Below are 60,948 nucleotides of genomic sequence, written 5' to 3' on the forward strand. Positions count from 1 at the left end.
CTTTTTCTGAACCCTCTCCAGCTTAATAATATCCTTCCTATAATGGGATGACCAGAGCTGGAAACAGTACACAGTACTCCAGAAGAGGCCTCACAAATATCTTGGACAACCTCAGCGTGACATCCCAATTCCTATACTCAAAGATCTGAGTAATGTAGGCAAGTGTGCCAAATGCCTTCTTAACTATCCTGTCTAACTTTGACACAAATTGAAAATGGTTATGTACCTGTTACCCTCGGTTCTACAATTCTACCCAGGGCCCTACCATTAATTTCTAAGTCCTGTCCTTGTTTGTATGACCAAAATGTAATACCTTGCATTTATCAAATTAAACTCCATCTGTCACTCCTCAATCCATTGACCTAATTGATTATTTGCATCCTATACAGATGCATGAGACGCATCTGTATAGGATTTGTGTGTCTGCATTTGTGTGTCTGCATGCAAAGTGATTTGGCAGAAGCTTGCAAGTTACAAATGTCATTGAGCTCCACCGTCACGACCTGAAGGGTTGAAGTGATGTGAGAGCTGGACTGACAACAGTCCTCATGATGTGGCAAGGATGGTGGTTTGCTAATGCTGATTTGCATGGACAGAATATCAAGAAGGATGGTGGAGCATGCAGTAATGAGGATGTTCCGCAACCAACCTCTCACTTTCCTTCGATGATGAATGTGGTAGAGAGTACAATCTCTCTACCACATGAGGCAGAAAAGATGTACAGTATATAACAAATGCCAGATTGATAATGTAAATGGGAACCTGACTAAACATAGAGTGTTCAGATGTGAAGTGAAAAAATTAATAACTTAGACAAAAAGAAAGTATGAGAAAATACCGGTAGCTAATGTAAAAGGGAATCCAAAGTCTTCTACAGGGTCATAAGTAATAAAAAGGTAGTCATAAGATGCTGTTATTGATTATAGAACAAAAAGGGGATACATGCATGAAGGCAGAGGGCATAACCGAGGGACTAAATGAATATATTAATTTATTTTTACCAAGCAAGAACATGCTATCAAAATCATAGTGAAAGAATAAGTACTTGAGGTACTGCTTACCCATCCTGAGGATATTGCTGGAAGCAAGATTGGTACTGGCCATAATCATCTAGCCACTTTAGGGTAAGCAGCATTACCAGAGAACTAAGGAATTGCATTTATTATACTCTTATTCAAAAAGACTCCAAGAATAAGCCCAGCCACTTCGGCCATTCAGTTAAAATTTTGGTGGTAGACAATCTTTTAGAAACAATATTATGGGACAAAGTTTACCATCACTTGGAAAACTGTGGGTTAATTAAAGAAAACAAGCAGAAATGTTTTAAATCACGTTTGGCTCACTTCGTTGAGCATGTTTGGTAAGGTAACCATGAGACTGGCGAATGTAATAAAGTTGATGTGATGCAAATGGATTTACAAAACACAATTGACAAAGTGTCATACATTAGGCTTGCCAGTAAAGTTGAAGCCCACTGAATAAAGGCACAGTGTCAGCATAGGTATTAAGTTGTCTGAGTAATAAGAAACTGACAACAGTGACGAATGGTTGATTTTCAGTCTAGAGAAAGATGTGCAATGTTTTCTGTATTCATTCACTGGATGTTGGTGTTCCTGGCTAAGACAGCATCTATTGCCCAATGCTAGTTGCCCAGAGGGCACCTAAAAGTGAACTGTGTACATCTGGAGTCATATATAGGTCAGACCAGGTAATGTTAGCAGATTTCCTTTCCAAAAGAACAATAGTGAACCAGATGAAGATTTTGATCAATTGATATGTAGTTAGCGTTAGCCTTGCTTTGTATTTTTAAGGAGTTTTATCAAATTCACCACTCAGCCTGTCCCATGGCGGAATATGAGCCCACATAACCAAAATGTCATCCAGGGTCTCTGGGTTACGAGTGCAGTGACATTGCAATGACACCACTTCCACACTGAAACTGATGCTTTCCAGGTGCCACTGCTTTACCTGATATTTCCCAATGACCTAGACTTGGGCACAAGGCGCAATATCAAAAGTAGCAAATTACATAAATCTTGGACCTATTGTGAACTGCGAGGATTGTGATAAATATTTGAACGTGAACAGGATGATGGAATTGGTGGATGTTTGGCAGATGAAACGTAATGGAAGTAATTATGAGTGATATAACTTCATAAGAAGAAAGAGGGGAGGTAACATAAAATCACGGTTCAGTTCTGAAGAGGTATAGAAACAAAAAGACAAATTCTTGAAGGTAGCATGGCAGATGGAGAAAGCAATGAAAGTGGCATGAACATAGTAAAATGCTGATATCTATCTGTGCATATTTGGTCACAGTTTCAAAAACACAATGAACAGTCAACAAAGATTTTGGCCTTACTCATGTGACTGGACTTGGTATAACCTTCCTGAAAACCCCTCCAAAGTCCATGCATGTTATGAACCAGGCCAGACCCCTCAAAACATTTTAAGAAGGTAGCCCAGACCCTAACCTTTCTAGTTGTTTCAGGGAGATATAAGGTGGATATTCCAGGAGGGATACTGCTGGTCAAATCACTTGGCTTCCTGTAAAACAAAATTTATTTCACACTACCGAAGGACCCACAAACACAAGAAAACAGAATTTAGAATAACAATGATTTGAAAACCCGACCAACACAATATCCCCAGCAACTTAACAAAGAGCTGTTCGATTTCCTGCAACATCCCATAAATACACCCCTTTGGAAAAAGGTAAATTCAAACACAGGTTCTTACAGGAGAGATGTCACAGAGGATCAGCCAGGGATGATTTGCTCAGGCATGCAACCTCTTTCTCAGCAGCTTTCTTTGACCAGCAGCTTCTCTGGGTCCCCAGCTACAAACTAAACCAAACTAGAAAAATCCCTGAACTGGGAGAAATGGACACTCCCCTTCCATTGCACAAGTGTTTTTAAAAAAAACTAAAAGCCATTTTCTCTGATTGTTGGCTTCGGCAGTATCTATTAGCTCTAATCAAAGTAACCTACCCAGACAAATCGGAACCTTTGTCTTTTACAACCCCTTTTTAAAAAATCTAAGGGCAACATAACCTTGTTAGAAGGGCAGCATCGTCACATGAGTACACCAGATAATCAACTCTCAGGTACCTCCTAATGTATGCTCACTGTTATAATCTGCTGCAGAATTGATCGATTTCAAGAGAAACCCTTTCATAATAGAATTACAACTTATACCTATTTTACAAGGTGTGCTAATGGCTTTCCACTTAAAGCCAAAATGAACCACAAACAACAGGTTATCTGCAATGCAATTCATTGCCTCGAGAGTGTAACTTCTTCTCCCCTCCAGCCAAATTACAACTAACGTTTCCAGTCTAAGGTCCATGAGTAGCAGTGGCTGGAGAAAGTGGACGTGAATGTGGCTGCATGGTGTTGGCACATTGATTGGCATGCATAGACTCTTGAAATGTAATGGAAACATTGCCCCTACTACTAGGAGGCTTTATCGCATGACTCTCTCAGAATTTAATGCAGCTGTCTTTATAAACACAGGGTTTTGAAGCAGCAGACATTAAGGAACCAGCATTACTCTCGACAACATCTACTGAATATCAACATGCCTAACTCCAGGCTACAAATGAAAAAAAAACTCTGGCCTGTGAAAAGCAGCCAACAGCATGTACTTGTGCTCTGTAAGTAAAACTTTGTTTCATCAAAGCAGCGAACTAAATGTTACAGTTTGGCAAAAGTTCCTCAGAAGACTTTTGAAAAGATCTTTTAAAGAGAAGAAACTGACTACAAATCACCAACTGATGGCCAACTAATAAATCAACCTGCAAAGGAATTTCGAACTGTTAAGGCCAAGGATGGACTTCTGGACTCATCTTTAAAACACAAGGTCATTGCTAAACTGGTATAATTTGCTTGTTTTCTTTTATACTTAATTGTTGCTATTTGAAAAATCTCTCACTTTTCTGATCCTATCTTGTTGTGTATGCTTGTATGCGTGGCCACATTGTGGACTGTCCACCCCCCCCCCCCCCCCCAATAACCTTCATATATCTAAGAATGTGTAAAATAACACACTACTTCCGTTCCTCTTTAACTTTACCTCAATCTTGTTGTGGCTCTTGCAAAGCCAGAGACAGGTAAATACGCCACTCACTGTTTAAGTCAAAACAGACAGATGGTGAGAATGGATAGTGATTTGTTGTACAGCTCACAAACCCTGTGCATGATAAAAGGCATATGGATCTTGAGTCTTAAAATTAGACACATAAAGTACAGAAGCAAAGAAACTCTGATGAACCTTTATAAAAAAGATTGTTTTGTTCTCAATTGGAGTACTGTGTCCTATAGTTCACCTTTAGGGAGGGTGTAAGAAAGATTAACCAGAAAGGTTCCTGGAGTGAGGAATTTCACTTGCATATTGAAAGATATTGATAGAGGTGTCCAAATCCATGAGGTCTGGATAGAATAGATAGAGAGAAACTGTTCCCATTGTGGAAAGGTCAAGAATCAATCAACACTGACTTGAGATGAATGGTAAGTAAACCAGAAGTACTGGGAGAAAAACATTTTTACACAGCAAGTGGATAGGACCTGTATGAGACTGCCTGAGAGTGCAGTGCATTGTGGGTTTCAAAAGAGAATTAAATAATCACCTGAAGAGAAAATATTTGTAGAATTACGTGAGTGGCTTTTGCAGAAAGCTTGCCCATATGTGATAGGTTGAATGGCCTCTTTCCATGCTGTAAATGTTTTATAGGATGGTCCTAGCTTTTGCCTCAGTTAAAAGGCTTTGGTTTCAGGCGCCGTTCTGTGACTTGTAGATGGCAATTGAAGGACTATTGAAGGCATGGGCTATCAGATTATTCATCAACTGCATTTTCTTCCAGAACTCCCCACTCTTCTCTAAAGGGAGAAATGTATGAAAAGCATAAAACTATTATGATTCTAAATGCAGATGAGAATCCGACAATACACGTACTCCTGATTGTGTGTATGCCCTGGATGCCGAGGGGAGAGTCCAATCCCGTGTGGCAATCTTCCAGTGCAGAAATGTCCATATTGCTACATAAATTGCCTGATAATCTGGCTCTAAAATGGGCACAGTGCTAATGAATTTCTAAGACACTGTTTCTAAATCTTTCCCGTGGGAGCAGCTATAGATCTGCCTGGTTATATATACAGTTTACTCAATGATAAAATCTATTAAGACTTGTCTTTATTCTTAGAGCTAAAGATACAGTGCCCCGAAAGGTTTACATTCAATTGTGCTGCAGAACTGGATTTAACTTGAGTGTCTTAAAACATATGAATGACGATAATATAGTTGTGATCTCATGTCTTTCGTAGACAAGTGTCTGATAGACAAGTGCTGCAGACAGAGTATTCTATCTCGCTGTGTTAATCGCTCTGTTATATTTGCATTCCTGTCTTTGCTGGTCAGGAGAGTGCATGTGTCTGGGAGCTGGTAGCAGAATTCACTCTATGGTAAGTTTGATTAAGCTATTGCATTTTCACACATGGATTAGTTTAGACATTTTGAAAAGGAATAATGAACAGACTGTAAACGCAACAATGCAATTCCTCGTTTATCGTTAACATTGGAAGTGAACTTAAAATTGTCGATAGTCACTCCCAATGTCATGGCATTGCTCGAACTATTTCAGGCAATTCTAATTTCTTCTGACATTACATGTTACCCTTTGATGAAATAATCCGGCCCATTATTATGTTATTCTTAAACTATGCAACCAACATATCTGCCAAAAATGGTAGAGGAAATGTTTCTGGTTTGATGCAGGGGGAGGGTGGGGAAGGGTGTGGAGAATGGAAGGGCAGGGGAAAAAAACATAACATGGGTTGCAGCTATCGGCAGTAATACAAACGGTCAGTCTGACAATACGTGTATGACGATCCGCTTCTGTCTTCAGGAGTTCTCTACCTTGGTGCGGTGAAGGTAGCGGGTAGATTTAGGAATGTTTAAAGAAGCATTAGAAATGACCTTCACTCTGAAGCCAAACACAATCTCGTGAAATGATCTTCTGAGAGCTGGGCTCGACTGCATTTGTACCCAACTGTTAAGGAGCGGCACGAAGGTGGTGGTAAGTGATTTTAAGAGGTCTAGTCAATAAAACAAAGTATTTGGTTGCAATATAAAATTTTGAAAGAATGTTGCAATTTTAATCGCTGGAGCAAGCTGTAAACTAAAACGAGTCAGGCTGTGACTTCTCAGCAATCGAACAGGCGACAGCTGGACCGATGTTTTCTTATTCTCCAGATAATTTCAGCGTTTATTTCTGACAGACCTTGAAGCAATTGTCAGCACATGTAACAAGCTGGCCCGCTCCATTTCTGGTGAGTTTAAATGTTTATCTGCAAATAGACCCTGCCCTGGGCGAACACAGCCAAAGAAGTTGTCCAGAGCTTTTAGTAAAGAACAGTTTAGACTTTGAACCCTGCCAAGTCACTGGACAAGAACATGTACACTGGTCATAAGCAGAAATTCAAACATTATTTCCAATATGAAGGCTTGACGGTTTGGAAAGCATATACATTGGACGTGCACGGAAATGCGAGCCAGAGCTGGTGAGGTGCACCAAAACCTCAAAACTCCGAAAAGAATAGATAAAAGTATCAGTTTTGTCATTGCAACATGAGCCAGTGTTTATCCAGTATTTACATGTTGCACTGAACAACGTGTTTGGAGCAGTAGGGACACAAGCAGCCGCTGCAAAGTACATCATCTGATAACTGGTCTTTCTGTTAACCCTTTTTAGCAAAAACAATTCACACACCAAATTTCGACCACAAAAGGTCTTCATGAATTAGTCTTAATAGCTGATATCGATGGAAGAAGCGGATGATAAAATGGGGGTTTGCTGCTTTCTTTCTGATTCAAATGAATTGGAATGAGCTGTCTGTTCAGACTTTTTAAGATATTACTCCAATGTAATATTTTGTAATATCCTCCTAGACTTTGGGGCTCACGCTATGTACAAAGATTTTGGACGAGATCTTTTTGCCTTTTTTTTATTTTAATAAGGACAGCGAGGAATAATTTAGTAAAATCGATATGAAAACAAATAAATGTACAAGCAGCCGTTGTTAGTTCAGGGACAGCGCTCGGTGCAGCACATTAAAGGGCTGCAGCACTCTGAGCGGCGGCAAATTGTGGCTCCTCCTTTTCCCCAGAGCTCACACAGACAGCGGTGTGACAGTGTGAGCCGTGTGAGACGCTTCAAAGATGCCCCAGGCTCGGAATATGGGACGCGGCGATCGCCTCGTACGAGGGACACCCAGAGCTTCCATTTCTGCCGCCATCCGTGCCCCAGTCCCAGCCCAGCATCCTCTAATCCCCTGGGTCTTCAGCTGTGAATCAGACAGCACCTTAAACTGAGATGAGTCTGATAGCGCTGATGCTCAGACAAGACATCTTCTGATTCCTGTGCTTTTTGGACCCTCGAAGTCCCTCATAGGCCTAACACATTAAGTAAGTTTAGGTAACATAGGGGTCATTAGGCTGGATTTTAACTAAGAGCCTCTAGAAGAGAGGGGCCAAAGAAGCTGGAATTGAGTCTTCCCTATCCCCAGCTCGCACGCACACACACATACACCTCACTCCCAGTAAACTGGCATTGACCGAAACCCCATCCATAGGCTGATTAACAAGTTCAATGGAGGACATAACAAATCCTGCTCTCAGATGGTGGAAGGAGTGAGGTTGGGGCAGTGGATGTGGGGTGGAACAACTTGTAATGAGGAGGGATCTGGTTTGTCTTGTGTTGGGTGGTGAAGGCTCTTGGGAGGCTTGTGGAAAGGGAAGGAACTGGCGAGTCCTAACGGAGATGAGTAGTGATCCAGGGAAACCCCCAGAGAGAAAGAAGGGATGGGGGTGGGTGGTCCTGAGGAGGGGATGTATCACTAGAAATTATGGTTATTAGTCATGGCGGTGGTGAGGTCAGGATTGGGGGCTTCAGAGATTTAGGAGTGGATAATTGGAGGTCTGTGAGGACAGCTGGGGTGTGACAGAAGTTGGCTGTAGTGAAGGTGTTGAATTGGCCCAGTAAGGTGAGGGCTGAGTGGGAGCCTAGTTAAGGAGGGAGTGGTGATCTGTGGGCTGGCTTGTTGGACAATTTGAGATTGGGGTCTGAGTCACGGTGGCTGGTCAGGGCTGCCAGGAAACCTGGCGTCTTTAGGTGGCTTCAGGAATGGTCAGAAACTATAACGGGGTAGGTTAGGAGGAACTTTGGAAAGTCAGGAGTGGGAGTGGTGTGTAATCATTGGGGGGTTACCCAGGAGGATATCTGGATCTAGTAGGTCAGTGACAGGGCTGCCACCGTCTGACATTAACCCCTGAGGCTTCCCACACAAGAGACCTGTCTGACTGCTGTTCCCTTTAACTTGTTTAGTAACAATGCACGTTATAACCTTCGAGCAGGTTAATTTCCCCCTGCACACGTCCTAACTCCCCCACCTTCTGTTGTTGGTATAACTGGAACTGCAGGTTGGTTTGGGTCAGGATACAATTTTTCAATACTTTGACCTCCCAAATGACTCAAGCTGACTGATGTTTTGAGGTTAAAATTGCTCTCAATAACTACGCTGGTTTGGATTCAACAATCTCTCCGGATTAGTGTTCTCTACTGTGATATAAATTCCATTACTCCTTTGCAAAATAAGATCCCGTGGTGAATAATTATAGTTTGGAATATTGTTGATTGTATTGTGATTAGTTATAGCTTGAGCTACAGAAATTTAGTTTCTGAAAATGTCCTGTTATTTTCTTCTTTTAGCAAGAGACTGCTTTTATAAAATGATTTTTTTTTAACACATGCCAAGCCTATCTTCATTTGCACGAACTGACAGGCTGATCTGTCTAACACAATGTAAAGGATCATTTTAAAGATCTCAGGTCAGGAATGAGAAAACTCTGAGCAATTTCCCTCCCCTCGCAACCACAATCCTTCTGAAGTAAAGGCTTAACCAAATCAAGGCTTTTGGAAATCTAGCCAGACCAGAGTCGAATTAATCTGCCTCAGGCACTTGTTCTGGTTTTATATTAGGAGTGAGGACATTCTGCAGAAACTTATGGGCCGTAATATTCTTTTGCAACACCAGCATCTATTTAGAACATAGAACATAGAACATAGAAGAATACAGCGCAGTACAGGCCCTTTGGCCCTCGATTTTGTGCCGATCCAAGACCACCTAACCTACACTAGCCCACTATCCTCCATATGCCTATCCAATGCCCATTTAAATGCCCATAAACAGGGAGAGTCCACCACTGCTACTGGCAGGGCATTCCATGAACTCACGACTCGCTGAGTAAAGAATCTACCCCTAACATCTGTCCTGTACCTATCACCCCTTAATTTAAAGCAATGACCCCTCGTAATAGCTGACTCCATACGTTGAAAAAGGTTCTCATGGTCAACCCTATCTAAACCCCTAATCATCTTGTACACCTCTATCAAGTCACCCCTAAACCTTCTTTTCTCCAATGAAAACAGCCCCAAGTGCCTCAGCCTTTCCTTATACGATCTTCCTACCATACCAGGCAACATCCTGGTAAACCTCCTCTTCACCCGTTCCAGTGCCTCCACATCCTTCCTATAGTATGGCGACCAAAACTGCACACAATACTCCAGATGCGGCCGCACCAGAGTCTTATACAACTGCAACATGACCTCAGGACTCCGGAACTCAATTCCTCTACCAATAAAAGCCAGTACGCCATATGCCTTCTTCACCGCACTATTTACCTGAGTGGCAACTTTCAGAGATCTATGTACATGGACACCAAGATCCCTCTGCTCATCCACACTACCAAGTATCCGACCATTAGCCCAGTACCCCATCTTCTTGTTACTCTTACCAAAGTGAATCACCTCACACTTACCTACATTGAACTCTATTTGCCACCTTTCTGCCCAGCTCTGCAGCTTATCTATATCCCACTGTAACCTGACACATCCTTCCTCACTGTCAACAACTCCACCGACTTTCATATCATCCGCAACTTGCTCACCCAACCTTCTAGCCCCTCCTCCATTAGTTAAACCTTCCACATCTTCAATGTGTAACACAGAGTGTGGATGATCCTGGTCAGGCCAGCATTTGCTTCCCATCCTTAACAGTCCCTGAGGAGGAAAAGGTAAGGGCTCTTCTTCAACTGCCACAGGTCATGTATCCCACAGAGAGATGAAGAATGGGAATATATTTCCGAGTCAGAATGACGTGTGGCTTGGATGGAAAACTATAGTGGTATTCCAAGGCATCTCCTGCCTTCATCCATCTCTGTGTGTTTGGAAGGTGATATCCAAAGGTCCTTGGTGAATTTCTGTAGTACAGATTATAATTGGTATATACTGCTACTACTGAGCATCAGTGGTGGAGGGAGTGAATGTTTTTGGATTTGGTGCCAATCAAGCAGGTTGCTTTACCCTGGTTGTGTTAAGTTTCTTGAACCTTATGGAGTACATTCATATGGCAAATGGAGAATATTCTATTTTACTCCCAATGTGCCATGTAGACTGTAGACAGGTTCTAGGAACTTAGGAGGTGAGCTACTCAACACAGAATTCACAGCTTCTAATTTGCTCTTGTATTTATTATTTATTTTGCTGGTCCAGTTCAGTTTCTTGTCAATTGTATTCCTCAGGATGTTGATAGTGGGGTTTCACTGCTGACAATGCATTTAATGTCAAGAGAAGGTGGCGATACGGGGTGGCATGGTGGCTCAGCAGTTAGCACTGCTTCCTCACAGTGCCAGGGACCTGGGTTCGATTCCAGCCTCAGGCAACTGTCTGTGGGGAGTTTGCATGTTCTCCCTATGTATGCACAGGTATCCTATGGGTGCTCTGGTTTCTTCCCACAGTCCAAAGATGTGCAGATTAGGTGAATTGGCCAAGCTAAAAATTTGGACAATGAATCTACTGGACCAGAGATCTGGGACTTCAGGTATGATATAATTGAGTTATTTATTGGTCTGAGGAGGGTCTGTGTGTGTGTGTTTGGGGGGTGGGAGGAAGTGGAGAGTGGTGGGGCTGAGGTGGAGACCTTTGAACTGGGCCTCTCCCTCACCAGCTTGGACTTCCTGTCAGTACCTACCTCTCTAACTGGAATAAATAAGATTAAATGAGGGGGAAGGCTCTCCCTATTCAGTTTCCTTTTAGAAGATCAGTAATTACTGAATTTGGCTGTCTCAGGCTGGTATAATCTGGCAGGAAAACCTGAAACGGTTTCATCGTATTGTGATTTTCATTTCCTTGTCAAGCTAGAGTTGCACCTGGTGTTGTTACTCATGATTATTCCTGATTCATCCAGCCATGTAGAGGTTTCTTCAACATACCAATGGGAATAAATGCAAATTCCTCATTATGATAAAGTCATGCAGATGTACCACAGCACCATTAATCTGGATAACCAATCAGAATGTACTCCTTAATGTTTCAGATAGTGGAGGTATTCCATACCAAAGACAAGTTGTAACAGTCTTGAAACATTAACTCTGTTTCTCTCTCCACGGAGGCTGCCAGACTAGTTGATTATCTCCAGCACTTTCTGTATTTGTTTAAGTGGATATATTACTTAGATGAAATGTGTGGTGCCTGAAAAGCACAGCAGGAACGGCAACATCCAAGGAGCATCTGACCTGCTGTGCTTTTCCAGCACCACACTGTTTGACTCTAATCTCCAGCATCTGCAGTCCTCACTTGTTCCTGGATATATTACTTAGGCATTCCAACTGTTTAGTGTGCCTACGTTCCTGACAGGAATGATGAGGCTATACCCTTTGCTGATCAGTCACCAGCCTGCGAGCTGACAGTCTGGCTGCAATAGAGCAGCAGGGAGGATTGCCATTTTTCGTTTTATTAATTTATAGGATCTGAGGTAAGGTCAGCATTTATTGCCCATCCCTAATTACCACTGAGACAGTTATGGTCTGGAACTGCTGTAATTCATCTGATTTAAGTGCATCAACAGTGCTGTTAGGGAAGGTGTTCTGGGATTTTATCCAATGACAGCAAAGAAACAGATATAAAAGCAGTAAATGATGAAGATACTCAGCAATTCTGGAGGTATCTGTGGGAAGAGAAATAGTGATGTTTCAAGTCTATTATAACTTCTTCAGACTTGAAACATTAACTCTCATATCTTTCTCCTCAGATCCTGTCAGAACTGTTGAGTTTCTTTATCACTATCTGTTTTAATTTAGTTCCCCAGCATCCCCAGTATTCTGTCTTTACTTAAGTTCAAAATCATTTTTTCTTTGTGCGATTGATCGAATATTTGAGGTAATGTTCCCGTTCACCTGCTTCCCTTGTTTTTCTAGCTGGTAGAGGTGATAGGTTTGAATGGTGCTGTTGAAGCACTCTTGTCAAATTGGTGCAGTGCAAGTTACACATGATACACACTGCTATCACCGCACTGATGGTTGACAGGATGCCGATCAAGAGATTTGATTTTCCCTAAGTGCTCAGTCAGATAAATGGAAAGCATTCCATTTCACTCCTGACCTGCAGACCATGGATAGGCTTTGAGGAGTCAGGCAGTGACTACTTGTCATAGAATTGCCAATCTTTGGTCTGCTCTGTAGCATTTACATGGCAGGCCCAGTTAAGTTTCTGATCACTGATAGCACGCAACATGCTAATAGTAGGTGTTTCAGTGATAATAATGTCATTCAACGTCAACGAGGGATAGTAAAATTCTCTTTTGTGGAGATAGATGTTGAAATCTTTTCTTTCAATTCCACTTAGTATGTATCAGGTCATGCATGAATATCACCTTGGTCTTTTTGCATGGATTGCTTTCATTAAAAGGGGATTTATAAATGGGACTGAACACTGTGCAGTCACCAGTGAATATCCTTACTTCTTACCTTGTGATGGAGGAAAGGTCATTGTTAAAGCAGCTGAAGTTAGTGGAGATCAGGACAATATCTTGATGAGCCCCTCCAGTTATGCCCTGGGACTGAGATGATTGTGCCCCAGCAACTGTAATATGATTGTGCCAGTTATGCTTCTAGCAGGGGAAAGTTTTCCTCTATGATTCCTAATGACTCCAGTTTTGCTAGTGTTCCTTAATGCCCACTTGGTGAAATGTTGAGTTACATATCTCATTCCTGAAATTCAGGGTTTTGGTCCCTGTTTTAAATTAAGTTGTGGTTAAGTAGCTTTGTTTGAACAAAACCTGAGCCTCAATTAGGAGATCATTTATGAACAAGTGTGACTTGATGGCATTTTCCTTGATATATTACATAGCCTTGGTGGTGAGTCAGAGGTGGGGAGGCTACAGAAGGATTTGGACAGATGGAGTACAGTGTGGGAAAGTGTGAGGTCATGCATTTTGGTAGAAAGAATAGAGGCATGGACTATTTTCTAAATGGAGAGAAACTTTAGAAGTCTAAAGTGCAAAAAAACTTGGGAGTTCTAGTCCAGGATTCTATCAAGGTAAACTTATAGGTTGAGTCAGTAGTTAAGTAGGGAAATACATTTATTTTGAGAGGACTTGAATATAAAAGCAGGGATATAAAAGCTCTATAAGGCTCTGGTCAGACCACATTTGGAGGATTGTGCCCACTATCTCGGGAAAGAGGCACTAGCCTTGCAGCGGGTTCAGAGGAGGTTCACGAGAATGATCCCAGGAATGAAAAGCTTAACATATGAGGAACAGTGGAGGACTCTGGGTTTATACATGGTGGAATTTAGAAGGATGAGGGGAAGGTTCTAATTGAAACATTCAGAATGTTGAATGGCCTGGACAGAGTAGATGTTGGGAGGATGTTTCCATTGGTAGGACAGACTTGGACCAGAGGCCTTAGAGTAAAGGAAAGACCTTTTAGAATGGAGGTAAGGAGACGTTTCTTCAGCCAGAGAGTGTGAATCTATGGAATTCAATGCCTCAGAAGGCTGTGGAGGCCAGGTCATTGAGTATATTTAAGACTGAGACAGATGGTTTCTTAGGTATCATGGAGATCAAGGGTTATGTGGAGAAAGTGGGAGAATGGGGTTGAGAAAAATATAAGCCATGATTGAATGGCAAAGGCAGACTCGACGGGCTGAATGGCCTAATTTATACTCATGTGTCTTCTGGACTTATGGTCTCATGATTTGCGTTTCCAAAATGTGGCATCTCACATTTATCTAAATTAAACTCCATCTACCACTCCTCAGCCCATTAGCTCATCTGATCAAGATCCCAGTGCATTCTGAGCTAACTTTCTTTGCTGTCCAGGGCTGTACTTAGGGGGATATTCCTGGGAATACATCCAGGGAAGTTATTCAGGTGGAACTGAGAAATAAAAAAGGGATGATCACCTTATTGGAATTGTACTATAGACCCTGGAATAGTCAGCAAGAAATTGAGAAACAAATTTGTAAGGAGATCTCAGTTATTTGTAAGAATAATAGGGTAGTTATGCTAGGAGATTATAACTTTCCAGACATAAACTGGATCTGCCATAGTGTTAAGGGTTTGGATAGAGAAGAATTTATTAAGTGTGTACAAGAACATTTTCTGATTCAGCATGTGAATGTACCTATTAGAGAAAATGCAAAACTTGACCTACTCTTGGGAAATAAGGCAGTGAAGGTCACTGAGGTGTCAGTGGGGGAGCACTTTGGGGCCAGCGACCATAATTCTAGTAGTTTGACTGGTGGAAAAGAAATATCCAGAATACCAAATTCCAGCCAGTTATAGGTGTGTTACCGTCAGTAGAAACAAATATAATATTGTCAGACTATCAATCGTAGATGTCAGCAACAACAGCAGAATCCAGTTCTTTCAGAGGATATGGAAGTTGTTGGCTGGACCATCATTAGTTACGCTGAACAAGACGACGGTGAGTTTCTGACCTGAACCCCTGCAGCATACAGCTTATTGAGGTTCACTAGGACCGAGTGCTTCCCCTCCCACACACAGAACAAGTGAATGGTTTCTCCCCCGAGTGATTCCATGCGTGTGCAATGAGTGTGGATGTCTGCCAGAAACCTTTCCCACAGGGAGTGCAGCTGGATGGCTTCGCTCTGGTGTGAAATTGCCGGTGTCTCAGCAAATTGGATGACTGAGTGGACTCCTGCCCACACACACAGCAGGTGAATGGCGTTTCCCCAAAGTGAACTCAATGGTGTTCAATAAGGGCAGATGAATGCCTGAACTTCTTTCCACAGGAGGTGCAGCTGAATGGTTTCTGCACAGTGTGAATTTACTGGCATGATCAAAAGCCAGTTGAATGAGTGAATCTCTTCCCACAGACAAAACAGTTGAATGACTTCTCCCCAATGTGAAGTCACTATGTATATTCAGATCAGATAAAGACATGAACCTCTTTGCACAGTGAGTGCAGCTGAAGGGCCTGTCCTCAGTGTGAATCCACTGGTGTAATATGAGGCAGAATACCTGTGTAAATCCCTTCCTACACTCTGAACAGGTGAATGGTCTCTTCTCAGTGTGAATTCACTCATGTGACACAAGTTTGGTTGTCTCAGTGAATCCCTTCCCACACACGTAAAACATAAATGGCTTATCCCCATTTATGAAATGACTTCGTCGATGCATTTCCAGCTGGGATGGGTAATTGAATCCTTATTGTAAACAACAGGGGTCTCAGCATTGATCCCTGTGGAACAACACTGAGCACAGATCTTCAGTCTGTAAAACACCCTTCCACCATTATGTCTTCTATGACCAAACCAGTTCTGTCTTCACCTTAGCATCTCACTGCAAATCCCATGTGACTTCACCTTTTGTATCAGTCTGCCATGAGGGACCTTGTCAAAGACCTTGCTAAAGACAATATCTACTGCCCTGTCCTCATCAACCATCTTTATCACTTATTCAAAAAAACTCAAATCAAGTTTAGGAGACCTGACCTTCCCCACATAGTCATCCTGACTATTGCTAATGCATCCATATTTTTTCCATGTGTGAGTATGTCCAAACCTTAAGAATCTTTTCCAATAATTTCCTACCACTGACATAAGGCTCAACAGCCTGTAGTTTCCTGGATAATCTCTGATGCCTTCCTTAAATGAAGGAACAACATTGACCTGTCACCTGGGACCACTCCTGTGACTAAAACGGGGCCACAGCAATTTCTTCCTTCAGTATTCAGTTCTACGACTGACTGTTACTGAGGCCCATAGGCATTAATATATTCAGTGAGACACTTAGTTTTCTCTTGTTATCTCATGGAGTCGATCAGGTTTGCTAATGAAACCCCATCTGTTTATTGAATTCCTACAGTGTGGAAGCAGGCCATTCGACCCATCAAGTCCACACCAACCCTCTGACAGAACATCCCACCCACACCCTACCTTATCCCTGCAACCCTGCATTTCCCATAGCTAACCCATCTAGCCTACACATCCTTGGATACAATGGACAACTTAGCATGGCCAGTCCTCCTAACCTGCATAACTTTGGGCTGCAGGAGGAAACCAGAGTACTCAGAGGAAACCCATGTGGACACGGAGAGAATGTACAAACTCCACACAGGAATCAAACCTGTGTCCCTGGCATTGTGAGGCTACAGTGCTAACCACTGATCCACCATGTCACCCCTTTTTTTGCCAACAACCTCCATCCTAATACAAGATTCAGGGAGCTTATTTGCATTTAAGCAGCATGAGGGTGATGTGATCTGTTGTGATTCTTTAAGAAGAGCCTAGATCAATCATCCATTCAGTACTTCTGTCTGAGAATGGTTGGAAATACTTCAAACTTTTCATTTTGTCATGCTGAACTTTGCCATCATTGACGATGTTCATGGATGTTTGCACACCCCCTCATTAGTTAATTTTGCACCAACATGAATGATTGGATGTGACAGGGCTGCAGAGGTTTGATTTGTTACACTCATTTGTGGAGTTGATTAGCACTGTCTATTGCATGCTGACAAGTATGCTTGTAGTTTGTCCTGTGGCTCCACAAGTTTGGCATCTCTTTACTAGGTACACCTAATGCTGCTCTTTGTATCTCCCCAAATCATTGGTCCAGGCTTGTTCATTGAGTTGATAGCAGAATCAAATTCTTCAGTCATGTATTCAGTGGTGAAGCAATATCACCTGATGCATGAGTTGTTGAAGCCATTGCAAATGCTGCAGATCCTACAAATAGAATTTACTCGGACTCCTTGCATAATGTAAGTACTTTATTCCTGACATTTCTACACTATCTATGGCCACCATGTGATCTGAAAAAAGGAGACTGCAAAATGAAAGTAAAATGTATAACATGAACAGGTTGTTCAGCAGATTAGAGAATGGTTGTTAGTTGTGCAAATGCCTGATTAGATCCTGAGAAACCACCCAATGAATTTTAAATGCAAATTTGGATGGCTTAGGTAATGTTCTCATGCAAAAAAAAGTTGATCACTAATACCCATAGAGCAAGATTACTCACAAATAGCGCAAAGTGATTTCAATCACATCACAAACTTCAGGGCCAGGGAGAGTAATCTCAGAGATTCTCCTGTTTCTAGGTCCTGTATTTTCCCTTCCCTCTACTCATTAACAGCTTCCTTTGACCGCCTTTTTAATGTGCTTTGGGTCCTATGGTGCTGAACAGAAGGAAGCCATTCAGCTTGTTGAGTCTATACCATTTCTTTTGAATAAACATGAACTCAGTCTTACCACCATACCTGCCCAATTACCCAGCGTATTTTCCTTCATTTTTTGTTCTCTAAGCATTTCTCTAATTTCCTTTTGAACACTAGTTTAAGTCGGTTTACCTCACAATATCCAAATCGTACTCTTTGACTAAAGATTTATGTTCATGTTGCTTTGGCTCCTTTGCTAAGTAACCCAGATGGAGTTAAATCTGGGCTGTCCAGTTGTCAATCTTTCAGCTATTGGAAGTAGTTTCTATCTAACCCTTCACAATTTTGTAGACCTGCATCAAATCCCTTCATGGCACTAAGGAGAAGAGCCCCAGTTACTCTCTAATCCCCAACCCTGGAACTGTTCTAGTAAATCTGTACAAAGCCTTCACATTCTTTTAGTACCCAGAAATTGAAACCATAGCCATGGTAAAGTCGATCTATTGTAAAACTTCACTTTCATACTACATGCTTCTATTTATAAAGATCATTGAAACTTTAGGTTTCTGTTTAGCGCACTTTACAATCATGGCTTTGACAGACAGTAACACACAATTCAGTTGTTAATATTCTGCAATCTGCTTCTTGTCTTTGAACCTAAACCTGTGCCATGGTCAAGATAATTTTCTTTTGAGGTCCGTTATGGTCAGTGATAAGTGACATAAGGACCAGTCACAGAAATGGCATTGTATTGCCTTCTTTTCAAATACAGAGTGACTGCTCACTTGACTACTGGAAAGCCTCCAGCTGCACTCAGATTTGCACATCCTATGCATACACATCTTACTGAGATTCCTTTCAGAGCTACTGGCCAACTGTACATGAACTGAAGGATCAAAAACAAATACATAATGAAACATGCATTTTAGCACAACACCTTAAAACCAGAAGGTAAAGCACTTGTGAGATGTGATGATAATGTTGGAAACCAAACAATCTCCTATGACCTAAAAAGATCAATTATCATGGCCAAGCACGATACTTTATAAATACTTACTTCAGGGTATGTAGGTGTCACTGGTTGGGCTGAGCATTGACTGCCATCCCAATTTGACCTTGAGACGTTGGTAGTGAGCTGCCTTCTTGAACCAGTGCAGTCCTTGGCAAGTAGGTCCACAAAATCATCACACAAAGTGGCATTTCTCAAAGCAATGAAAACTCTACTCATAAGCATTGAATTCAGTTCTGACAGCAACATCCCAGATGAAGAGCAGGTCAAGTGAGATCACACCTGACAACATCCAAAACTCATGGGAGAAACTTTCCGCTGTACTTGTGAACTTAGCTCACTAAGTGACTATTTTTCTTTGATGGGAATGTGGGCATCAGTTAGTCGGCCAGCATTTGTTGTCCATTCCCACTTGCCTTTGGTGATTTTTATCTTATTCAATATAACAGACCGCATTGTTAAATTATACAAAAGATAAAATGCTCAATGTTCAGGTAATGATTTAGTTTATTGTTGCCACTTTGGACATAAATCATTGAAACATGTTGTCAGTCATTTGCGAAGAAGAGGTGGTGTAAAGTGTGCCAATGTTTTGAAAAGTACTTAATACATTGAATTATTTCATATATATTGTTCAAATAGAACAGTACTGTCCAAATTGTTCATATTGAATCATACTAGCAGACTAGCATATTGAGTCTACAGGCAGAAGCAGAATTTGAAGAAGCTGCTTTTCCTGTTTGATACCACATCTTAACGCATGCACCTACTCTAATTTGATCTTTGATTCTCCCTCCAAGGCCCTGTAGCTTACAATTCATAGCTCAACAATATTTCTCCCCATTTTCCCTCAGCCAAGCCTCATCCACCCCTAAATCTCCTATCCTCCCTCATGCAAAGTTGTACTAGTATTGGTAAAGGGAGCTGAAAATGTGTTGCTGGAAAAGCGCAGCAGGTCAGGCAGCATCCAAGGAACAGGAGAATCGACGTTTCGGGCATAAGTCCTTCTTCAGGAATTCCTGAAGAAGGGCTTATGCCCGAAACGTCGATTCTCCTGTTCCTTGGATACTGCCTGACCTGCTGCGCTTTTCCAGCAACACATTTTCAGCTCTGATCTCCAGCATCTGCAGCCCTCACTTTCTCTCTATTGGTAAAGGGAGGCAATTTCAAGTTGCTGGATATTAGAATGGCACAGTGGTTAGTACTGCTGCCTCACAGCACCAGGAACCCACGTTCAATTCCACCCTTAGGTGACTGTCTGTGTAGAGTTTGCACATTCTCACTGTGTCTGCTTGGGAATTAGCTATGAGATATGTGGGGCTACAAGGATGGGATGGGGGTCTAGGTGGTATGTTTTTTTTTGGAGGATCAGTGTGGACTTGATGGATCAAATGGCCTGCTTCCATTCTGTAGGGATTCTATATTGGCAGCAATTTCAGTGGTGAAGAGTTCACTTAATAAAAAATTGTGGCAATGAAAGCAAGAGAAATAGTCTGTGGAATGTAATCTCTCCTTTTTTAATGCTTATTTTATTTTAAGCATTTTAATTAAGTTAGTGATTTTTGAGAAGATTTGTAACTCAGGTTGATGATAAGTCTGTAAGTTAGCTCACTGAGCTGGAAGGTTTGTTTTAATGAAGTCCATTGAAGAGAAACAGATTTACTTGTGTGGGTTGATAAGTAATTTTTATTTAAACTCTTCTGAACCTACATGAGTTGCACAATAATTCAGTTTGTAGAATATATTTTGACAGATATTGTCGATAACCATCAAGTTAGTTTTAAGGATGGAATCTAGATTAAGAGCTCTTTCAGAAGGAAAAGCAGAATCCGAGTATTAAAATGTTATTTATTATCTCTGGGGGAAGTTGTTTCTGTGTTACTGCCTGCCTATCTGTCGCTGTTCATAGATCATATTAAACTTCAATTCTAGTCTATAAATTCCACAGATCTGGAAACAAGATGTCTGAAAATTCTTGATGCTCATTGCAGGAGAAAAATATTGCCTTGCCAAGTTAGTTGGTGCCAAAAGGAAACAATCTAAATTATTGTTCATGACACTTAAGTTACAAAAGCAGCATCTAATCCATTTTTAAAAGTGAAGAGAATAAAAATATGACTACTGTTAATACTTACAGTAAAATGATATGTTTTGTGGACTGAAATATTTAATAGACATGTAAACACTTTCTTAGCTACTTTGTCATTTAGCAAAGATATTGCCATCGCTGAAAGGTTAGCTGATATTCTATTAGATATGCATGGCTGAATATATCATTTAGGAGTGGACAGTTTTGCCAAAAATATCTCATGATAATATTTTGATCCAATCCAATGTTAGTTACTTTGGTTAACCAATTAAATTCCAAACCAGGAGGGACTGAGCCCTTGATTTTTATGAATCAGTAGTAGAGTTTGAAACTTCAGGAAAAAAAAGGAACAAAGAAGTCTCTAAAGTGAGAGGTGGAGTTCTATAAAGAAAGTCTATAAGCACAAAGAAATGCTTTCAGATGAGGAAAGCATATCCCTGGAGCCTGACAATGTAGACCAAATTCAGATGTAATTGTTAGACTTCTAGCTAAAGGCAAAGGTAAACATGAAATGTCCATTGTCCTATTGAACCATAGGGCTGCTCTCTTATTGGAGAGAAAGAGACTGCTGTTGGCTTAACCTAAAGATCAACACACCTCAGGTGAGAGGAGAGGTTGAGAAGGAGAGTCCTTCATGGTAACTTCAGCTAGTGCAGGAATTGAATACACACTGTTGGGATCACTCTGCATTGCAAACTATATCAGCCAAGAACTTATATCTCAGAACTTCAGGATATTCTAAAGCACTCCATCAATGAAATGCTTTTGAATTGTAGTCACAATTCTATAGGGATACTTTCATTGAGTTAAATCTGACACATAACCAGCAGTGGAGAAGGGGCTCTAAAATTGTCTGTGAAGGGCAAGCAGGCAGATTTTCCTGGAATTTACAGAGACATAAAACCAGGAAAACAAACATCATACACAAGAAAATTTTATGCTGATCCTTTTTTGACCTCCAAATAGAATTGTACTTGAACTTTTTCTACAGTTCATTATATCTCAGGGGGGCAGTGAACTGGAAATTGAGCCCCACTAGTCCCATGGTTGTCATAAAAGTTAAAGATTTGTGAAGTATACAAAGTTTTCTAATTTACCTGACTTGATACTCTGATTGATAAAAGCATGGATCAGGTGTCTGGACTGAACAAGAATTAATATTTATTATAAGTACTTCGATTCTAGCTATAGTTAAATAGTTACAAATTGTCAGCATTTAACACTACTAATTAAAGCTCTAATCAGCTTATAAACTCCCTGTTTACACACTCAGACAGACAAACAGACCAGATAAAATAGGCAATGAGCAGACAAGCAAACTGGAAAGACAGTTCAATTATAGAGTCATAGAGTCATAGAGATGTACAGCATGGAAACAGACCCTTCGGTCCAACCCGTCCATGCCAACCAGATATCCCAACCCAATCTAGTCCCACCTGCCAGCACTCGGCGCATATCCCTCCAAACCCTTCCTATTCATATACCCATCCAAATGCCTCTTAAATGTTGCAATTGTACCAGCCTCCACCACATCCTCTGGCAGCTCATTCCATACACGTACCACCCTCTGCGTGAAAAAGCTGCCCCTTAGGTCTCTTTTATATCTTTTCCCTCTCACCCTAAACCTATGACGTCTAGTTCTGGACTCCCCAACCCCAGGGAAAAGATTTTGTTTATTTATCCTATCCATGCCCTTCATAATTTTGTAAACCTCTATAAGGTCTCCCCTCAGCCTCCGACGCTCCAGGGAAAACAGCCCCAGCCTGTTCAGCCTCTCCCTGTATCTCAGATCCTTTCAGCTTCTGTTACTGAGATGATCCTTTTGATTCTTCTACTGGCCAGCACAGTCCTTCAGTCATCTTTTTCCAGATTCTATCACTGGTTGGTAAGAGACACAATGTGGTTGATTTACTCATAAAACAGCTTTGACTGATCTGTTAAAAGTCAGTTCATAACAACTGTTGTGGAAAAGATAAACTGGTTTCCTTCAAGTTTATAGTGAGTTTTACTGCAGAGAATAGAGAGACTGCTCTTGAGCTGGGGTTGAACTGAGTATTCTTCTCTATGTAATTTGTTCGGAGCACTAAGCTAATCAATTATCTGAGAACCAATCACACAGGCAAAAAGACACCAAAAACTATTCACTAGTCCGTAGACCACACAAGCTGAATCTGTACACCCTCTCCATTCCAAATCATCTGCAATTTTCTTCAATCTTTACTTTTCCAACAGCATTTATGATACCTGCCCTGCTATTAGGTCACTTGCTTTCAAAACTGCAGTCACCCTTTCAAATATTGTTTTGTTTAAGACATAGAACATAGAACATAGAAGAATACAGTGCAGTACAGGCCCTTTGGCCCTCGATGTTGCGCCGATCCAAGCCCACCTAACCTATACTAACCCACTATCCTCCATATACCTATCCAATGCCCGCTTAAATGCCCATAAAGAGGGAGAGTCCACCACTGCTACTGGCAGGGCATTCCATGAACTTACGACTCGCTGAGTGAAGAACCTACCCCTAACTTCAGTCCTATATCTACCCCCCCCTTAATTTAAAGCTATGCCCCCTTGTAATACCCGACTCCATACGCGGGAAAAGGTTCACACTGTCAACCCTATCTAACCCCCTAATCATCTTGTACACCTCAATCAAGTCACCCCTAAACCTTCTTTTCTCTAATGAAAACAGCCCCAAGTGTCTCAGTCTTTCCTCATACGATCTTCCTTCCATACCAGGCAACATCCTGGTAAACCTCCTCTGCACCCGTTCCAGTGCCTCCACATCCTTCCTATAGTATGGCGACCAAAACTGCACACAATATTCCAGATGTGGCCGCACCAGAGTCTTATACAACTGCATCATGACCTCAGGACTCCGGAACTCAATTCCTCTACCAATAAAAGCCAGTACGCCATATGCCTTCCTCACCGCACTATTTACCTGGGTGGCAACTTTCAGAGATCTGTGTACATGGACACCAAGATCCCTCTGCTCATCCACACTACCAAGTATCCGACCATTAGCCCAGTACCCCATCTTTTTGTTATTCTTCCCAAAGTGAATCACCTCATACGTAGCTACATTGAATTCCATTTGCCACCTTTCTGCCCAGCTCTGCAGCTTCTCTATATCCTGCTGTAACCTGCCACATCCTTCCTGACTGTCAACAACTCCTCCGACTTTCGTATCATCCGCAAACTTGCTCACCCAACCTTCTAACCCCTCTTCCAGGTCATTTATAAAAATGACAAACTGCAATGGTCCCAAAGCAGATCCTTGCGGAACACCGCTAGTGACGGCACTCCATGAAGAAACTTTGCCATCAACTACTACCCTCTGTCTTCTTCCATCCAGCCAATTCCTAATCCAAACCTCCAACTCACCCTCAATGCCATATCTCTGTATTTTCTGCAGTAGCCTACCATGGGGAACCTTATCAAACGCCTTACTAAAATCCATATATACCACATCTACCACTTTCCCCTCATCAACCTCCTTCGTCACCTTTTCAAAGAATTCAATAAGGTTTGTGAGGCACGACCTGCCCTTCACAAAACCATGCTGACTATCCTTGATCACATTATTCCTATCCAGATGTGCATAAATCCTATCCCTTACAATTCTCTCTAAGACTTTGCCCACAACAGAAGTGAGACTCACGGGCCTATAGTTACTAGGGTTATCCCTACTCCCCTTTTTGAACAAGGGAACCACATTTGCTATCCTCCAGTCTTCTGGCACTACTCCTGTAGACAAAGAGGACATAAAAATCAAGGCCAATGGCTCTGCAATCTTCTCCCTTGCTTCCCAGAGAATCCTAGGATAAATGCCATCAGGCCCAGGGGACTTATCTATTTTCACCTTTTCCAGGATTTCCAACATCTCTTCTCTACATACCTCAAAGCCATCCATTCTACTTATTTGTGACTCAGTATTCACATCGACGACAATGCCCTGTTCCTGAGTAAATACTGAAGAAAAGTATTCATTCAGTGTCTCCCCAATCTCTTCCGCCTCCACACGCAACTTCCCACTACTATCCTTGACTGGACCTATTCCTACCCTAGTCATTCTTTTATTCCTAACATACCTATAGAAAGCCTTAGGGTTTTCCCTTATCCTACCGACTAAGGACCTTTCATGTCCCCTCCTTGCTGCTCTTAGCTCTCTCTTCAGGTCCTTCCTGGCTACCCTATAACTCTCAATCGCCCCAATTGAACCTTCACGTCTCATCTTGAGATAGGCCGCCCTCTTCCATTTAACAAGGGATTCCAATTCCTTATTAAACCACGGCTCCCTCGCACGACCCTTTCCTCCCTGCCTGACAGGTACATAATTATCAGGACACTCAATAGTTGCTCCTTGAACAAGCTCCACATATCATTTACACTCTTGCCTTGGAGTCTACTTTTCCAAGCCACACATCCTAAGTCATGCCTCACCGCATCATAATTTCCCTGACCCCAGCTATAACTCTTGCCCTGTAGTACACACTTATCCCTCTCCATCACGAGAGTAAAAATCACCGAATTATGGTCACTATCCCCAAAGTGCTCACCTACCTCTAATTCTAACACCTGGCCTGGTTCGTTACCCAGAACCAAATCCAGTATGGCCTCACCTCTTGTTGGCCTGTCTACATATTGTGTCAGGAAACTCTCCTGCACACATTGAACAAACACTGACCCATCTAACGAACTTGAGCTATAGCTTTCCCAATCAATATCAGGAAAGTTAAAGTCCCCCATAACAACCACCCTATTACTGTCACTCATCTCCTGAATCACCTTCCCTATCCTTTCTTCAATGATTCTAGGACTATTAGGAGGCCTGTAAAAGACTCCTAACAGGGTGACCTCACCTTTCCTATTCCTAACCTCAGCCCAAACTACCTCAGATGGCAAGTCCTCATCCATCGTCCTTTCCACCACTGTAATACTATCTTTGACAAGCAATGCCACACCTCCCCCTCTTTTACCCCCACCTCTGACCCTACTAAAACATTTAAATCCTGGAACCTGCAACAGCCAATCCTGTCCCTGTTCTAGCCATGTCTCCGTAATAGCCACAACATCGAAGTCCCAGGTACCAACCCACGCTGCAAGTTCACCTACCTTATTTTGTATACTTCTTGCATTGAAGTATACACACTTCAAGCCACTTTCCTGTTTACAGGCACCCTCCTTTGAAATTGATGCCATGTTCCTAACCTCCCTACAATCCAGGCCCTGCACCCTGAAGCTACAATCTGGGTTCCCATGCCCCTGCAGAGTTAGTTTAAACCCCCCCCAAGAGCACTAGCAAACCTCCCCCCAAGGATACCGGTGCCCCTCAGGTTCAGGTGTAGACCATCCTGTTTATAGAGGTCCCACCGTCCCCAGAAAGAACCCCAGTTATCCAAAAACCGGAATCCCTCCCTCCTGCACCATCCCTGTAGCCACGCATTTAAGTGTTCTCTTTCCCTATTCCTCGAATCTCTATCATGTGGCACGGGTAACAAACCAGAGACAACAACTCTGTTCGTTCTAACTCTGAGCTTCCAACCTAGCTCCCTGAAAGCCTGTCTAACATCCTCGGCACTCCTCCTACCTATGTCGTTGGTGCCAATATGGACCACGACTTCGGGCTGCTCCCCCTCCCCCTCCAGGACCCGGAAAACACGATCAGAGACATCACGTACCCTTGCACCTGGGAGGCAACATACCAAACGTGAGTCTCTCTCGTTCCCACAAAACCGCCTATCTGTGCCCCGAACTATCGAGTCCCCAATTACTACTGCTCTGCTCTTCTTCACCCTTCCCTTCTGAGTAACGGGGACAGGCTCCGTGCCAGAGACCTGAGCCCCGTTACTTACCCCTGGTAAGTCATCCCCCCCACAAGTATCCAATACGGTATACTTGTTCTTGAGGGGAACGGCCGCAGGGGGTCCCTGCACTGGCTGCTTCCTCCCAGTCCCCCTCACTGTCACCCATCTATCTGCCATCTTTGGAGTTACTACTTCCCTATAACTCTGATCTATGACCCCCTCTGCCTCCCGAATGATCCGAAGTTCATCCAACTCCAGCTCCAGTTCTCTAACACGGTCTTGGAGGAGCTGGAGATGGGTGCACTTCCTGCAAGTGTAATCGGCAGGGACGTCGATGGCATCCCTCACCTCATACATGTTGCAGGAGCTTCAGGGTGCAGGGCCTGGAGTGTAGGGAGGTTAGGAACATGGCATCAATTTCAAAGGAGGGTGCCTGTAAACAGGAAAGTGGCTTGAAGTGTGTATACTTCAATGCAAGAAGACAGCTCCCTCTCATTTCAATCCAGTTATTTTTTGTTTTAAATGGCAAAGTAAAAAGACACAGTCCTTACAAGTTTTAAAGATAAATGTATATGACCGCTGCTGAAGACAGAACAATACTGTAAATTAGGTGAAAATAAATGTCAGCTATCTTTGCATTTAAAATTCCTTTGACAGTTCATGACAGGTCATGAACAGAGTGTGTCACAAAAATTGTATGTTATACATTCCGCAGGTGCTATTCAGCCTCAAAGGGGGTGATTTTTTGAGATAATTTAGGTGCTAAACAGCCTCTGAAGTGGCCAAGGCAGAGCCATGAGCTTCAGCATTGAGCTACACGTCATTCTGGTAAGGGAGTGGAAGCACAAACCAAGAACAGCTGCTCAGAGGATTATTAAGGATCTAACTGTGAATGTGTAAACTCAGTCACCCATACTGAAAGACCCACACTGTAACAGCAGTGAAAGGTAGGGGAGGTAGTGGTGTAATAGTAGCACGATAGGACTAATAGACCACAAACCCAGGGTAATACCATTGGACATGGCAGATGATGAAATTTGAATTCAATAAAATTCTGAAATTTAAGTCTCGCCGAATGAAGACCAGATAACTATGGTTGATTGTCTTAAAAACTCACTAGGTTTATTTGTTAATGCCTTTTTAGGGAAGGAAACTTGACAACTTTATCTGCTTTGGCCTGTGAGTGGTTTCCTTGAAATGGTCCCAGCAAGCCACTTGAATCAATTAGGAATGGGCCCAGGCAATGACACTCATGGTCCTATATAAAAAAAAATTGGCTACATGTACTGCTCCATGAAAGTTACTTAAAACTAGCATTCGATTGCCAAACCAATAGAAGACTGTTTTACCACCTTTAGGCAAATTCACATTAGACTATGGGAATCATAAAACCATAGAATCCCTATAATGTGGAAGCAGGCCATTTGGCCCATCGAGTTTACACTGACCCTCCAAAGAGCATCCTGGCCAGTCTTGCCCTCTTACCCTATCCCTGTGACCCTGCATTTCCCATAGCTAATGCCCCTAACCTGCACATCCCTGGACCCCATGGCCAATCCGTCTAAACTGCACATCTTTGGACATCGACTAGGCCTGAAATTATAAGCTAAAACCACACTTTTAAACAGGCATACCTTATGTTATGGTCCAGCTGATGTTATTACTAAGGAGGTAAAAACAATGACTGCAGATGCTGGAAACCAGATTCTGGATCAGTGGTGCTGGAAGAGCACAGCAATTCAGGCAGCATCCGAGGAGCTTCGAAATCAAGCTCCTCGGATGCTGCCTGAATTGCTGTGCTCTTCCAGCACCACTGATCCAGAATGATGTTATTACTAGGCAAGTCAGATCCTAGACTGAAATCAGGCTTGGTAAATCATATTTGTCTTTTTTTTGGTTTAATGAGGTGGTGTCAGGATATCAATGGAACATAAGCCTTCAATGTTGCAGAGGTTGTTTTAATATTAAAACGAAAGGTTATTATGCAACAGAAATGATAATAAAATAGAATAAACTCTTTACAGTCGGCGTACATTTAAATGTTTCAAAACACAGGGTAAAAATGTAATCCCATTAATCCTGTTTGTGGCAATCCAGACACTCCAGATCACCTTTGGTGACTTCATCAACCAAAATGGCTTCCACTTCACTAATGTTCAGCTCATCTACAACTACACAAGGTTCAACATCATTATCTCTGCAAGATTCCCGGGGAGATCCCACATTGATTCTATTCTGTGTGGGGCAAACCTCCCTGTGATATTCACACCCCAGAATTAGCAAATAATTTCTTGTAGACGAGGGCTACACTCTGAAACATGACTGATGGCACTAGTAAGGAGCTGATACAGTGATGCCAAGAAAAGACTGCTGATCATCAGAACTATAATAGAGCAAGGAAACATTGTTCCAAAGATGCACTTAGGAGCTGACACTGATCTGGGGAGCTACACTTTAGTTTATATCAGTCAGGGGGTTCAGGGTGAAAGTGGTCTCATGCGTCATATGCGATATTGAGCTACAAAAAGGGTTGTAACTCCAAGAGGAAGAAGGTGCTGAATGCTTTGTAGGAGGAAGCTGAGAAGGAGCAACAATTAGAGGAGCGAGAAGGGGAGGACTGTGATGTGGTTCGGGTACCAGCATTTACACAAAGTAGTTAATGTATAAACCAGATATTCCCAATCGAGAATGTGTGGCAGTACAACCAGGTGTCACACATATTCTTAGCCCACTTGGCAAGCCCCCAAACCTCAACACAAAGCAGTCTCAAAATCAACAGTTCATCTCTTTCCCAGTTGCACATTCTCCTCTTTAACCCTGACGTTGTGGCTTTTCACAAGGGTATAAGGCCATTGTAAGGCAGCAATGATAAATAGGAATTACAGGAAAATAGAACTATTAGATAACCTTCGTGGTACAAAATATCTTACCAGAAACATAACACGGTGATACTTTGTTAAAGACTTATGTGCAAACCCTTATGTAATCATAAAATTCCACTCCTGTCCTTTTTCAACCACCACATGGTGCTATCCTTTGGCTTCACCAGAATCAGCCTGCTCACATTTGCATGGGACTGCTCAGATGCACTTGGTTGATGAGGTTTTGGAGCCCATGAGGATCCTGCCAATGATTGGTCCACTTGCACCTGTAGAGTGGGTATCAGGACAGGAGGCAACATGTGGTGTACTGAGGGATGGATCAGAAGTGAAAGTGCTTCAAGCAGAGTCTCTACTTCCATGACATCTTTCTCCATCTGATAGCCCACTCATTGTGCCCTGCCAGCCAAATGCTACAGCACTTTGCTGCGTTGAGTGAGGCACCGAATCGTCAGTTTGACTTCATCCTGTTTAAAGTGTAGACTTAAGGTCTAGTCTTTATGGCCTAGGCAAGTTTGCACTTGCTTGATTGGTCATTTGATGCTCAGTGTAGGTGACCACTCTTTCCATGGATTTGAACGTTATCACAAAGATCGAAACTTCACAGCACATTGCTGGAGACAGATGGCTGAAATCACTCTTCAAGTGTGCACAGAGCCTCTGGAAAGGTTGTAATAACCCTGAGACACTTTCAACTACTGCTTCAGAATAGTTCTCATTATTGATAACCACTGAGATTCAGCTCTTATGTCCAGCTGAGCAGAGCTTGCAGTATCCTACACTCTCTGATAAAGATTTTCCTCAGCTGTACCTGTCTCCAGCTTCTTAGCTTGTCCACTTGTGATATAAACTTCATCATGTGACCACTAGGCTGTCTACTGTGGTAGCAAGAGCCTTAGCAAAATGGAAGTCAATGGAAATATCCAGCTGGTGGACCTTAAAGCTGAATTAATAAATTTGGAATTAGAAGCTAGTCTCAGTCATGGTAACCATGGTAACATATTATTAATTGTCATAATAACCCATCTGTCCCATCCCAGGTGACTCCCAACCCACAGCTTTGTTGTTGACTTTTGACTGCCCTCTGGTACCAAGCCACTCAACCAATTAAAGATGGGGAACAAACGGTGGCCTTGCCAGTGATGTTTCACATTCCATGAAAGAATAAAGAAGAAAGAAAAGACGCATCTAGAGTATCGACTCTTACCTAACTTAAGGAGCAACAGGCAGATGTAGATTCACTGAAACAAACAATGCTGGAGAAACTCTGCAGGTCTGGCAGCATCCGTGAAGGGAGAAACAATTAATCAGAGTCGAAACATTGGCTCTGCTTTCTCTCTCTTCAGATGCTGCTGAACCTGCTCAGTTTCTCCACCATTCTCTGTGCTTGTTTCAGATTTCCAGCAAACATAGTAGTTTGCATTTCTTGTAGATTCACTATGTCAGCTTTTTCCAGAATCATAGCACAGCAGAAAAACCGACCCAATAGATTTGTGCTGATGTTTTCCTCCACAAAAACCACCAAGCCAAATTCCATTGATCACAACCATAATGTTTATCCTCATCCTTCCTCATTTAATCATAAGTATGTCTCTTGTGAGTAATTCTCCCATGAACCTCACAATTGTCCACTTCTAAAATGTCTTTTCATTTACTTGTATGTTTTTCTCAATTATCTCGCACACACTGTCTTAATTTTTCTAAACTTTATTTTGGTGGAACTATATATTTGGGATTAATATTTGTTCTGAAAAATACCTTTTACTTGGGCCTACAAATATTAAATGTGTGTTTATTGTTTCAAATTTGACCTATTTCTTCTGTTTATCCATGGATCCACAGCAAAGGAAAGGAATCAAAATATACTCTTCAAGTATTTTCTGCTGCTAATTACAGCTCTATTTCTTGATATTTCTTTCCATTTGATCCAGGCAACTTTCCTTTTCATTGTGCAATGATTTTTTGACTATTCCTATCAAGTACCTTTGCACTTAATATCTTTTTTGTTCAGTTTCCAACCCAGTGCTGAACCTAATTATATCCTGCATGGCTTCTTATTTATAGATTTCCTGTATAAATTGCCCATTTTCCAGAATAAAATCAATTCTTTTTTTGATTTGGAGACACCAGTGTTGGACTGGGGTGTACTAAGTTAAAAATTACACACCAGGTTTTGGTGAAACAGGTTTATTTGGAAGCACTAGCTTTCGGAGAGCTGCTCCTTTGCCAGGTAGTTGTGGACTATAAGATTGTAAGACACAGAATATATAGCAAAAGCTTACAGTGTGATGTAACTGAAATTATATATTGAAAAAGACCTGAATTGTTTGTTAAGTCTGTCATCTTTTAGAATGAGCATGTTGGTTTCAGTTGTTTCATATGTAAATCTCAGAACATTTAAAACTTACATTCTCAAGTGAACTTTAACATTTGGTGCCATTTCGGCCCAGATACTGCATTTAAGATGTGAGCCGCCCTGTGTAGACTATATGTGCCACAATGGTCAGACTGATTCTAATCTAAAAAATTGACTTACAGAATCTTACATGGATTCATGCAGTTTTTGAGCAAAATAAAATGTAATTCTGCAAGTACAAATTCACCCCACAAACTTATATGTGTTTGTGTGCTTGTGGGTGTGTATGTGTGTGTGTGGGCGGGGAGGTGTGCGGGTATTATAAGTGTTGGTGAGAGAGTGTGTGAGTGTAAAGGGGTGTACGTCTGTGAGAGGGTGCATGTGGGAGTGAATGTGTGAGCATATGAGAGAGGGTCTGCGTGAGTGTATGGGCCTGCAGAAGAGTGTGTGTGTCTGTAGGAATGTGTGTGTGTCTGTAGGAGTGTCTGTGTATCTGTATTTGTGTGTGTGTGTGTGCGCATCTGTGTATGTGTGTTTGTGTGTGTATATAGTGCAATGGGGTCACCTGTAATGTGACATGAACCCAAGGTCCCGGTTGAGGCCATCACCATGGGTACCGAACTTGGCTATCAGCCTCTGCTCGGCCACTTTTTGTTGTTGCCTGTCCCAAAGTCCGTCTTGGAGGATGGTCACCTGAAGGTCCGAGGTCAAATGTCCTGGACCGCAGAAGTGTTCTCTGACTGGGAGGGAATACTCCTGTCTGTTGATTTTTGTGCAGTGTCCATTCATCAGTTGCCATAGCCTCTACTCAGTCTCGCCAATTACAAACACGCACTCCTACACACACACACACACTCTCCTACACACACACATACACACAGAGATACACAGAACTCCTATACACATACACACTCTCCTACAGACCCATACACTCACGCAGACCCTTTCTCATACACTCTCACATACAGTCCTACACTCACTCATGCACCCTCTCACAGACTTACACCCCCTTACAGTCACATTCACACACATTCACACACTCTCTAACAGACACTCATAAAGCGCTCGCCCCCCCACCCCCCCCCCCCCCATACACACACTCAATGCACACATACAAATGTAAGTTTGTGAGGTGAATTTGTACTTGCAGAATTACATTTTACTTTGCTCAAGAACTGCATGAATCCATGAAGGATTCTGTAAATCTGTTTTTTTAGATTAGAATCAGTCTGACCATTGTGGCACAGACAGTCTCACACAGGATAGCTCACATTTTAAGTGCATTATCTGGGCCAACATGATATCAATTATTAAAGTTCACTTGAGAATGTAACTTTTAAATGTTCTGAGATTTACATATGAAAGAACTGAAACCAGCAAGTTCATTTGAAAAGATGACAGACTGAACAAACAATCCAGGTCTTTTTCAATATATAATTTCAGTTACATCACACTGTAAACCTTTGCTATAAATTCTGTGTCTTACGATCTTATACTCCACAACCACCTGATGAAGGAGCAGCACTTCAAAAGCTAGTGCTTCCACATAAACCTGTTGGACTATAACTTGGTGTTGTGTGATTTTTATTTATTTTTAAAATTTGAGTGATAGCGCATTGACTTAGTAAATAGTCCAGAACAGACTGAACATATTGCTTTTCTCCAATATTTTTCACATGGCTAAAAATTTCAGCAATTATAATTGCATGGTTAATATGTGTCTTTAACTTGTTTTCACAGTACATCATCCATTTCCTTTCTACTGTTCGTTAACGTATGACAGTTAAATATTTAACCTCATAATGTCAGCAGAAAGTGTCTTGAATTACTGAAGTGTGCCAAATGTTAAACTGGGCAGGATTGATGGTCAGGAAATCAATCCCCATTAGCTCCAGAATAATCACTTTGTACTTCAGTAGGCGATAGTGCCTCATGGCAGTACAAAGTTGAAATACTTGCAGGGATTTGACCAATCTCAATTTTCAATTAATTCTGAGGGGCCTCTGAACCAATTCTCTATTTGAATCCTTTTGATGAGATTGCGTATTTCCTTCTGTATTAAGAGGAATACAATGCTGCTGGAATTAATGACGTCTGTGTTGATACTGTGACCAGTTTGATCCCAGTTATTGCAAAGTGCCATTGACAAAGAACAGCATGTGGATACAGTATTCTCCAATTGATAAATTATAAATGGTTGAGGGTGGGGAGGAATTTCTAAGTTTGCAAAGTATTAAAACTAAAATATTTAAGTTTATGATGTGTCAGAATACCCACATCTTCCTCTTCCCCCCATCCTTACATTCTACCCCAGGGCATTTTCCAAACCCAATTTGCACAGAGTTTTATTTCATAGTTTGCCAAGACCAAGCCACGTGATATAGTTGTTGTTAAAAAGATTTCAAAACAATTTGATGAAATATCCTCCATCTTAAAAAATTTCAATCGTCAGGTTGTTTAGAGGACCTAACCCCACGATGTGCCCTTCCCTCTCAGAGAATCGTGGAATATGGAAGTAGAACGCCCAATGGGAGGGGCCAACAGGATTGGCCAGTCCTCCAGCTACTAAACTCAGTGTAGAGGTGGTCACTCCTGAGGCAGATGGAGGCATTGTTGAGGCTGGTAAAGAAGGAAGGCACATGTGATATTTCCCAAATGACCTCTGCTGCAACCTCCTGGTTTTTGCTTCCTCTACCAGTCTGTGGTAGTGGGAAAGGGCAGTTTGAGATATTTTGCTGCCAATCCTCATTTGGCTTTGCTTTGTCATAGTTAGATCTAGTGATTGATGGATGCATTGCTGTAAATTATCTACAGAAGATGTACTCCCCTTAGTTAGGAAGTTTTATTGCATGCTAACAACCACATTTAGCTGAGCTTCACTACGAGGACTTGTGGGGTCTAAACAATCATTTAATCTCTTCAAAAACTGACAGTAAGACTCCTGACCTCCACCATGCACTGTGTGACATTACTAAAATGGATAATGTTAATGTATTATGAGTATTAACTACTTCAGAGCCATGAGCTTACACACCAGCCCAGAGTTGTCGTAGGTATCAGTAAATTCCTTTGCAAGTTTTCCTCAGAGCGCAGCTGTGCTGATTTCAGCTGTGGGGCTCCATGATAGCAGCAAGGCCAGCAGCCTCTGCACTCCTTCTGACCTTCTGTCTTGGGATTTCACCATGGTATTGTTGAATTTCTATTGGAGAGTGGGGTCAACGCATTTCCTATAAGATTGCTGTGTGCAATTACATTCTAATTGTCCATTTTATATAACCTGATCAAATGCCTATCACAAATGAGAACAGGGAGTCTGCTTCTGGGAAAATCTGGAAGTGAGAGTGGAATTGACGTGCCTTGGACAAAGTTTCCAAAATTGCCTCAACAGGGCAGGGAAGATTCTGCTAAATCTTGTTTCATAATTAGACCTGAATTCAAGGTCATAGTTCGATAGAAAGGGTTCAAATCAATGAACATATCCTGGTAGACCAGGGAATGGCAGATGTGGTAGATTAATTCTTCATGTCAATCTCCTTTTATAAAATCTGTAAGTAATTACAGGCCACATTTGACCACATCTGGAATCAATCAGAAGTTCAGAGGTTGGTTAATCACATGCTAATTAGAACATTATGTACAAAATATGAGCACAAGGAGAAGATATAACACATAAAGATAACAGTCCAAAATATTGACTCTTTGCTGACCAATGTATTAACACAACCAGTTTTCTTCTGAAATGCTGTCTGTGGTACATGTGCACACCTCTGATATAAGGTGGGACATAACACCAGCGCTTCACCAGAGACTCTCACTGATGATGTTGCCTAGTATGGTGACGAAACGTGTGAAAACAAACCTTCGAGCTCAGCGAGCTAACATACATACTTAGGATCTCAAAGTATCCATCAGCAATGGTATCAGCAGTCCTCGCACTGCACCCATAAAAATGCGATCCCTTAGTTCCAATTCCTCCACCATTGCCGTATCTGCTCCCAGGATGAACAATTTCAATCCAGGACATCCCAGATATCCTCCTACTTCAAGGACTATAATTTGCCCTCTCCCGTGATCACAATGCCCTCAAATACATCTCCTCCCATTTCCCACACGTCTGCCCTCAAACCACCTTCCCCCAACCCCAACAAGGAGAGAATCCCCTGGTCCTCAAAATCCAGCAGATCATCCTCTGCCATTTTCACCTTCTACAGTCAGAACCCACTACCAAAAATATTTTTCCCTCTCCACCGCTATCTGCATTCCGTAGGGACCATTCCCTCTGTGACTCCCTTGTTAGGTCCACACTCCCCACCTACCCCCATCCACACCCGGCACCTTCCCCTGCCACTGTAAGAGGCACAAAACCTGGGCCCACAGTTGCCCCTCACCTCCGTCCAAGGCCCCAAAGGATCATTCCAAATCCGGCAGAGATTTACTTGCAAATCCTTGAACCGCATTTACTGCATCCGTTGTTCTCGATGTGGTCTCCTCTACATCAGACAGACCAAGCAATAACTTGCAAACCGGTTCAGAGAACATCTCTGGCCCATACACACCAACTAACCCCACCTTCCTGTGGCCATCCGTTTCAACTCCCCCTCCAACTCCCCCTATGACATGTCCATTCTGAGCCTCCTCCCCCGCCTACACAAGGCCACCTGCAAACTGGAGCCTACAACCTCAGGGCCTCAACATTGAATTCACCAGTTTCCAAATCTCCCCTCCCCTCACTTCATCCCAGATCCAACCCTCCGATTTGGCACTGCCCTGTTGACGTGACCTACCTGTCCATCTTCCTTCCATCTATCTGCTCCACACTTCCCACTGATCTATCGCAAACACCACCTACCTGCACCCACCTATCGCCATCCCACCTACGTTACCCTCAGCCTCAATCCCCCTCCCTCTATTTATTTCTCAGCCTTTTCCCTGTCCCCAGTCCTAATGAAAGACTAATGCTCGAAACTTCGACTCTCCTGCTCCTTGGATGCTGCCTGATCTGCTGTGCTTTTCCAGCGCCACACTTTATTGAAGCAGAATGAGCAGCCAATGACATTGAAGTATTCTCGCAGGAACCAAACTAAGTAGTTAAAAATATTGATTATCGTTTTTATTTAAATTTTCAGACAGTGAAGCAAATAATTATGATAGAATTAAGAAAACGGTTAAAATTAAAGTGTGCAAACTGCAACAGGAAGTTATTTAATTGTTGATACTTATTGTTATTTATCAGCAATGAAAAAATTGGCATAAACGTAAAGACAAACATAAAATAAACTTTTCAAGATCAAGGTTGAGATTATTCAAGGTATCTTTGAAACTGGTAAATTTGAAGTTAAAGACTTGTCATTCAACAAGCTAATTCTCAAGGGTTTTTTTGTAACACAACTAACAGCATAAAAGTGGAACGTTTTAAAAGTTCATTGTTTGCTTAGATATTCCAGTCCCCAGGAACGTCAGCAACACAACTTCTGGAGAAATTACTGAAAACATCTCCTAGATTTCCAATAGACTATATGCTGTACACGTACAGACTTCTGAAGTAGCTGTCAGTTCAATACAATGACAACAGCAAATACTGATAGTTTCCGATCACTCCCACTTCAAGCCATGGGGCTAACATGAAAGGTCAAACACTTGTGAATTTCATCATTGTTTGGTAAGATTTTATGATCAGAAATTTGGAGAATAATTTTTATTAAGACTGTGTTTTGACAAGATTAAAATTAAAGGCGAAACTCAACCAATCAGAACCTTCTTAGAAAAAGGTAGTTCAGCTTTTCTCTTTAGAATGCTAATGAATCCTAGAATCTGTACACTGCAAAGAGAGGCCATTCAGCCCACTGAGTCTGCACCAACCCTCCAAAGGGTATCCCACACAGACCCTCATCCCTGGACACTACAGGCAGCTTACCATGCCCAATCCTCCTAACCTGTACATCTTTGGACTGCAGGGGGAAATCCAAAGCATCCAGAAGATAGTCACCCAAGGCTGGAATCAAACCCAGGTCCCTGTAAGGCAGCAGTGCTAACCACTGAGCCACCATGCCATCTTCACTTTGCAATTACTTCATAAATGAATCAAATGCTTGAATGTTGCCACCAGTAGGCAGCAGTGAGCACTACTTCATGTCTGAACAATTTATGTGAAAGTGTGTCATTGTCAAACTGTATTAAAGCATTCTGTGCATATTTTTTTATAGATCTCAAGATGTTTGCCTCACTTTACCTGGCAGCTTTTTTTTACTGCATATCTGGCCAAGCTCTTCTGAGCAAACTCAAGGGAGATCGAAGATACACCAGTAATATTTCCAAGTTAATATGTAGTGTACCTGGTTTACCTGGCCCACCAGGGCCACCTGGAGCAAATGGAAACCCAGGACCTCATGGACGCATAGGCCTCCCAGGCAGAGATGGAAGAGACGGCAGACCAGGAGAAAAGGGAGAGAAAGGGACATCGGGTACAGTATTTACATTTCTTTATTTAGTCAGCTATGTAGAAATATACTTTTCTTACAAAACCGGTCAAATTAGGATTAATGCTAAATTACATTTGCAATATACCAATCTCAATATGGATATTTAACATCTTAAAATAACTATGTTTAATGGAAATCTGAGAGTTAGTCTGTTGGAATAATTAGTTGAATCTGAGAGCAACTTTCACGCAATCAATAAAGATTTCCATGTAAAGGATCATTTCACTTTTTTCTTTAAATGCAATGGTCTAAAGTAAACAGTAGGTTGATCAAGTAATCTTCAATTAGTGCAGTTAATAAAGACATCAAAACAGAACTTAAACGTATCTTGTGTCAATCAGAAGTTCATTTATCTGCATGTTATTAGTGCACATTAATGATACACAACTGGAAATCATCACCAGCCCTCTTTGTTGTAGTTTCTTTAATATTAGACTGCTTGTCCAATGTTTCTCGGTAAAACTAACCTTACCCACTTTGATAATATTAGAAGGGTGGTGATTAAAGTCTTATTAAAATGTTAGTAACTGCTGGAAAGTTCCCACCATTTCAACCAATGATTCTGGATAGAGAGATAAGCTGCCTACTGCCTGCTTAAAGTCAGCATGGTGCTAATTCAGATATTAATAACAGAAAATGTTCAAAATACTCAGCAAGTGAAGCAGCATCTGACCCTTCAGAAGGGAACTCATCGATGTGAAATGTTAACTCTGTTTCTCCACATAGAGGCTGCCTGATTTCCTAAGTATTCCCAGCATTTTCTGCTTTTATTTCAGACTTCTAGCATGTGCAGTATTTTGGTTTCATGTCACATATTAATCATCATCTATGACACTATTGATTCTTGACATGATTTTCACTTTGAGTTGAACAAGACATCACCTGCATCTTTCCCATTGAGGGAATGCCATGAGAAGGGGATTAATAAGCTCAAGAAGGCCTCTAGGTAAGTTGTAATGTTCTTCCATGGGACCAGGAAGAGCAGGACACAGAAAGGAAGATTTAGGCCATCGACCTCTTCTTCCTGTTTCCTGCTGCAACACCCTCAGAAGTCCCCTTTTTCTACAAACTTTCAAAAGCCCGCATGAAAGTAGAGCAACAGTTCATTGATGGTATCTTAATGAAGCTTGGTGGTGACCATGGAGAGTGGCAAACAAAGGGTAAGCATTAGTCTTCTTTTTGGATAAGTTAAAGTACTTCCCACTGAATTTTGATGACTTTTTAAACCATCCTCTACAAACTGTAACAGACTGTGCATCCTTGTAACTGTATCCACTCTTGGTCACAATCTTCTACTGTGTCAAACTATTCACAGCTTTTGTTCGATTTGATTCTGACCTGAGCTTCAAATCCCGTAAACCTTCCATCACACATATCACTTACTTATATATTTGCAACGTTGCTCACCGCTGATAATGACTCAGGCACTTTTTTTTAACCTCTGTTGAAATTCTTATTCATCCCGTCACTATATTCGGCTCAATTCCTTTAATATTTCCTTGCTAAACTCCTAAATTTCGCCTAACCTAAAATCCACTTTTTCAGAAGTCAGAACTGACTTCATGTAGCCCATAACCCCTTCATTTGCACACCCACACCCCAAACCTATTCATGAATGCCTTAAGCTTTGATAGAATCTCCTGTGTCCCCATTTAAAGAGTTATATCCAGATGCCTTAGGGGCATCAGCAGCTCTCTAGTTTTATAAAGATAGACCCATTTCAACTAAACTTTAGATCAACAACCTCTACATTTAAGATTCCATATTATATATTGTACAGCTTTGTTTTGAGGATCAGGTATTATGTCCCTTTATATTTTGTTCCATTCTTCCTCATGTTCAGTCTATGTCATTCACTATCCCATTGCAGGTATTTTGCTTTGTGGCACACCCTGTCTCTCTCCCCCTGGAGTTTGTTTTATCTCATGATCTAGGTTAAATATTACCAAAAATCAGATAAGTGTAAATGTTGGGGAATTTCATGGAGTATTTCTCTCCATGAACTTGAGCTAATTATCTCCAGGAATTCTCTACTGCTGACCTTATTATGTATGTACTGCACCTCAATGCCGCTACACTTGGATTATCATGTGATCACTAGTGGCAGAATTACCCACCACTACTGGGACCTTTTGGGATTTACACTACCAGTGCCAGAGTTAATACCAGGTCAGGTGGTGTCAGCCACAAACAGATCTTCAGAGAATATTGAGAGAGAAACAAGAAAGAAAAGCTTCAGATGGTACATGGATGGTATGAGTGACACTTTGTTGGAAATGAATTCTCACATCTATAAGTATGTTGCCTCTTTACATCATCAGATTTTGCATTGACTGTTATTGTAACCGTAGCTGCAGGAATGGAGCTACAGATGCTCCTTATCTTTAGATTAGATTGCTTATAGTATGGAAACAGGCCCTTCGGCCCAACAAGTCCACACCAACCCTCCGAAGAGCAATCCACCCAGACCCATTCCCCTACATTTACCCCTTCACCTAACAATACGGGCATTTTAGCCTAGCCAATTCACCTGACCTGCACATTTTTGGACTGTGGGAGGAAACTGGAGCACCCGGAGGAAACCCATGCAGACACGGGGAGAATGTGCAAACTCCACACAGACAATTGGCGGGAATTGAACCCGGGTCTCTGGCGCTATGAGGCAGCAGTGCTAACCACTGTGTCACCATGCCGCCCCTAGTGCTATACAATGTTGGAATCCAGTCAGAAGTACAGCATAACATAGTCATTGCTGCAATGCAGGAGCATCCCATGTTAGAAAGCTTTTGTCCAGTTGTTAATGTTAACTTTTACTAAGCAACAGGAAAAATGAAGAAGCAACAAACAAAACAAAACTGCATTTGCTTCTGGGAATAAACCAGCCTGAAAGCTTTTCAATGAACATCATAATTACAGTCAATGACTGACCGCTTAACCCAACTCACACCTGTTGGAAGTGAGTACCAGTTACGTCCTGTCTGGTTTATTGTGTCCAGCATTGCACTGCTGTGTCATGCTGATGGCGATGTTCCTCCTGCTCAATGTCCTCAGCTTCCTCCTCGGTAGCCTGCTGCTGTTCTCAAACTCTTAAGCTCAACCCTATCCCCTCATTATCTGCTCTAGTTCTACAAAACACCTTGGGGTTGGTGAGCTTAGTTGGCCAGACAGCTGGTTTCCAATGCCAATTGAGTGGCTTCAATTCTTGCCTTAGCTGAGGTTACCGTGAAGGATTCTCCCTTCTCAGTCGCTCCCACTGCCTGAGGTGTGGTGACCCTCAAGTTAAGGCACCACCAGTCCTTTTTCTCTAATGAGAGAGCAGCTAGTTGGTCTGACTCTACCTTTAGAAAACTCAGCAAACTTCTATTCTGTGACACACTCTGTCTGGACAATACGGCAAGGCCCTTATACTGGGAGAAAGTGAGAACTGCAGATGCTGGAGATCAGAGTCGAGAGTGTGGTGCTGGAAAAGCACAGCAGGTCAGGCAGCATCCGAGGAGCAGGAAATTTTAGGTTTCGGGCATAAGCCCTTCATCAAGAATCTGGAGGTCCTTATACCTCCAACTGATTCAATCATCAAAATTTCAGGGAGCTTACTGTCTCCTCCTCAATTACATTGGTGGAAGTAGAGGCTCCATTGTACTTACACATGGCCTGAGTCAGGGGTTGCCTCATGTATTTATCAGCCATGGTAGCACTTGTCTCCCAATAGCTATCCTTGTAAGGCATCTGACCCTTGAAATGAAGCTGGGAAGTAAGACTTCTCTTATAAGTATAATGGCTGCTCCCAGGGTACTTGATGCTGACTTTGATCACAGAGGACTTGTGCAATGACCAGATGGCAACCTGTTCAACTGATGAAATCACCTACGTGATGATGTGGGGTTCTAACGTGACGTGTACAGTAAACAGAATCCTACACCTGGAAGAAGACATGCATATTCACAAAGCCTGCCGCTTGGGTGTCAACATGGAACGTATCACAGGGAGACAAGATAAGGTGGTGGGAACTGACATAAATTGCATCAGTAACAGCCTTGATACCTTGTGGGTTGAGAGATCCCACATGTGTCCTTGGAAGCAGCCAGTTCCATAAAATGATTAGTGCCGCTGTCACTTTGATGGCCAGTGCGATAGAAAGGCTACTTACCCCTTCAGTACACAAGTCCTGCTGTCAAGTATCTATGATGGCATCCCGGGACAGCAACAGCACGGCAACTCACTTATCTGCAGGAATTAGCATTCAGGATGATATCCTCTAGGCTTCCTGTAGCTCGTCCACTCTCTGAGGGGAGTTCCAGCTATGAATCTGGCAATTGGAGGCTGCTCAGAAGCTGCTGGTCTTAGACTTGCTGCTGCATTTGTTCCTTCACAATTTCTTTGTCCCATTGCTGTGGCCGCAACCAATGGTGATGGTTCTACTGAACCTGTGTGGGGAATATCAGAAATAACACAAGTCCTTAATAATATGAGCCGTCAGCATTGACATCACGCACAAATGACAGTTTCACATAGTCCTCAATACAGTGGGAGATGGAGTTTCTGGCAAGGAGAGCACTGGGATGGTTCAACATGGATGTGACATTGGGTCATTATTCCAAAGCATGCAGAACAAGTCATGTCATGTAAATACAGTAGGAGATTGTAAATGTGTTAGAACTACTGTAAATTTATGTGATTCCTTCACACTCATGTACATCTGATATTAACAGGGAAGCACAGATGATAGGAGCAGGAGTAGGCCATTTGACCCCTCATGCCTGCTCTGTATTTAAATATGATCATTGTTGATCAACAAGCTGAATATTCTAATCCAGCCTTCCATTATATCCTTTGATCCCTTTAGCCACAAGAGCTATATCCACCTCCTTCTTGCAAACAAATATTGATGGAGATTGGTGTCTGTCCACCTCTTAGACTGATCACTGCTGGCAAACATGAAAAGCTGTCTGGCTATATGTCAGTACTGAAAAGGAAGACAAGACCAAAGTACCAGGCGAAAGTGAGGACTGCAGACACTGGAGATTAGAGTAGAGAGTGTGGTCCTGGAAAAGTACAGCAGGTCATGCAGCATCTGAGGAGCAGGAGAATTGACACTTCAGGCAAAAGCCCTTCATCAGACTTTTTTTTTCAGCACCACACTCTCGAAGACCAAAGTACCATGAAGTTGTAAGTTCTAAAAGATGTTGCAATGCACAGAAAGGCAAGGTAAAGCAGAGATGTTATGAATGTCAAGTAAGTGAGAAGTGAGTGAGCGCTAAGAGAACAAACTAAGAGCCCTGAGATGAACTGTCAACAATGCACGAGGTGCTTGTCCTGTTGGGCAAACTGATCTGGAATCAACATTCCAAACGACAGTACTGAAGGACTGAACTGTGCTACAGGTGGAAGTGTGCTATGAGGATGTTTGCAGCTGGTGCATATCCAATGCCAGCCTCCTTGGGTGAATGATTGCTGAAGGTCACTGCTCAGGGCATAGGCCCTGAGATGTTGGCCACTGTCAGCCAAGATAGATGCCCAGAATAGGAAATTGTGACTGGAGTCATCTGGTCACCACTCAGTATTTCATGCTGGGAACTGTTGCCATCTAATTTCTCTCCAGTGCCTGGTAACACTACATAACTGTAGTAAAATGGGACAAGATTAGGTTAAAAGGAGATGTTAATGCATGCAAATCAACTTGTCAACAGCTATGTATAAAATTCTCAACCGGTTGTTAAAATCTTGGTTTTGGAGAAATTGTGAACTTTTGTTTATCAACATCAAGAATGGAATATTTCCATTTTCGCCAAATTCAATTCTGATACAATGTTGCTCATTGTTCAGGGGCTGGTAAACTCTTTTTACTGTCCCTCTCCCTGGTGTTCTCTCTCTGATACTCACTGTCCTTCTCCCTGGGGCTTTCTCTCTGTAACACTCACTGTCCCTCTCCCTGGTGTTCTCTCTCTGACACTCACTGTCCCTATCCCTGCTGCTCTCTCCTCTATATCACTCACTGTCCCTCTCCCTGGTGCTTTCTCTCTGTAACATTCACTGTCCCTCTCCCTGGTGTTCTCTCTCTGACACTCACTGTCCCTATCCTGCTGCTCTCTCCTCTATATCACTCACTGTCCCTCTCCCTGCTGCTCTCTCTCTGTAATAGTTACTGTCCCTATCCCTGCTGCTCTCTCTCTGTAACACTCACTGTGCCTATCCCTGGTGTTCTCTCTCTATAACACTCACTGTCCCTATCCCCGCTGCTCTCTCTCGTAACACTCACTGTCCGTCTCCCTGGTGTTCTCTCTCTATAACAATCACTGTCCCTATCCCTGCTGCTCACTCTCTGTAACACTCACTGTCCCACTCCCTGGTGTCTGTCTGCAACACTCACTGTCCGTCACCCTGGTGCTTTCTCTCTGTAACACTCACTGTCCCTCTCCCTGGTGCTTTCTCTCTGTAACACTCACTGTCCCTATCCCTGGTGCTTTCTGTGTAACACTCACTGTCCCTCTCCCTGCTGCTCTCTCTCTGTAACACTCACTGTCCCTATCCCTGGTACTCTCTGTCTGCAACGCTCACTGTCCCTCTCCCTGATGTCTCTGTCTGTAACACTCACTGTCCTTCTCCCTGGTGTTCTCTGTCCGTAACACTAACCGTCCCTCTCCCTGGAGTTCTCTCTCTCTGTAACACTCACTGTCCCTATCCCTGGTGCTCTCTCTGTGGGCAGCACGGTGGCACACTGGTTAGCACTGCTGCCTCACAGCGCCAGAGACACGGGTTCAATTCCCGCCTCAGACCACTGACTGTGTGGAGTTTGCACGTTCTCCCCGTGTCTGCGTGGGTTTCCTCCGGGTGCTCCGGTTTCCTCCCACAGTCCAAAGATGTGCAGGTCAGGTGAATTGGCCATGCTAAATTGCCCACAATGTTAGGTAAGGGGTAAATGTAGGGATATGGGTGGGTTGCACTTCGGCGGGTCGGTGTGGACTTGTTGGGCTGAAGGGCCTGTTTCCACACTGTAATGTAATCTAAAACGCTCACTGTCCCTCTCTCTGATGTCTCTCTCTGCAACACTCACTGTCCCTCTCCCTGGTGTTCTGTCTCTGTAACAATCACTATCCCTATCCCTGCTGCTCTCTCTCTGTAACAGTCACTATCCCTGTCCCTGGTGCTCTCATTATTTCATTCACTGTCCCTATCCCTGGTGTTCTCTCTCGGTAACACTCACTGTCCCTATCCCTGGTGTTCTCTCTCGGTAACACTCACTGTCCCTCTCCCTGCTGCTCTCTCTCTGTAATAATCACTGTCCCTTTCCCTGGTGCTCTCTCTGTAACACTCACCCTCCCTCTCCCTGGTGTTCTCTCTCTGTAACACTCTGTTATTCTTGCAAGAGAGCAAAGCTTGGGGCAAGTTTGCACTGGTGAGAAACTCACTCCCTTTTTGCCCTCTTAGCAACCAGGTTTCGGATGGAAGACGCATGGACAACATCCCCAACCCTGTATCATTTAAACCCCTTTAAGTGGTTAATTAGAGCCTGAAACCACCATCAGCCCCATTACCCACCCTGTTGCAAAAAAATTGGAAACCAGGCCAGTCCTGAGGCAATTGGAGTCACAGATTAGGGCAGTGTGTGGTTGCTGAAAGCCAATTCACTGCCCTTGATTTTGACCACTGACCTCAGGTTCTCCAACAAAAATCACTCTCCTTGCTGCTCCAGCCTCAGGGTCTCCAACTGTCAGTGGTTGCTGCCCTCTGATTGGCTGGCAGCTCCAATTGGTGCAGATCTCTTGGCACAGTATCTGACAGGTGGAAATGTCATTGGTCAGGACATAGGTTCCTGGTTTACATTTGATGTGATGGAGGTGAGGATTTGTCACCATTAAAGACATCCAACCCCTTATTTCGTGCAAAAAGGATTAAATCCCAGCCAAACTTTCAGATGCATGACCTATTTAGCTTTAAATAAATCCCCATTCACATTTTTTTCCTTGACTTGTTATTTATTTGTATTAGATTATTTTAGTTTCCTTTAATACGAATGCCCCTAATTTGTCCTTTTTTTATTCAATTTACCGTGAAATTAATTCAAGCTGTACACAATAAATGTGGAGCAGACCAATCTCTAGGCTGTGTAAATGTGCTGAAAGTAATTGTTCTCTAGTCAGTTCTGGTTTGAGTGTGGAAGAAGCATAAGAGAATGATTTGATAGTTTCCTGCCAATCAGTACCTGTCATTCCCTTTTGGCCTTTGTTATGACTTGACCAGGAAGTATGTACCAGTAATAACTCCCCACTGTTCCATAAATCATCCTAAAATGTGTAACATTATGCAATTCTAGTGAGACCATCAAAATAACCAATTTATCTGACTGACTGCTACACAGAACAAAAGCAATTCATAGCAGGTTCATCAGTAACAGCAAAATAACTACTTATTGTAACATGACTACTTATAGTAACACAGAAGATATAGGATTTGTAATCTACTACGTAGCTTGAAAAACACCCCTTTAAAAGCCCAAATACCATAAGATGTAAGAGCAAAATTAGGCCATTCAGCCCATCAAATCTGCTCAGCCATTTAATCATGGCTGATATGCTTTTCAGTCCTATTCTCCTGCCTTCTCCCTGTAACCCTTGATCCCCTTACCAATCAAGAACTTATCTATCTCTGTCTTAAATACACTGGATGACTTGGCCTCCACAGCCTTCTGTGGCAATGAATTCCACAGAGTTACCATCCTGTGGCTGAAGAAATTCCTCCTCATCTCAGTTCTAAAGGGTCAGTCCCTTCTCTCTGAGACTGTACCCCCCAGGTTCTAGACACACATACTTGTGGAAACATCTTCTCCACATGCAAAGTATCCAGGCTTCTCAGTATCCTGTAAGTTTCGGTCAGATCCCCTCCTCATCCTTCTAAACCCAGTTGAGTACAGACACAGAGTCCTCAGACACTCCACATATGACCAGCCCTTCATGCCCAGGATCATTCTTGTAAACCTGCTCTGGATCTTCTCCAACACCTTTCTTTAGCTATGGGCTCAAAACTGCTCACAATATTCCAAATACAGTCTGACTAGAGCAGTCTGGACAGGCTAGATGCATGAAGAATGTTTCTGATGTTGTGGAAGTCCAGAACTAGGAGTCACAGTCTAAGAATAAGGGGTAAGCCAATCAGGACTGAGATGAGGAAGAATTTCTTCCCTCAGAGAGTTGTGAATCTGTGAATTCTCTCCCACAGGAAGCTGTTGCGACCAGTTCATTAGATAGATTCAAGAGGGAGTTGGACATGGCCCTTGTGGCTAAAGGGATCAAGTGGTATGGGGAGAGGGTGGGAATGGGATACTGAGATTGCATGATCAGCCAGGTGGTTCAGGTTCAAGGGGCTAAATGACCTCCTCTTGCACCTATTTTCTATGTTTTCATGTTTCTACAGCCTCAGCAGTTACATCCCTGCTCTTGTATTCTAGCCCTCTTAAAATGAATGCTAACATTGCATTTGTTTTCCAAACTGCCAGCTGAACCTGTATGTTAAACTTAAGAGAATCCTGATCCAAGAATTACAAGTTCCTTTGCACTTCTGATTTCTAAGCCTTTCCTCATTTACAAAATAGTCTATACCTGTATTCTTCCTTCGAAAATGTATAACCTCACACTTCGCCACATTGTATTCCATCTGCCACTTCTTTGACCACTCACCTAATACGTCAAAGTCCTTACGCAGCCTCTCTGCTTCTTCAACACTACCTGTCCCTCCACCTGCCTTTATGCCATTTGAAAACTTAGCAACAATGCCCTCAGTTCCTTTGTTCAGATCATTAATCCGTAACGTGAATAGTTGTAATCCCAGTGCTGACCCCTGTGAAATTCCACTAGTCACCAGCTGCCTTCCTGGAAAAGACCCCTTTATCCATACTCACTGTCTTCTGCCAGTCAGCCAATCCTCTATCCATGCCTGTACTAATTATACACCCTCAATCATAATTTAGACAGACAAAAGTCAGTTTAACAGATTCATAAAGCGAAAGGAAAAAAATGCTGTCATCGTAATCAAAATTCTAGAGATCAAAATTCCAGACCACAGGGTGTCTCAGGGTGATGGTAGTTCTTTAGTTCAATGATTGATCAGCTGAATCTAGGTCTTTCCTTGTTTTAGAATTCGTTCCAAGCTTTCTGGGGTATTTTCTGACTATACATCACATGGAAGGAGAGTGAGAAGGGGGACAGAGAGAGATGGATGGTTTTTGTTTACAAGCTCTGGATGTTTCTCTTGGTACTCCTGGCATTTGCAGCCTTTTATACTCTTCAGTTCAAACAATCAGAGAGCTATTGCCAGGCAGAATTTCCTTAATTGAAAAGGCTCTCAATGCTGCTCAGTCTCAAATTCTCCCCCTCACTACTTCATAAAGCAACATTGTATCATCTAGTTTATAAGCACTTTGGTGTTTCATTGTTTAGAAGTCATAGAATCACAGAAGTCTAAAGGACCTAAAAAAGGCCCTTCAGCCCATTTAGTCTGTGTCAGTCACAATCCAATTTTCCTGCAATTGGGCCATTGAATTGTATGACTTAGCATTACAAGTGCACATCTAAATACTTCTTAAATGATGTGAGGGCATCTGCCTCTACTACCCTTATAGGCAGTGAGTCCCAGATTCCTGCCACTCTGTGCATGTAAAGAACTTTCTTCACATCCCCTCTAAACCTCCTTACCTTAAATATCTCCATCAGGAGAAAGTTTTTTTTTCTGTTTACCTTACCTGTGCCCCTCATAATTTCATACATCTCAATAATGTTTCCAGTTAGCCTCCTCTGTTCCTAGGAAACACACCCAATCTATCCAGTCGCTCTTTATAACTAAAACTCTCCATCCCAGGAATATCCTGGTAAATCTCTTTTGCACCCATTTTACTGCAATCACACCCCTTCTATAATGTGGATTCCAGACTGCACATTATATTGTGTTATTGACCAGACCAAGTCCCCTCAAAATACATTAAGAAGTTAGCCTAGAACCTAAATTTTTCTTATTGTAAAGTTAAGTGTAAGATGTTACATTCCAAAAGCAATTCAATTGGCCAAACTACTCAATGTTAAGCAAAACACACTTTATTTTTATACTACAGTTAAAGTACAGACAAAATAAAAATTAAAGAAAAGAATTGACTTAACTATAGCTCTACCAAAATGTTGAATAAAATAATTGATATATTAGCTTCTACTCATTTGCTATTCCAATGTAGTTACATCCTATAAACAAACCCTTGGCAAAGGCAAATCCAGTAAAACAGATTGTTTTGCATACAATTCTAGCAGCAGGAAGAGAATCCCAGCTTTTAGCTATGACAGAGTTAGGAACAATAGCTTCCACATCCAGCAACTGCAGAAAGCCTAAACTAAAAGTCCTGGTTCTGTAGGAGCTTGATCCTACCCTTTCAGGCTGCTCCTATTGTTCCAACTTTAATTTTAAAAAATCCAAAGCCTCACAAGCTATTTACTATATTGGCTTTGAGCAAACTGCTCTGTAACTCTGTCCCAATCTTTCTTCATTAAAAGTAAAGGACAAAATACACCTCTTGAAGTCATCATATCGTCACAACTATAGCTGTGGCATAACCAATGCTTTATATAATCAAACTTATATTTCAGTTTCTAGTGCTAAAAAAGAAAATATGCGATCTCTGACCCGATTCTCAGTGAGTTACATCGGAATATGTGTCCATTCATTCCAACCTGTTCTATAATTCAACTAGTATCGTGTTTCAGCTGAATCCTAACCCTCATTTAACCACCTTTATTCCATAGACCTTCAAACCGTGACTAACAAAAAGTATCAGTTAATATCAATTGACTTAAGATCAACAGTGTTTATGGGATAAAGTTCCAGATTTTCACCACCATTTGTGTGAATGACTGTTTTTGAACATATACAGTCAAGTCTCCTTGTTCTGGACTTGCCCACCAGATGAAATAGTGTTTTTTTTTAATTCTTTCATTACAACAAAATAAAAATGTAAGCTATGCAAACTGACTTCGTGGTTTTAATCCTTTTAGTCCTGCTGTCATTCTGGTGAATTTATGCTGAACTTGTACAAGGTGAATGTATTCTTCTGCTGCATGGTGCCTGGAACCGAGTGGAGTACTCCTGATAGTTTAACCAGAGCTCAGAATAGCTGCAATGTACATTCTACCTCTTTGTAATCCAGCTCCAAATTTATGATCTGTCTCACTTTTCTCGAATGGAATTACCACCCACAATATCTCTGTCTCTTAAAAGAGCATATGCCAAGTGACTTCACCCATCTCTTGTTAATATGCCATTAAGTGATTTTAACTCCAGACCCTCCAGATGCTAAACTCGTTCAGAAGTTCTATAAGGGAATTCTACAGCTGCAGACTGCCTCGAGCAGCTGGTGGTAAACATCACTGTACAGATGAATAAGTATGTTAAAGGTTAAGCATGTTTTGTTTTAAAATTGAAGCTAAATTAAAGTCAACATGTAAAACTTTACAGGCAAGAAAATACCCTGAAACTGCGCTTAATTCACTGACATTGAGCCGCATTAAACAAAACGGTTCACATTTATCCTGCATTTCTGTTTACATTCAGAACTCACTCAATTCTACATCTAGTTGTCACGGTTTGTTCATTATGCATTCTTGTATTAATTATCTTCTTAAATATGAAAATAGGCCCAGGTTTCTGGCCATGTTTTGCTTTTCCGCACTGCCAAGGCAAGCACAGTTGAGAACATGGTTTGTAGATATTTTTATGATGATAGGTTGGAATTTCAGGGGCGTTTTTAGCCTTTAATCCTAAGATGTGTCTTTTTAAAAAGACTGCTACAGAGAAAAGTAACTGCAGGTGTATAAAAAACTCTGCAAAGGACCAAGGAGATGTAACCACCAATGGTGGACAGTGATCTATTGAGATGACAAGGGTAACAGTGAGGTGCAGATGTCCCCCTGCTCAACAGCAGGACACCCACTGCAGTTTCTGTCCCAAACTGCAGACATATTTGTACTCTTAACTTTGAGGAATACTCAAGGATAGAGATTACAAATCCAGTTTTGACTCGACTAGAATGCAAATCTAGGACTGAATGTTCTTGTGGTAAACCAGCCTGCAAGCATTAGTGTGCTATGAAAACCACAGTCAGAGGACTAACCCCAAGTTACCCTTGTGTTTCAGGTAAAGATCTTCTCTCTTCAGAGTGCTGCAAATCAGTTACAACACAGGAATCCGGATAAATAACTTAAATCAGTTTACAACACCAAGAATCTCAGAAAGAAACAATTGTTCAATTACCAGCATCAATGCCATGGCTAACCTCCAGTGTAATGGCCATAACATTTAACTGTCTATTCTTGGAAGTCAGTTGAGAGACTGATCTGTATATCTGAATTTCTTTATCATTTTTATGTTGTTGAACTCACCTCTCATTTATAATCTGTGTATGTGTGTCGCATTGCTATTTCTTCTCACATTTACTAATTAATAAATTCATTCTTCTTGTTAGTTCAAGAAAGTCTGGTTAAATTGGCTCCAAGCCCAGCATTAATACCCATCCTCAATTGCGCTGAAATGAGTGGCTTCCTAGGCTAATTCAGGGGGCAGTTAAGAATTAATGACATGCTGTGTTTCTGGAGTCATCTGTAGGTCAGACCAGGTAAATTTCCTTACCTCAAGAACATTAATTAGACAGACAGTTAAAGGAGTTACGAGTACAGCTCATACAAACATTATCCACCATTTATGACAATTATGGTACCTGTAGGATATTTCCTCATTTTGATGAATATCTGATTTTTTTTAACCAGGTGATTAGTTTGTTGTAATTGCTGATTATTAGCAGGAGTACTCACAATCAAGATTATGAAATGTACATATTTTTCATAATTAACAGTTTAAAGAAAAGTAATCTAATGTAATAAATTGTTCCTCACTTATTCTACTTAGACAGCGATGGTTATAGTTGTAGTCGATTTCACAGATTTCCAAATTAAAAATGAAATGCAGGCTCAGACTGCATAACCAGGATTGACAGTTTAGTCAGATTCTCATTTTGAGTAGGTTTTAGTGAGGCGTGAAGCTGATTACAAACCTTGAAGAAGCCCATTTTTCATTAAAATCATCCTCGAGAGGATAAAGGCACCACCAGGCAGCCCTTAGCCTTCAGGAGTGCCATTACAAATTTTGTGTCTGACTTGAATTAATCTTTCAGTGCTGGCCTCTTTCCTGTCAGTACTCCACGTGACTTATATGCAAGATTGTGCCAGCACTGCACATCTAATTAGACAACAGTACAGGCTGGGGTGTAACAATAGGACATTCCCTCATATATGCTTCTGCAGCCTTGGCAGGCAAGATTCTCGCTGGTCCAATGTCCTGATGTCTGCAATGCACTTATACTCCAAATTGTGTTTTTCAAATAATATAAAAATGGTACAGCTTTTGGAATTGTTGTAATCAAAGCAATTTAGAGTAGACTAAACGTTACAGAACCAGAAACATATAATAAGAGTTACAAGAAAGCATTTTAAACAACAGGGATTAATTTGTACCTGATTATCCTCCATAGACTTGTGGAACAATTCCAATGCATTAGATTGCCTTCTCCTAAACTTTAGATACAATTCAACACAAGTTATACTTATTGAAGGGATTCAATTTGCACATACTTTACCGTTAGAAATAAATTCTTTTGGTTTATCTAGTTTGTATGTTTTCTTGATTACTGCTTTCCTCTTTCATTTAGCTGCATTTTTGTCAATGGAGTAAATGTAGGGTAGACAATTAGGCATAACAGAACTCAAATGCTTAACTGAAAACAGACTTGATCTTGGGTTGCACGACTAAAGTTATCTGGCAGGTAAAACATTTAACAAAGAAGGTTAATTGAACATAAAATTAGGGGTGTTATCCTCAATTTATGCAGGGGATTGGTGTCTCAAATGCTGTGGGTGGTTTTGGTTTCCATATTTAAAGGAGGATGTGTTGGAGACAGTTCAGAGAGTTTTATTAGATGGAAGTCTGGAATGAACAGATTTTCTAATGAAGATAGGTTCAACAGGCTAGCCCTGTTTCTACTGGAGTATAAAGTGCAATGAGTGACTTTTTTGAGGTGTGTAAGACCCTAAATTGTTTTGACAAGATGCATATGAGGATTGGTGAGGGCAGAGCAGTAGGTGAGATCTATATGGACTTAAGTAAGGCATTCAACAAGGTTCCCCATGGGAGACTGGTTAGCAAGGTTAGATCTCACGGAATAAAGGAAGAACTAGCCATTTGGATACAGAACTGGCTCAAAGGTAGAAGACAGAGGGTGGTGGTGGAGGGTTGTTTTTCAGACTGGAGGCCTCTGACCAGTGGAGTGCCACAAGAATCGGTGCTGGGTCCTCTACTTCTTGTCATTTACATAAATGATTTGGATGCGAGCATAAGAGGTACAGTTAGTAAGCTTTGCAGATGACACCAAAATTGGAGGTGTAGTGGACAGTGAAGAGGGTTACTTCAGATTACAACAGGATCTTGATCAGATGGGCCAATGGGCCGAGAAGTAGCAGATGGAGTTTAATTCAGATAAATGCGAGGTGCTGCATTTTGGAAAAGCAAATCTCAGCAGGATGTATACACTTAATGGTAAGGTCCTAGGGAGTGTTGCTGAACAAGAGACCTTGGAGTGCAGGTTCATAGCTCCTTGAAAGTGGAGTTACAGGTAGATAGGATAGTGAAGAAGGCATTTGGTATGCTTTCCTTTATTGGTCAGAGTATTGAGTGTAGGAGTTGGGACATTATGTAGAGGCTGTACAGGACATTGGTTAGGCCACTGTTGGAATATTGCGTGCAATTCTGGTCTCCTTCCTATTGGAAAGATGTTCTGAGACTTGAAAGGCTGAACAGGCTTGGGCTGTTTTCCCTGGAGTGTGGGAGGTTAAGGGGTGACCTTATAGAGGTTTACAAAATTATGAGGAGCATGTATAGGATAAATAGACAAAGTCTTTTCCCTGGGGTGCAGGAGTCCAGAACTAGAGGGCATAGGTTTAGGGTGAGAGGGGAAAGATATAAAAGAGACCTACGGGGCAACGTTTTCACACAGAGGGTGGTGTGTGTATGGAACGAGCTACCAGAGGAAGTGGTGGAGGCTGGTACAATTGCAACATTTAAAAAGCATCTGGATGGGTATATGAATAGGAAGGGTTTGGAGGGATATGGGTCGAGTGCTGGCAGGTGGGACTAGATGGTTGGGATATCTGGTCCACATGGATGAGTTGGACTGAAGGGTCTGTTTCCATGCTGTACATTTCTATGACTCTATGACTCTATATGGAAAGGATAACTCCTCTTAGAAAGCTTTGATGCCTGCAATTGTCCAACAATTATGAGATGCTTACAAACTCTGAGAATGAGAATGGGAATGAGTGAACTCTCTGTGCTAACTTGGAACAGGGAACCATTCAAGTGGGGGTGGAGGAAGAACGAACATAGCTGTAGTAGGAACAGTATAATTTAGGGGATAGATACTGTTCTCTGCAGTGGTTAGCGTAAGTCATGAAGGCTGTATTGCCTGCCCAGTGGCAGGGATCAGGGGATCTCCTCAAAACTGGAAAGGAACTTGGAGCGGGAGGGATCCATTTGGCAGTGTAAACTTGCGTGCCAATGACATTGATACTACTTGAAAGAAGATGCTGATTTTGAACAATTTTGGACCATTTTGAATTGAATTTGAACAGCTAGTTACTAAATTAAATAGCAATATCTCCAACATAATAATTTCAGGATTACTACTTGAGTCATGAATAATGTGTCATAGGTTAATTAAGTCAATTAGTTAAATCAGGGGCCTAAAGATCGGTGTGGGCGGAATGAATTGAAGTTCACGGGGCACTGGCACTGGTACTGGGCTTGAAGAGAGATGTTCTAGTAGGATGGGCTTTTTTTGAATCATGCTAGGACCGGTGTCTTGGCGAATTGAAAATAACTAACACTGGAGACTAAGCTTGAAACTAAAGATGGAATAGGGTTCTGGAGAAGGGGTATGTAGGCTTACAAAGCAAAAGGATATGGCAGCATTGCAAGGCAAAGCCACAGTGACACATGATAATGAAATAGAGTGGGACACGAAGGGAAACAGTGTATCAATGTACAAAAACAGTAGCAAATAGGGTCAAAGGGGGAAAATGCATGAAAAGGCAAAATTAATGGTTCTTCTAAATGCATGGAGTTTTTTGGGGAAAAAACAAGTAAATTAAGGCCACAGTAGAGATTAATGGGTAGGATTGTCTGGCCAATATAGGAACATGGTTACAAGGAAATCAAAGCTGGGAATTAAATATTCATGGATATGTGACTTTTGGAAAATATAAGCAGAAAATAAAGGATAGTAAAGTCGCTTTGTTAGCATGAGATGGAGTAAGTATAATAGCAAGAAGTAATTTTAGATCCAATGTTGTGGAATTCATATGGGTGGAGGGAAGAAATAAGAGGGCAAAGATTACACTTGTGGATGTAGTTCATAGACCCCAAACAGTTGCTATACTGTAAAACAGAATAAAGCAAGAGATAATGAGGACATACTTTAAAAAGCAATCCTTTAATTATGGGTACAATAATCTTTACGGAGATTGGAAAAATCAACTTGCCATTGTAGCCACATGGAAAAATTCATACAGCATATTCAGAACAGTTTCCAGCAATAATATGTTGTGGATCCAACCAGGGATCAGGCTGTTTTGGATCTGGTGATGTGTAACGAGGTAGTTTTAATAAATTATGTCAAAATAAAATATCCCCTAGGAAACAATGACCATAACATGGTCGAATTTAGTATTCAGATAGAGCTAGTGAAACTTGGGTCAGAAATAACTGTGCTAAACTTAAACAAGGGTATTCACAAAGGAATGAGGCTGGAGTGGACTGGGAAAATAATTTATCATAGAAGACACTTAATGAACAATGGTAAATATTCAAGAAAATAATCATGACTCATGGGCAAAGATCAGGCAGCAGGATTCTAGGAAGGGGGAAAACAAACCATGATTAACAATAGTGACAAATTGAAAGAGAGAAAGTGAGGGCTGCAGATGCTGGAGATCAGAGCTGAAAATGTGTTGCTGGAAAAGCGCAGCAGGTCAGGCAGCATCCAAGGAACAGGAGAATCGACGTTTCGGGCATGAGCCCTTCTGCAGGGCATGAGCCCTCCTTCCTGAAGAAGGGCTCATGCTCGAAACGTCGATTCTCCTGCTCCTTGGATGCTGCCTGACCTGCTGCGCTTTTCCAGCAACACATTTTCAGCTCTGACAAATTGAAAGATACAACATACAGTGTGACAGAGATTAATGGCAAACCAAAGGATTTGGAAAGTTTTACAAACTAACAGAAGGGAACCAAAAAAGAGGGAGTAAGTAAACTAGCAAGTGATATAAAAATGGTCAGTAACAGCTTATTTAAATACATAAAAAGAAAGAGATAGGTCAGAGTGAATATCAGTCCCTTACAGAATAAGGGAAAATAATAGGGTTGAATAAGGAAATGGCAGGGGCTGAAGAAATAGTTGTAATCAGTTTTCTTATTTATAGGTACTTTAATCTCTATGGAAATCTTTAATCATTATTCCAAAATTACTGAACAATAACAAGCAAAAATGGATTGGGGAGAAAATTGATTCAATAATTATCACAATACACAACAGTGCTTGGGAAATGAATAGGGCTTAATGCCAATGATCCCCTCGACCTGATGAATTGCATTCTAGAAAATGAAAGGAAGTAGCAACAGAGATAATGGATGCAGTGGTAATAATCTTCCAAGAATTTTCTGTAAAGGTCCCAGGGGACTGGAAATCTGCCAATGTATCACCTTTCTTGAAAAAGGGAGGGAGATAAAACACAGGTAATTATGGCTCAGTTACCTTAATATCTCTCATTAGGAAGATGTTAGAGTACACCATTAAAGACATAATAGCTGAGTATTTAGAAATTATATAATATGATTATGGAGAGTCATAAAGGGAAAATCATACATGACAAATTTAATAGATTTTTTGCCGAAGTAACAAAATGAAAATTGTTGAGAAATGTGGATCTGGGAATTTATTCAAGGAACTAAAATCCGATGAGTGCCTCAAGGACAGCCCTTTGAAAATGTGGAAATGCCAGCGACCTCTTCCCTTCTTCATTTTTCTGAGGTCGTCTCCAAACCCATGTCATTGAGACTTTATGATGATCAGGTTTGGAGGATTTAGCAGACTGCCACCAACTGGGACTCCCACACCAGTGCTAGTAGAATTACCCTTTCCCAGGAGATCAGTCAGTGGAAATGTTGCATGAGGATGCCAATGGTAAGCTTCATGGTGTTCCTATTTGCAGCATGTCTCTCAATGCAGGAACATTAGCCGCATATGGCTGATGGTAGAGGGGAGTCATTAGTAACATGTACACGAGAGAGCTGTTATAGCTGAGCAAGTACCCTCTGCTCACATGTGGTGACTGTAAGATTGTTGAAGCTTCAGAGTGGTGTGGGAAGAAAGTGTCCTGACTGCTGCCACAATGATAAACATTCCCCAGCTTAATGTCTGAGCCATGATCGCATCACAGCTGCATATTCAAAAAGTGGTAACCCTCACAGTTTCAGTGCACCTCTTCAATGGGTAGGGCCATTTGCAAAGATACACATTTGCAATCAATGTCACATTGCACCATAGGAAAGTCCACAATCTTTTCTCTCTCTGCTTAAATAGCAATGAAATTCCCTCTCCAGGAGAAAGACTTCTGTGACCTTTCAGATACAGCTAAACAGCAACATCTTGGCAAAGTCACCTGCTCCAGCCTGGGAGAATTCACTGGCATCGAAATTGAAGGTCCCAATGTCCTTGATTACCATGGGTTCTTTCATCCTCATCCTGCTCTGAGGTTGCACATTTGGTTTGAGGACTTGTCACAGTTCTGTTACCTCTCCTTGGTGAATTGCAGCAACTGAACATACTGTTCCTGGCTGGGGCGTAGTTAGGAGAAATACTCTATCAGGGCCCGAGGTAGATACAGCTCCTACTGAGAATCTCCTTCACCTCTCTTTGAGAACAGCCTCTCCTCTTTACTGCTCCTGCTCCATGTTATTGCGATACTGCAGCTCAGGATGAATTTCAACGAGAAACCTTGTGACTCAGAGCAAATATTGGACCTAGAAGCTTTTCTAATTTAAATCACATCTTCCAAAGTATCATTCTGTTCTGACTGAAAGAACTTATATCAACTTCTCCAGCAAAACACTGATTTCACACACTTTACGTAGGTGTGTAGTCAAATGCACCTCAGATGAAATTTAACTGAAGATGTCATTAATGAGCACTGTTGAGGATTCCTTCATGTTACGGAACAATGACGATGACATTGATTGAAGGTTTTATTTCCACCTAAGAAAGAGCTCTCTGCATTTTAAACATGGAAGTTAAAGTCACATTAGCAGAGCTTCATTGAGGATCCTTCTAAAATAATTAAAGCTACGATAGGAACAGATTTTATGTGTTATAAAGAAATTACTTATTTTGGACTGGTATTTACTACTGGGAATAAATAGAAGAAAAGGAAATTAATTTCTTTATACTTTGCTTACTGTTTATTGTTCTTGGAATTCAGCACAACATGTTTGATGACGGCTTGTAAGTTCTGAATTTGAATTATTTAAAATTTACCAGAGTAACTTTCATTATTGTGATTTATCCCAGGAACCAAGGGCAAAGTGGGACGTGGAGGAGATATAGGCAGTAAAGGAGATAGAGGACCAATCGGTAAAGCAGGACTCAGAGGACTGAATGGCCTAAAAGGAAAAATAGGACCACCAGGAATGTTGGGACTTAGAGGAAACAAAGGACAAAAAGGAGAGCCTGGACCATCAGGTGTTTGTAAATGTGGGAGTTTAGTACTCAAATCTGCCTTTTCTGTCAGCATAACAACCAGTTATCCAACAGAAAAAACACCAATTATATTTAATAAAATCCTTCTTAATGAGGGCGGTCATTACATCGCTTCCTCTGGAAAGTTTATATGCGCCATTCCAGGGATTTATTATTTCTCTTATGACATTACCCTGGCAAATAAGCACGTTGCAATTGCTCTAGTGCACAATGGTGAGTATCGCATCAAAACCTTTGATGCCAATACAGGAAACCATGATGTATCTTCAGGATCGACAGTCATGTACCTGAAGCCAGAAGATGAAGTGTGGCTGGAGATCTTTGATTATGAACAAAATGGTCTGTTTTCTGATCCAAACTGGACCGACAGTTTATTTTCTGGGTTTTTACTTTATCCTGATGCTGATTACCTAGATGCATTGGCAGAAGATGAATTGTAATAGTTATCTCCAAATATTTCTATTTGATTTCAAAGTCTTTTATAAAGATTCAATATAGTCTTTTATGGTAATGAAGACTTATAGACATTATGGGAAACTGTTCTTAGAATCATTTAAGGATTTGATCATCAGATAATGCTTGCTTGCAGACTTGTTTTAATGTTATTTAATTTACTGATTTAATTAGGAGTGATGTATCTGAGATCAACATCAGTGCTGGTATATTCAACACAGGGGTACTGGATGCCATGAGTTTGGTTCAAATTTTGAACAGCTCAGACCTTTTCAGAGGAAATGTGAACACTCCTGATGCAATGGTTCCAATTCACAAATCTAGTCTTTTATCATTTACAGGAACAACATTTTACACACCTTGACTGATTTTGTTTAGAATTTTTTTTTTGCAAGAAGGACAGGTTCTCTGTAATAATTCATATGGAGAATGTGCAAGTTTATTCTATCACTATGAACTTTTGGTTGCATCTAATTTCGCAAACCTATTGATGACAGAAATTGCAAATATTTCATTTTTAAGGTATAAAGTTAGATCATCAACTTGTCTTTTCACAACGGATTTATATGATTAATCCTCTTTTCATTATTTGTTATGTTGAATATGAATTACATATTTTCTGGAACTTGAAAGTTGTTTTACTTTTTGTTCATGTATAACCAAATGTTATGTTTAACTGAATGTTTTATAAAAACAATACCATCTAAAATTTGGCAACTGGCTTTCTATCTTAAATGATTGCTTTATTTGGTGGGCTTTAAGATACATTGGACCATAATATGCACCAGGTATTTAGAAAGAAAACTAAAATTCAGCACATATTGGTTTTTAATTTAATTATGCAATGTGAACATTTAACTGTTGCTGTTAACATTTAATCTAATGGGTGTGGAAGGGAGGGAGGGAGCAGGTAGGATATGATGAAGGGAAATTTATAAGTCCAAAGAGAAAACTCAAGACAATAAAACAATTTGTGTCAAGACAATAAGGAAGGGACAGCAAATTTAATGGTAGTGCATCAATGTGATGATACTATGGCTTTAAGAGGTGTATATTGTCCATTCTTTATGAAGAAAGGTTCACACAGAGGTTCCAAGCACTTTGTTCAAAGCCATTTTAGCAAGCAGTTTGTCGGGGCATTTTTTTAAATGTTGGAGCAATAGAAGCAGCCTGAATGGGTGGGGTTAAGCTCCCACAGAACCAGGATTTTTAGTTTTAGCTTTCTGCGGCTGCTGAAGTCTTGAAACCAGATGTGAAAGCTACATTTTTCCTCTCTGTGTTATAGCTAAAAGCTAGCATTTTCTTCCTGCTACTAGAATTGCATGTGAGACAATCTATTTTATTGAATTTGCCTTTTGCCATGGGTATATTTTGGGATGTTACTATATTGAAACAGCTAATTAGTAGTAGTTAATACATATATATTATTTTATTAAACATTTCGATAGAATTACAGTCAAGCCAATTCT

General features: G+C 41.5%; 1 protein-coding gene across 3 annotated transcripts; it reads left to right on the forward strand.

Moving 5' to 3' along the window:
- Positions 1-5,331: 5,331 nt before the first annotated feature.
- Positions 5,332-60,201, forward strand: c1qtnf7 (C1q and TNF related 7). Of its 3 annotated transcripts, XM_043694514.2 has the most exons (4): positions 5,332-5,459; positions 5,903-6,073; positions 37,867-38,124; positions 58,838-60,201. In XM_043694514.2, the coding sequence occupies exons 3-4, from the start codon at positions 37,875-37,877 to the stop codon at positions 59,464-59,466; spliced, it is 879 nt and encodes a 292-aa protein (XP_043550449.2). In that variant the 5' UTR covers positions 5,332-5,459; positions 5,903-6,073; positions 37,867-37,874; the 3' UTR covers positions 59,467-60,201. The 3 variants fall into 3 exon arrangements, with proteins under 3 accessions (XP_043550449.2, XP_043550470.2, XP_043550456.2); XM_043694535.2 differs by lacking the exon at positions 5,903-6,073 and having other exon boundaries at positions 5,355-5,459; XM_043694521.2 differs by lacking the exon at positions 5,332-5,459 and having other exon boundaries at positions 5,763-6,073.
- The last annotated feature ends 747 nt before the right edge of the window (positions 60,202-60,948 follow it).

Source organism: Chiloscyllium plagiosum, unplaced genomic scaffold, assembly GCF_037043375.1.
Source record: "Chiloscyllium plagiosum isolate Xiang-an unplaced genomic scaffold, Cpla_swu_hap1 HiC_scaffold_1, whole genome shotgun sequence".
Classification (NCBI taxonomy): Eukaryota; Metazoa; Chordata; class Chondrichthyes; order Orectolobiformes; family Hemiscylliidae; genus Chiloscyllium; species Chiloscyllium plagiosum.

Coding starts and splice junctions, on each gene's coding strand:
- c1qtnf7 (XM_043694514.2), top strand. CDS start 37,875: ATGTTTGCCTCACTTTACCTGGCAGCTTTTTTTTACTGCATATCTGGC. Junction 38,125..58,837: donor GGGAGAGAAAGGGACATCGG/GTACAGTATTTA, acceptor GATTTATCCCAG/GAACCAAGGGCAAAGTGGGA.